The sequence below is a fragment of the Crotalus tigris genome, unplaced genomic scaffold, assembly GCF_016545835.1.
Source record: "Crotalus tigris isolate CLP2741 ecotype Arizona unplaced genomic scaffold, ASM1654583v1 scf7180000017663.5292952, whole genome shotgun sequence".
Taxonomy (NCBI): domain Eukaryota; kingdom Metazoa; phylum Chordata; class Lepidosauria; order Squamata; family Viperidae; genus Crotalus; species Crotalus tigris.
The window spans coordinates 1,734,915-1,807,003 of record NW_024096550.1 but is presented as its reverse complement, the minus strand read 5'-3'; the positions used below and the strand labels follow the sequence as shown (position 1 = coordinate 1,807,003).

The following is a 72,089-nucleotide window of genomic DNA, read 5'->3' as shown; positions in this document are numbered from 1 at the left end:
GAGATTGGATTTAGTGAAGAGTTATTCAAACCAACCAGTCAAGACCAAGGATCTGGTTTAGATCACTGCATCAAAGGACCTGGGTGTACTCATCTCTAATGATTTATGTTCTTAAATTCATTGTATCAGCATTGTTTTAAAAAAAGCACTACAAGTTATATATTTAATTCTACAATTTTTTTCTTTCTGGAAATATTTTATTGTTCATTACAGCTTACAAAACGTACATTAGGCCAATCCTACAATACTGTTTAACTGTCTGGAATCCTTAATGATCCTAATCAGACATTAATACACTCGAGCGGTGATACTTGTAGCAAGACTTAGGTATTGCATACAAAATTGTACATAGCAACGGTTCACCTATAACTGACTTTTTTTAGCTTTAATCTTAATCTAATGCATGTGAAACAACCACTTTAAACTTAATGTAAAGCGTTCTAAACTCGATTGTAAAATGTTCATTTTTTGTAATAGAATTGTCAAAGGCTGGAATATCTTACCTGATTCAGTTGTCTCAGCCATTAACTTTCACAGTTTTAATTCTAATTTAACTTCTGTGGATTTCACTCCATATTCAGGAGGTTCCTAAGGGGGAGTATATGTGTGCACGGGTGTGCGAGTTGTCCCTATCACATTTTGATTTTCTTATTTTGTTTGTTCAAATTTGTAATTTCTGTTTGATGAAATAAATAAATAAATAAATAGGCCCCAAACTGATTCAGAAATTCTATAACTTTTCTGCTACCAGCCATTGCAACTTCCATTCTATATACTAAGAATATTGAGAAAACTGAATGATGTAATTGGTTCTCTCCAGCCAATCAGAGTGAGGCAAAGTTAGTGAATTAGCCCTAAGTTCAGCATCATAAATTCAGAGAAAAAATATTATAAACATTTGGGGAGGCATTTTCAAAGGCATATAATAGGAAATCACTTACTCACATATTGGTCCAATAGTGTTTTTCTATTGTCTGTTGTTGTATGCAATTTATTTTTGAAAATTGAAGTATGGGAAAGTGGGGGAAACAGTTTCTTCTTCATTTCTTTGTATTTTATAACAATGTAACAATAAATAATACTTTCATATATTTCCTCAAAGAAAAAAATGTAACTTCCTTTTGTTTTTTCAGAGTCGAGCAGATGTATTTGCAGGGATTTTTCCTGATTTTACATCAGTAAAAAACATGAATCACTGGAGTCAGGTAGAGTATGATTTAAGTTTGTTCATTATTTTCAAGGCAAATCAAAATTAACAAGTTTTGGACTTCCAGTTTGCCGACGCAGCTGCCATGGACATCTGGAAGGTGAGCTCCATCTTCCACATCCAGTTTTGCATCACTGGGGGACCCTAGAAAGGGTTGAAAGTTGCCTGTATGGGTGACCAGCAAGGAAGGGATCCCCACTTGATCGCAGAAGGGCAGTAGCCCTCCAAACTTCCATTTGATCCAGGGCAGCCCTCCAAACTGTTACCATCAAGTAACTTTAAAGCAATGTGGAAGATACTGGGTGAGATCTACCTCTCTTAAATCCTAAATATCTTTTCTACCTGCATGCTTAAGTACTTTCCCCCCTGTGAAGAGGGAAGGGAGATTTTACCCCTCCCTCTAAAAACAGCAGCGACTGACTATTCAAGGGAGTTTAAAAACATTGCAAGAATAACTTGATCCTAATTGGAATTTTACTTCTTAAAGCTTGTGGACTAAAAGACTTCCTACTTTTACTGAAGATCTGGGTTTTTTATGCATAAAAAAGAAGTAAAACTGAAAAGATTATAAAAACCTCAGACCTAAAGGAAAATTTTAAATATGGGGTGATATCTTGTGGCTAAACCTGATATTACAACCTGTTATTGCGCAAAAGAGACTTGGCTGGCAACCTAGATAATAGATAAGACTTATAACCTTGAGATATCAACTGTGAAGCCCAGCTGTGTTCCATACTTACTGAAAAATATTTTTTTTACATTCTCTTAGTGCAAAGCTTTTAACTTAATACATTACTAAAAGAATATGGAGGAAGATCAGGAACAGATTCTCTTTATGCTGAAAGCAATTTACCAAACTATTCTTAAAACTACTGATGAAATGAGAGGTTGCAGAAAAGAATGGGATGTCAGCCCAGATACACGCACTCAAAGTTTTATATTTAACTAAATGGTTTGTATGGGCACAAAAGACATGATAACTAGGGTTATTTGTTTATTGGTCATGTACCGTGTATGCTGGCGTACAAGGCGACCCAGCGTATAAGATGACCCCTGTCTTTGTCGCCGAGCCGCATTCCTAGAACGTCGTCTTATACGCCGGAAACTACCAGTATTTCCGGCGTATAAGACGACTCGGCCCTATGGAAATTACATCCAGAGTCTGTATGAAGACCACTATAAATGTGTGAGCATCTTTCAAGCTGATAACATCAAGCTCACTGAAGTCAAGAAGATTACAAGTAAATACATTAAAAGTCAAGAAGATCTTAAAGTCTAAATTCAGTGGAGGAAATACAGTTAAGGCAATTAAAACCTAGGAAACACAATTCATTATATGCACAGCTGGAATAGTGGACAGTGAAGAAGATGCACTGAAGCCAGGCTTACTGACTACTGGAGAGATCAAAGTGGTCTCTGTACAAGAAAAACCAAATAAAGAACAAAAAAGAGACTTGTGAAAACAAAGTATTGCATGGCTAGTACACTGAAAATGAAATAACAGGCAAATCAGATAATAACAAGACCTGGCAATGGCCAAGAGCAGGAAAGTTGAAGAAAGAGACGAAAGAGCTAATTGTGGTTCATACGACCAAGCCTTAAGAACAAATGCATATAAAGCTAGAATTGAGAAGACAGCCATACACAGCAAGTTCCATCTCTAGAAGAAGCTGAAGAAAGAATGGGTCACCTGTTTAGCTGCTGCAAGAAGATCTCCCAGACTGACTAAAAACAACAAAATAGTAAAAAAGATGCATTGGAAGATCTGCATGACGTACCATTTGCCTGCAAGCAAGAATTGGTCGGACCATAAAATAGAGGAGGTAATAGAAAATGAAGAAGCTAAATTGCTGTGGGACTTTAGAATTCAAACCAACAGGCACCTCCCACATAATATCCCAGACTTAATGATTTTTGGTAAGAAGGAGAACAGAATTCTGAATAGTGGACATGACAATACCTGGACACAGCAGAATAGAACTGGAGAAGATAACAAAATAAAAAGATCTGCAAATAGAAATAGAACTGTGGCAAAAGAAAGCAAAAACAATGCCAATAGTAACAGATCCCAAAACAACTAGACCACCACTTTAATAACATTGGCATTGACAAAATAGCCACCAGTCAATTGCAAAAGGCAACTTTTGCAGAACAGCTTACATTCTGCAATGATGCATTTAATACTATCAAACAACATTTGCCTATCCCAGGTCCTTGGGACAAACTTGATAGGTGAATAAAAATGTCAAATCCAGTTTGAATATCTGGCTGACATTGCAACAAACCATAATAATTAGCAAATTATTAAAAAAAGAAAATTATAGAAAATCAGAAAATAATGAGAAAACTTGCTTGTTGGCAAAAATTCCATCTGCCAATTTTAAAAAAGCCACACTTCTTATATTTGTACATTTAGTTTGCTGATACATTATGACATCCTATTTTCTTGGGAAGAACTTGATGCATATGAAGGCCAACATCAGCTAAAGAAATGGGAGCTGTGATTTCACTTTTTCGGCTATATAGCTATAATCATGCAATCAAAAAAGTTAGTAATACATGGTAGTAATTAAAATGTACTAAAATGGTAGAAATCCATATGTTATTGCACTATACAAAGCTAAGTTATAAAACTAACAAAGGTGCTCTTTCATGCCTGAGTTTTTAAGCAGTTTCCCAGGTTATATGCATACTTTTGTTTTTGTTTTTTCTGGTTATTTTAAAATGTTTTTATTGCTTTTGTTTTTATTGTACAACTGCTTAGAGTCACAGTTCTGAGATATGTGGCTATATAAATTGGATAAATAAATTTGATTAAATCTAGCATATATAGACATGTATGGGCCCATCTTATCATTTGTACAATAAAAATAAATTTCCAAACTCTAGGAGGAATTTATTTCCTGAAATTCTTCTTTCACTATACTTAGTTCCCAGGTGAAAGTCTGTTCAGCACTAATCTAAGACATTCCTTATCTCCTAAAGAATTTTTATTTTTGATTTAAGATTTCACATTACATTTGGGTTGGTTCCTTTTATTAGTTTATGTGTCTAATGTTTTAAAATTTATTCTTTATGCTATTATCTTACTTAGTAAAATAAAAAATAAAATAGTAAATATTATTTTCACTGTTTACTGTTTTTGTTCTTTTAAACAACTTTGTATTTTTTTTAATAATATTCCAGATGAAAGATTTTGTGCATACTGTACATCTATATATCTACCATGTTAATATTTCTTAAAATTAAGATTTCATAATTAATTTTTAAATTGTGGATAATAGTTTCATTTCCTTTTAGATTATACGTTCTGTGGAATTTAAATATTATGACTATGGTCATAAGAACAGGGAAGTATACAACATGGTAAGAAGAAGTATGATTTTTAAAAAAAAAAATCTAATGAAATATTATTGACTTCCTATAATTTATCCAACAGCTGTGAATACTTCCAAACTAAAAATACACAATTAGTTGAAAACATGAGTTATACAAGTTTACATATGTAAACATGTAGATAAAGATCTTTGTATCCTTCTATATTTTATATTGGGGAGGGGTTGCTATCCATCTTTCTGGAAACATAATCTTCTCCTGAGTCTCACATAGGGGAAGTTTGAAGTAGGCAGAGTCCAACTTCTCAGTTTGATCTTACAGTTTTTCTGAAAAGCTGCCTCAGACCCGAGATTTGTTCTTCATTTTTGTCTCAAAACTAGTGAAAACTTTGTTCTGCTGTTTCTTCCTCTCTTGAACTCAAATGAACTATAGAGTGTTCAAGTGATAGAGACCTAAAATGGTAATGATGGATGCTTCATAATTGAAAGAGGAAAGCAAAACTATAGCAAAAGCAAACTCTGGACAAAAAAAATGTGGTGGTAGTTGACTTTCTATCCACCACTGGGCCCTCCTGACTACTTCTCCTTAGTTATAATACAGGAAGGGAAGTAAATAGGCCTTACCAAAAAACATAAGTACTAGTCATTTAACTGAACAACAGAAAAACAGAGTTGGAAGGGACCTTGGAGGTTTTCTAGTCCATCCCTGCTCAAGCAGGAAATCCTATACTAATGGAGACAAATGGTTGTTCAATCTCTTCTGAAAATCCTCTAGTTATGGAGCACTCACAATTTCTGGAGGCAAGCCATTCCATTGGTTTATTGTTCTAACTGTCAGGAAATTTCTCCTTAGTTCTAGGTTGTTTCTCTCCTTGATTAGTTTCCATCCAATGCTTCTTGTCCTGCCTTCAGGTGATTTGGAGAATAGGTTGATCCCCTCCTCTTTGTGGCAGTTCCTTAGATATTGGAACACTGCTATTTCCAGAGCAGGACTATATAATCCCTGGTTGAATGGCAACTCAAGTTTCTTGAAGGGTTTAAAGGAGAAATGGCCTATGGAAGAGAAAGGGTTGGTAAAAAATAATGTACCTGAATAGACCTCGATGAGGCCTGAGTCCAAGATTACAGTTAGAACCTGATTGATATAATCTAACAAGTCACCTGAAGTAATGAATATCCCACCCTCTTCTGCTGATGAATAGGACAGGTGGAGGCTCAGAAATAGACATCATCTGCAATTTCAGAAATAGGAAAGGTGGAGGCTCAGAAATAGACTTTCTTGGAACTTCCAAGGCTAAGATGGCTCCTTTGCTGGCAAAAAGTTTGAAAAGCTGTTAAAATGCAGTTTTTCTGTCAACTTTCAGGGGTGAAGAACAATGTTGGGTGAACATAATTGACAGTAAAATACTAGGAATGAATGTTGACCTTTTGTGGAAATTTCTAACACTTGTCTTCAGAATTATATTTTCATAATCTGTTTTACTCTAGACTGATAAGACCAAGATAAGCCCTTGATAATCAAACAATTAATCAATCACACCCACCATCAAAGAAAAAGATAAAGATGTCGTGTTTTGCTAGGAAAGCCTTCAGGTTTTCCCTTGTAAATAATTTTCCAGCCTAGTTAAACTTCAGCATCCTCAAAGAGAGCAAGACATTTTCCATGGCTCATTTTGTAACAGCATAGCACTTACTGTTTTGGTTGATGATCCTTCTCCTATCTCTGTTGTCTTGCAGTCAGATGATGGTTTCTTAATTTTAGATGTTAACTTTCTCTAAACACCTGAAATTAAGACAGCATCATCTGGCTACAAGACCATAAAAGAAAGAGATGGAAAGCTATTAATAGTTAATAACTCTTAAGCTATTAGTGACATCTTCTTGGTATTGCTGCCCTCTTGCTTTCTGGTGCCCAAATGTTGGCATTTAGTCACCTAGTCATCATAGCTTTGCTGTGATTGGCAGATAATTCTGACAGATGACTTCACTATGAGTTTAACTAGCTATCAACATTCCATGAATCCATCAGACAACTTTTCTGCACAGTGCGGAATTCCCAAATTAAATTCTTTTTTTTTCCCTTCCTTTTTTCATCCACAGACAAAACCCCCATTTTATAAAATAGAAGATGTTCATGTGCCAGTAGCCATGTGGAGTGGAGGAAAAGATATTGCTACAAAAAGAAGAAATATTGAATCATTGCTTACTCGAATCACTTATTTAGTTTTCTATACAGATATCCCTGACTGGCAACATTTTGATCCTATCTTGGGTTTGGATGGCCCACAACACTGTTATCCCGATATTGTTGAATTGATGCAAAAACACAAGCATTAATATCAGTGTTGGAGTCTCTGCAGAAAACAACATCTCAGCCACTTGCCTGTTTCTTGAAATCTTAGTACATAGCTTTCTAAATGAAGTGAGATGATTAGAAAACAAATTATACATACCTTTTACATAATTTCCAAGATTAAACATTTCATATTTTCTAGTTCATTACTTTTATGCTTGTTTGGTTTATTACTTTGCTTGATTGGTTATTTTATAAAAATTCATCTAAATCAAAGTTTTCTGAGTAGATTAGCTGATATATTATCAGTGTTCTCTATGTTTATATAGATAGTTTCTCCAAGATACCTTTGAAGAGATTTCTGATGTATCTGATTCCCCCCCCCCAAATGCTCTATTCTGCTGAACAATGTGGCTGAACAAAAACTTTTGTTGTAGGAAATAGTTTTATAGACTAGGTTTCTTTTATTTCATTATTCTAGCTAAATTGGCACTTTAAACATGTATTATACCTATAAAAATGTTCTCTTAGTCTGCTTTACTGTATTTTATTAAGAAAGGTAAAAGAGTGATCTGCCAGTATACTGTAGATGCTGGACAATATATGGCATTTTTTAAAATTCAAATTCTCTGCTATTAGAAGCTTTGCTAATATTGTTATGCTTTGTAATCTGTGAAAGTATAGTTTCATGATTAATCCTGACCCTTTTTATATTGTAGTCTATAGACTAAATATTTTTATCATTTTGTTTTCTTTCTTTCTCTATTGAGTGTTCTGCATCAATAAAACCAGAAACATCTGTGTGCAAGCAGTGTGAGAAAATGGGGCAAATTATGGAAGCAGCAATGTGCTGTTAAACATGCATTTGTACATCCACTTTGAAATCATCTACACTGGCTGAACCAGGGGTAGAATCAAGCAGGGAATTAGTCTGGAATCTTTACACAGGCACAAGAGAACAAGGTCTGATACCTCTCTTCAATTGCCGTTGAATTTAGTTTGGCCAGGTGCAAACTGCCAGCCTGGGAACATTGCCGTGAAATAGGCATTGAGCAGTAAAGTAGTTAATTTGAACTCTTCATATGTAGGTTTGTTTGTTGTACCTAACACACACAAACAAAAGAGACCAAGCTTGTGTTGTGATTTCAATGCTGCTATTTTCTCATTTTGACCAAGGTCTCCAATTCTACAGATGCTCCAGGCCTAATCTTGGGCCTTCTGATCCTTGTCACTGACTGTATTTTACCTCCCAGACGCAGATTCAAATCTAGATGCATCCAAATGAGTGCCAGAAATATACAGGTCATTCTCATAAACTCCTCCTCAATATCTCATCATTAGTCAATATTAATATTAGGAGAATATTCGGTGCTTTGGTGCTGATATTCCAGCCAGATGAATGGGTAAGTGAAAGACAGGAGGGAAACTTTCAATGGGAGCAATGACTCTACTATGGGAGTGATCCCTGTTACAAAAATTAGAGTGAAGGTCTGTTTTTTAATCAGAGTTCCAGTATGGAACCACTTCCAGTTAATCAAGCATTTGAGTTATGTTCATCATGCAGCTCAAGAAACCATGTGCTGCTCCCTTTTGATTCTCTTCAGGCAAGAAAATATAACCTGAAATGAACTCAAGAAAACTTCTTTATAAAACACAGAACAGGGATAGTTCACTAGAAGCATTCACTAGAATATTTCAAAGGTCTGTTTTCCACTAGGAATTCTAGTTCTTTTCAAGTTGTTCCTTATCATCAGCATCCACTAATGAAGATTAGGTTTCTGGAAGCTTGGTTAATGTCAGCATTTACATTCAAGCCACTTCCTTAACTCCAATATGTACATATACTGACTTGAGTTTATGGAACTTAGTATCTAATCAAGGAGATCATTAGAGCTATTATAAGCAAGCAAAGAGATTTCACAGCATAAGCATTTGGTCTTGTAGGAAGTCAGCCCCCCCCCCCCCAGAAAGAAATATTAAAAGGGCAGAAAAATATATTTCCTCAAAAGATCTTAAAGAGCAGAAAAGCATGCCCAGTTTTTTCTTAATAGCCCCAGGTCTCCCTCCCCCAAGCAGAAACCAACTCTGTAGAAATGCAGATGGAAGCCCCCCAGCTAGAAGATTAAAAAGACAAAGACACCTAAAATACATACCCCATCCAAACTCTAAGACATAATAGGATTAACCCACAGATACCAAAAGAGCACAGGTCAAAGACTCAGACTCAGGTCAAAGTTCATGCCAAAGGAAGAGGAAACTACTCCAAACAAAAGGCTCCAGAGGGTATAAAACCCACTCCCTACATGTGCTCTCTCTCTGTTTTCTGCCAGAGCCATCCTTCTGTCTGGCTCTCCTCTTCAATAAATTGCAATATTCTTTCTAAAGCAGTTGCCATGTTGTTTATCCCCAGCTTGGACTGAACCACGATGAAGACTTTTCTTTCAACAGTCTTAAGAGCCAGTTTTTAAAAAGTTGGTAAGAATTGGTTTAGCAAACGATGTGGTCTACTGTTTCCAAGCACATCCAAATAAATAACTTACAATGGTCTAAATTCTTGAGAATTCAAATATCTTCTGAACTGTTCTGATACACCCATTTGTTGGAGTAAAGAGGTTATAGACTGTAACAGCAACATCATGGCCCTGTGTTAAATAATTTGTAAAACTGAATTATTACTGCTCTAAATTAATGATTTCTCCATGTTTTAATATCTGTAGGACTTTTAAAAATATATTAATATCAAAATTAGATATCCAGAAATTTGACAATAATATCAATGTGGCCAAACGTATTATAGAGTAAAATGTCTATTTTGTGTAACATATTAAAACTATTGTTACAATGTATAGGTTAGTTGGAATTTAGGTAAATGCTTGGAAAATATATCTCAGAAAGTTGTGGTATAATTTGAAATATACACAGAAATATCAAAGGTATATATGAAATAATAGAAAACACAAACAAAGAAACAAAAAAAAATCCTGACATAACAAGGAAAAAATCATTTGCCCTAAAGTGTCTGCAATATTAGGAAAAGGATGTACAGGATGCTTATAGAGAAACACATTAAACCTTCTGATTTTGTTTTCTTTTTGCTGAATTAGTAACTGATTAAAGAAATATAATTATGAAATATAGAGTTCAGCAAACCAGTTTAAGTGACTCATCATTATTTGAGAAAATATTCATGAGAAAATAATAAGGAAAAATACTCTGTGAAACATTATAAAATGAAATACCAGTGAGAATTTCATTTGGTCATTTTTTAAAATTAAAAATATAAATTAGGAAATGACTTCATAAATGGAAAACTTGTAACTGAGAGAAGAAGAACCTCAGAACATAAAAAACATTATAAATCCATTGATATTCTTCAAGAGTGGTTGGTTAATAAAGCAAAACTCTGGATAACAAATAAATTATAGAAAATTCTACTGTAGTTGTCTGAATGTTTGCACACCAGATCTGGTACCCTGTATTCTTTGTTTTTGTGTTAAACCACTTCTTTTGTGATATAGTTGGAAACATTAAGTCCAAAATGCCATGCTATTGGATTTTTGGATATTTTAAGAGAAATATTAAAATTGTTGGTTCATACAAGATCTAGCTATTAAAATAGAAAAGTTAAAGTATAAGCTCTTAAAATGCTATTGAACTTATTGCAAGACTCCTTCACTATCATCTTTGTTAAAAAGATGGAAGAATTTTGCTTACCTGTGCTTAGCTGTCCAGTTGACCTTAGAACGTTACTGAAAAAGGTCCTGATGTTGTTCAAGATGTAAAATGTAGTAAAAGCATTCAGTTCTCTACTGTATGTGACTATGCATAATTCATGATAATAGCCTTGAAATATAAGAAGGAAATTTGGTTCTATATATCTGATTTCATCCAGCTTGTTGGGAATACAGAGACTGCATGACAGATATACAGTACTTTGATTGTTGGGCTCCTTTGTGACATTAGCTGACAATTTAAAACTGGCACTATGAGCAAACCTTTTTTCTTGTTGAGAGCTCAGGTGAAATGTATACCACCTCCAAAAGCAAATAGAACTGTTTATGTTCTCAGTCTTGTATACAGTATACTGTAAATTTACCCAAGAATGGCATGGCATAGAATAGAATAGAATAGAATAGAATAGAACAGAATAGAATAGAATAGAATAGAATAGAATAGAATAGAATAGAATAGAATAGAATAGAATAGAATAGAATAGAATAGAATAGAATAGAATATATTTTGCCAAGTGTGGTTAGACAGACAAGGAATTTGTCTCGGGTATAGAGACACTCAATGTTCATTGTTCATTGGTTCAGTCACATGACTGGTGGGAGCAGTAAAATGAAAATGTGGCAGTGAGAGGCAGACACTTTTAGGGGTTTCATTTGTTATATAAAATGAATTCTGCCACACTAGAGAAACATTTATAAAAGTCAGAATACAGTCAGTTAACTCACTATTATCATAGATAAGTGTCATACATATGATCATATTCTTCATGTTGTTGTTAGTTGCGAAGTCATGTCCCACCCATTGCGACCCCATGGACAATGTTCCTCCAGGCCTTCCTGTCCTCTACCATCTTCTGGAGTCCATCCATCCACCTCATTCTGTCGTCCCCTTCTTCTATTGCCCTCAATCTTTCCCAGCATTAGGCCCTTTTCCAGTGAGTCCTTCCTTCTCATTAGGTGGCCAAAGTTTTGAGTTTCAACTTCAGGATCTGGCCTTCTAAAGAGCAGTCAGGGTTGATCTTGTCTAAGACCGACCGGTTTGATCGCCTTGCAGTCCAGGGAACTCGCAGGAGTCTTCTCCAGCACCATAGTTCAGAGGCCTCAATTCTTTTGCGCTCAGCCTTTCTTATGGTCCAACTTTGACAGCCATACATTGCAACTGGGAAAACCATGGCCTTGACTATACACACTTTTGTTGGCAGGGTGATGTCTCTGCTTTTTAGTATGCTGTCTAGATTAGCCATAGCTTTCCACCCCAGGAGCAAGCATCTTTTAATTATATTCAAAATGAATATACGCATGCCTGATATAAAACATAGGAGGAGTAAAAGAGATTAAAAATTCAGAAATACAGTAAATGCTGAATAGATTGGCTTTTCCACAGTAGGGAAGGATTGTACATGTTTCTGTGTATGTGTTTTTGTGGTAGTAATGGGGCTCTGTGTGAATTTGGATTGTGAGGACCCTAAATTATTACATCTCCATATAGCAATAACAAAAGTGCAGAATTTAGCTAACTTTCTAAGGTTTCAGCATGCTTTCTCATATTGGGCTCTTCTCATCTATTTGAAGTATGAATCCATTTTGCAGCAAGTAATCTATTAGATCTGAAAATCAGCTTAAATAGAAAAGGCAACATAATAACACAAGTGAGACCTTCTCAATGTCTATCAGCTGGTAGGGACATGCAAAGTCCTGAACTGTTACTCTATGTCAGGGTTCTTCAAATTTGGCCCTTTTATGACTTGTGGACTTCAACTCCCAGAATTCCTCAGCCAAGCTTGAAGACCCCTGTTCTATGTTTTTGTATCTCCTTTTCAGCAATATTGAAGGCAAACAATTGAACTTATCAGAGTGGTAAGAGAAAAAGCTTTCTGGTTCTCTACGTACAAGATACTAGATAGCTGGCATAAAAAGCAAAAATCTAGGAAATGCCAAATAATCAATGCTGTCAAATTGTTTAAGTTACTATGACAATACATCCATGATTTTGGTTAATGTATTCTAATATCTATTTAAAAAGATTCCTGAAGATTTTCTGACAGTAAAATTATAACTTTAAAACACTTTTCCCACAGGTGGGATGTGGCTCTTTCTGTTACTGGCATACTTAATTCAGAAGAATACCAATTCAGAAGAATCTTTCAGAAATCATTTGAATCCTGAAGGATTCATGACAATTGTAAGTAGCTGACATGAAACAAGTAGATTGACTCCTCCTCCTCCTCCTCCTCCTCCTCCTCCTCCTCCTCCTCCTCCTCCTCCTCCTCCTCTTCCAGAGGAACAAAGTTTTTACCACAACAGCCAGTTTTTTTTTTAAACCAAAAAAAAAATGGCTTTGTTTTAATGGCAACCTTGAAAAATTGAACTCAACTTTCACTGAGCTCCAAGGCAACAAGTCTAAATGTAAATATTTAAATATGCCAAGGTTATACATAGCATAGTCTCATGTGGGGAGGGAAGTTTCAATCCAAATGAATCAGAGGAGCAGATTCAGTTCTGGCAAGGTGTAGCCACAGTATCTTTGGACTGCCCCTTTTAGGGGTATAAAGCTAATGATCAGCACTTTGAACTGGGCCCAGGAACCTAGTGTCAACCAATGTAGTGATTTTGATATAAGAGTAATTCTACATTGGTCAGGCTGCCCTGCCAATGTTCTTGCTTTTGCATTGTGTACAAATTGAGGTCCCAGTTATCTCCAAAGACTACTTTATGTAGGGAGCATCCAAGCAGTTTAACTGAGATTGAAGTTTTCTTCTCCAGGTAGAGCATCTGTGCCAAAACTCCATCAATAGTGGATAGCTATGATTTCTAACTACACCTTAAGAAGTCTTAAGATGTAGCTAGAAATCATAGCTACCTATCTTTGACCTTAAAAAGTCTTCAGTATAATTAATTTTGCATATTCCATCAGGATTAATTTTTCCAGAACTGCTAATTCACTAAATCTGAAGATGAAGCCACAAAAGTATATGAATTAGAAACTGCTAAACAGATAATATAAACAGACCTTATCCCAACAGCTTAGATGTTGAACGAGAATTATTTCATTTACAGCCTGAAATCATCCAATACTGGGGATATCCCAGTGAAAAGTATGAAGTTCTGACTGATGATGGCTATTACCTTCAGTTAAACAGTAATTCCTCATGGAAAATACTGTCCACAGAATGCAGGTAAGCCTGTAATATGATACTTCCGCACCAGAATTACTTGCATACTGTATAAATAATTATTTAAAGGGTCGTGAAAATCTCACTTTGCCTTATGGGGAGAGAAATATAAAACTGCTCTGGTTTTCAGTTTTGACTGGAAAAGAGCTGCTGCTGGTTTTTTTTTTTTTTTTTTTTCAAGCCATAGATGCTTGGGTTATATATTATGTTATCTTTCTACAAAAACTGCAGTTATTAGTGGTGTATTATGATGGGTGGTTCAGTTTGGGATTCCTTTGAACTTGTGGAACCAAAGAAACAATGGGTTTCTCTGTAGTGAAAGCCTCTCACTACAGAGAAATGGCTGGGTCCATGCCATTTCTTGCTCCTGCTGGTTCCATTGGTGGCTGGCTTCAGGAGGTAATTAAGATTTCTCTGAGGGAGAGTTCAGTGCCACATGCCTTGAAAGAGCCTTTTTAAGGGGCCATTCCTTAATCTAGCTCTACTTGAGAACTTTCACTTAAACTCCAACCTTAGTCTGGTCATAATTTTAGGAAAGGTTGTTAAGAAAGTGATTCCATTGCAAAGGATCATAGGGGAAGTGAATTATCTTCATTACTTTCAATCTTGATCATGGGACAAACACTGTGTGGTTCATTTTAATAGAGATAGGAGTAATGCATTTCTCCTGGCCCTTTTAGACTCTGTGGTAGCATTTAATACAATCAAACATGGTATCTTCCTAAACTAGTGTCAAGGGCTGGGGGTAGTAAGCATTATTTGATGATCATAAATAAATACTCCTACTTGGGTGAGTAGTTCCAGTTGGAGAGGAGGGGAGAGCAGTCAAGCCCTTGTTTCTTCCAGTTTGGAATATTGCAAGATTTGATTTCTCTCCTATATTGTTTAATCCAGTGGTGGGATTCAAATATGTGAACAACCGGTTGTCTGTGTGGATGCTGCTTCTGGAAGTCCGTTCTGGGCCTGGGCACCAAAAAATTGGCTACCAGTTCTACCAAACTGGTGCAAACCAGTTGAATCCTACCACTGGTTTAATCTCTTTTTTGAAACTAGGAGTTTGCCTGTCAGTTTGGGCTGAGGTGTTTCACATTACTGATGATGTACAGTTGTACATTATTATCCCAAAGTTGGAGTTAGTGAAGATTTGAATTGGTATCTGGAGGCTGCAGGAGACTAGATGGGGCAAAACAAGCTCAGGGTAAATTCTACTGACAATTAGAATTGCTACTTTATGGCTACCCATTAACTTTGATCCTGGCAGTTGGTCTTTGTGGATTCATCCTGAACAGTAGGTCTGTGATTTGAGCATCTTCCTGGTCCTACTTCACATTGGTAGAAAAAGCAGTCATGAGCCTTGGCTGAGTAAATGCTCTCCTAGCAGAGCAGTTACACCACTACATGGACCATTGTGTCAATGTTTACCTGACAAATTGAATACTGTGCTGTTTACAGTGGGTTGCCTTTGAACACAGGTTGGATGCTGCAGTGATTTAGGCAATTACACAAGTACTTTATAGTGCTATCAATCCTCTTAAGTTCTTATATTTTTAATCTAGCCAAATGTTATGCAGTTTTATTGTAGTTTTTTCAGTTGGTCAGTTTACAAATATTGTGAAAGAAATATCGGTGGTAGATTAGTACCATAATTAAGTTTCTGTAGATGTCAGGATTCGAAGAGCAAATTGTGATGGGTTGTGTGTGGAGCTATGCACATAGCATCTTTTCAGAATGCCTTAGAGCAGCTGCATCTTTTCCTGGGTTCCTGTGGCTGCCATTGCAGATGGCCTATAAACCTGGGAAAATAAGATTTGATTTAGAGTTTGCTTGACAAATGCCACATTGTCCTAGGTTAAATTTTGCCAAGTTTCTGCACAATTCTAATGTATGTGTAAATGTGTAATTATCGGGCACTTATGCCTTGATCATGTACCATTTGGACTATTACAAACACTCTATGCTTGAAAAGTATCTGGAAACTGCAACTGGTACAAAATGTGGCCAGGTGGCCATCTTGGGCATCCAAAGAATGGTGAATATAGCACCCTTGCCATGTGAACTGGTGCTGATCAGCATGGGGCCAGGTAACCTCTGGAACCATCTTTGACTGATTACATTGACTCATCCTGACCAGTCACGCAGGGAAGATATGTTCCAGATCCCATCAGTTAAAGAATTGTGACTGAAGGGGTACAATTTGCTGTAGCCCCCATCCTGTAGAATATTCTCCCCCCAGAGAGGAGATAGGCCTCCATTCTCCTGGACATCCAGAAAGGAATGAAAACATGGCTCTGTGGCCTTGTCTGTGGAGCCTACAGGAGCACACAACTGTGGGGCTGGTTAGCTCTTTGAAAGCCCTCCCTTCACCTTTCAATTAATTTTTTATAAAGTTTTTTATTTATAATACAGTTAAAACAAAAATGGACATAACGTGACATTCCAGAATAAATATTCCTAACAATTTGTTCCTCTTAATACATCATTCTTAATCTCTAAATAAACTTATTCTTCTATACAATACAATTATATATACAGTTATATGTATTTCTGTCTTAACACTAGCTTGAAGCCCAAGCAGTTCTCCTTAATTCATACCAGTAATAAAATTTGTCCCAGATTTCAAAGTAGTCTGATTCTGTCTTAGCCTTCATTTCCATTGTGAGCCTATCCATTTTAGCACAAGATAAAATTTTATATAAAATCTCTTCTTCTGTTGGAATTCCTTTATTCCTCCAGTTTTGAGCGTATACCAATCTAGCAGCTGTGAGAATGTGTAACATCAAATAGAGTACCCCTGTGTCATATTTCTGTGTGGTTCTGCCTAATAAAAAGAGTTCTGGTTTTAACTTTACCACTAGCATTAAAATTTCTTCCAGCCATTTTTTAACCTTATTCCAAAAATCATGGGCTCATGGGCACTCCCACCACATATGATAGTATGTCCCAGTTGCCAATTTACATTTCTAACATTTGGAAGAAGCATTTGAACCCATTCTAGCTAATCTTATAGGTGGGAGATGCCATCTATAGAGCATTTTGTAGAGATTTTCTTTGTAGGAGGTGGCCAGAGTGAGCTTCCTGTTTCTTGCCCATAGTTCTTGCCAGATGTGCAGATCGAAGTTGAGATCAAAATCCCTACTCCACTTTAACATGGTCTCTTTTACCTGTTCCTCATACATTGCCTGGTCTAACAAATAATGATATAGTTTTTTAAATCATTTTATTCTCCGTACCTAATAATATTTTATCCAGCCCTATCAGTTCTAATTTTATGCCTAACTCTTTTTTATCTTTCCAATATCTCGCCTGTAATTGAAGGTATGCCCACCATTCTAATTCTATCCCTTCGTCTTGAAGAATTTTCCTGGGTTTCAATTCCCCTCTCTCATCTAGAACATTTTTATATGTTATAATCTTTCCCAATTGGATAAACTTTGAATGTACATGCATTTCTAACAATGAGATTCAGCCAGGGACTTGAATATAATTTGGTTGCCAGATTTTAACCCATACATCAATTAGAGCTTGTCTGATATAATGCCTTCGGAAATATTTGTGTGTCTTATATTTATGATCCCATAACATAGCGTGCCATCCTATTTGTAAGTCATGACCTTCCAGACATAATAATCTCCTGTTCTTTAGTAATATCCAATCCCTTACCCATAATAATACTATGGCTTGATAATATTTTTCCAGATCAGGGAGGCCAAATCCCCCCCTTTCCTTTGAATCCTGCAGTAATTTTAATTTAATCCTTGCTCTTTTTCCTCGCCAGATGAATTTGAGTATAATTTTGTTAAGGTTTTGAAAAAATTTCTTATCCAATTTTATGGGTATACATTGGAACAAAAATAAAATTTTCGGTAACACATTCATTTTAATTACCGCAATTCTACCCATAAGGGAGAGCTGCAGGTTGGTACAAATATCTAAATCCTTCTTAATCTGTTCAATTAACTTATCATAGTTATCTCTTTTGAATGTAATGCATCTAGCAGTTAGTTGTATCCCTAGATATCTTATTTTGTTCGTTATTTGAATACCTATTTTGTCAACCAATTCATTTTTCTGTATTTTAGTCATATTTTTGATGAGCATTTTAGTTTTTTCTTTGTTTATCTTCAGGCCAGTTATTTTCCCATATTTACTCAGTATTTCCATCAATCTTATCCCTGATTGTAATGGTTCTTCAATTATAAAAACTAAATCGTCTGCAAAGGCTTGCCTTTTAAATGTTTATTTCTTGATCTCTAGACCTTTAATCTGTTCATTTTGCCGAATTACTCTGATTAATACCTCAAGAGATAATATAAACAACAGTGGTGATAACGGAAAACCTTGCCTCATGCCTTTTTGAATTTGAAAGCTGTCAGTCATTTCTCCATTAATTATTACTTTTGCTGCCTTTTAGAATAAACTGTTTTAAACATATTTTAAAACTTTCCCCAAAATCCATATACAATAATTGGTTGAACAAAAAATCCCATTTCACATTGTTGAATGCTTTTTGTGCGTCAAGAAAAATTAAACCCATTTGCTTTTCGTTATGCACATCATAATACTCCAATATGTCCAAAACAATCCTGACATTATTTCTTATGTATCTTTTAGATAAAAAACCATTTTGATCAGAATGTATAAAATCCGCTAAAAATCTTTCAAGTCTTTGCGCCATTATAGCCATGAAAATCTTATAATCTGAATTTAATAAAGAAATGGGTCTATAGTTCTTGAAATGCACCAGGTCTGAATTTTCCTTAGGAGAGCTTCTTCCCATGAGGCTGGTATTTTAGCATTTGTTAGAACCTCATTGAATAGATCCAACAGCACTGGGCTTAAAGATTCTTGTGTGATTTTATACATTTCTACAGATATACCATCTGGCCCAGGTGCTTTATTATTTTTTTGTTTCTTGATTGCCTCCAAGAGTTCTATAGGTGTTATCTCTTTGTTCAGCAGAATTTTAAATTCTTCTGGCACCTTCTGTAGATCAGCTGATTATAAATACTGTACAATATCATAATTATTTCTCCATTCATCATCTTTGTATAGATTCTTGTAGAACTCATATGCCACTAATTTCTTTCCTTCATTCTGGTACACCATATCACCTTCTGCATTATAAAATTTAGTAATCCTCTGCTTGTTGTTGTGTTTTTTAATTTTATAAGCCAGCCATCTCCCTGGTTTATTGGCATTTTCGAAGAAATTTTGTTTAGTACGTTTTATCTGCTGTCCTAATTCTTCCTTCCCAATAATATTCATCTTATGCTTAATTAAATTTATCTGTTGTTTCAAATCGTGTCTTTGTGGTTCCTTTTGCAAGTTTTCCTCAACTCTACTTAGTTCTTCTTCTAAGTGTCTTTGTCGTTGTGTTTTGATTTTGTGTTCCCTGGCCATGTAAGAAATTACAACGCCTCTCATGTAGGCTTTGGCTGTATCCCATAAGTTTTGGCAATTCGTATTTTCCTTTTTATTTGTCTTAAAAAACAGGTCCAATTATTATTTCAATTTGAATTCTTTATGTTTTAGGATTGCTCTTTTCAGAGTCCATCTCCTCATATTTTTTTGCCCTTTCCATCTAATTCTAATCGGATTATGGTCAGCCCAGGAGTTTGTATCGATTACAATCTCCTCTATTTCTAAATTTAAGTCAGTTGACATCCACACCATATCAATTCTAGACCATGACTGATGACATCCAGAGTAGAAGGTAAACTGTTTTTTCCCTAAATTCCTTTCTCTCCAAGTATCCTGAATATTGAGCTCATCTGCCATTTTTAGGAATGTATCAGGTATTTTTTCTACTCTTTCCACAATTATAATCTAGGTTTTTATCCACAATTGCGTTGTAATCTCCCATTATATACAGATGTTATCATATTCCAATTGATTAATAATATTGTGAAGTTTCTTATAAAATTGTTTTTGCCCCTCATTCGGGGCATAAATTTCCACCAGGAGAATTTTAATTTTATTTAAAATTACTTCCTCTATTAAGATTCTACCATTTTCATCCTTATAAATTTGCTTAGCCAAAATTTCTTGTTTAATATATGCTACCACTCCTCCTTTATTGTATTGCAAAAGTGTCGCAAACATGTTCCCTAATTTAGGGCAGTTTAATAAATATTGATGTTTTTTTATATGAACTTTTTGTAGCATAATTATACCTAAGTTCATTTTATTAAGTTTATTTAAAAACGTTTTCCTTTTTGTTGGAGAGTTGAGGCCATTAATATTGATAGATATGGATTCAACATCACTTTTCCCCTCCTTATCTATGTTTGGATCTGGTTACTATTGCCGGTCTAGACTCCTTTTTTTTTTTTGAAACACATTTTATTGTTTTTTTCAATCTTAGAAAAAGGTGCTCAGGACACACCATGGTGATTGGGTAATCAAACATTCAACAGTAGAACCATATATAAATAAGTCAACTCAATACATTCAATGTTCCCTCTCTATTCCCTCAACTGGCATAATACGTTTAAAATATTCCATTTCTAATTTAAATTTCTATAACTGCTAAACCTGTTTTAAAGCTTTGTAAATTTACAATTATCATAATCAAATTTAATTTTAAATCATCAAGTTATCAATTCAGGTATCCCTTTCAGCTATATTCTAATTCTTAATCTCTTATATCCCTCATTTTATCACTAGTCTCATTTATTTCTTCTTCCACTACACAATACATATCCTAATTAAGATAAAATATTAATCTACCCTATACATATATAATCCATCAATCGATCAGTCTCTTTAAAATAACAAAATAGTGTAAATCTTAACTCATTTCAATTTATTAAACAAAATTCAAATTTCATCCAATTGATTATCATGCCTTATCACATCTATATTATCATACAGAAACATCATCCTAGTAATTTAAAACAATTATTAAAACAATCCAGCTCTAAAAAGCCAGCATTTTTTCCATTCCAATACATAATAATTTTCATAAAAATAAACCTGTTATTCCAAAAAGTACATTCTTAATCTAATTAAAACATCTGTTCTAATAATCAACCTTTTTTCTTACTTCTAACCTGAATCTTAATCCTTAAAACTGTCCATAAATCAACATTGCCTTTAAATCCATTACACAATTTTAAATTTCTCTTTTCAATCTTATTCTGGCTTTTTTTCTGTGCCAGACAGGTTTCCATAACCAAGCTTCCCTTTCAGCCAATAGATTTCTCTTTGTTGCTTGTAGTGCCCTTTGAAACAATAGGAATCCCATCCTCTGCATTAGGCATCTATTTCTCTCATCCTTAAAGCGTCGTTGCTTTAATGTTTCCAGTCTCAGTCTTTGATTCTTCTGGTCCTCAAAGCTGTAGATGGAATATTTATAAGATAAAATAATTTCCTCATTTATCTCAATTGTTTCCTCTTCTAATATGTTTTGATTTATAGAATAGTCAGATGTAGTCTGGAGATCAGTTTGAAGATTTGAAATACCACTTCTGGATCTTAATTCTGTAGTAAACTCTTTCTGCAGTGGCCTCATAAATCTTTTCCAATATAAATTTGCAATTTAATTGTAAATGAGCTTTCTCCATTTTGATAGTAATTAAAAAGAGTCTCTTTTTTATTCTTGTGGAGGCTGTATTTAATAAAAGATAAACAGTGTCCACCCCCACAACTCTCACAGCTGCATCAGCTTATCTTTTCTCTTCAAAAGTAATTTGAAGGTCCATCTATTCCATCTCCAAAGAATAGCCAAAGGTTGCAATATTAGATTTTCGCCACTAGATGTTCTCAGTAAGTTGAAAAAAAAAAACTTTTCCAGACACCATTTTCCCCTTTTTTCTTTCTTTTGAAGTATAATGTGAAAAAAGAAATAATCTTCCAGCATAGAATGATAGTACAGCTCTTAGAAAAAAAAAATTTTTTTCTATACCCCAAAGCATATGAAAATAAGATATCGTCTTTAAAATTTTATTGTATTCTTTTGTTTTGGAAAGAATGCCTTTCTTCCCAAACACGTAGAAGCTGCTTTTTCAAGCCAGGGAAATAATTCCAACAAGGCTCTTACAAGCAAAAAAAAAAAAAAAAAAACAAGATAAAATGAAGAAAGGAGCAGGAAAAAGAAAAAAAGTCTCACCCGGATTCAACCGGTGGTTCTTACAACTTAGATGTTCTTTGACTTGTGGTTTGAAGCGGCAGGGTGATCGGCCATTCTCCAGCACTGGAGATGGAGAATCCACCAATGGGTTTAGACTGTGTTCCTGCCCATTCAGATCAAGTCAGCCAAAGTTGCCACGCCTCTTCTGGGCTAGAGGATCCCAGTCTTGACTTGATCTTGCCCTTGGACAGACGTGCAAGTTTGGCTTTTAGGCAGGTATAGCCTCCATTGGTAGATTTTCCATCTTTTTTTATTTTAAACAGTTTCTGCTCAGTGCTGGGCTCATCACTGGGTTTGGATTGCTGTTTATTTCCAATCCCCCCCCTCTCCTCTTAGTTTCAAAAGGGAGGCTTAGTACAGCTCCTCTTTTAGAGTTTCTTGTCTTTCGGTTTCGTTTTCCATACTAAGTTCAGTACCTTTTCTTACCCCTTCAGAAACATTAATAGTTGTTTACTTTAGTGTGCTTACCTTCCCTTGTTGGGGTTTGTGACCACAGCTCCAAGGCTTGTTCACGCACAATTCAAAGGAGGGGGGGTAGAAGTTCAATCAGTCAGAGAGGCTTCCCTAAAGATTGTTTTATGTTCGTTTTGGGGTGCATAGGTCCAAGGACGGCAATTGGAATCAGAGTGAAACAGGGAGGCTTCCCAGCCTTTTCAGCCACTGTTTCTTTGTTTCTGAGGCTGCGTTTGCAGCTCCGGTGGTCTGAAGGCTTGTTCTTTTCTGATTGATTGCTGGGGGGGGGTGCGGCTGCAGTCCTCATCGCCAGCTGAGCGCATGCCGCTCCGATCTGGGTTTTTTTGGCTAATTAGCTGGCTGGCAGCTCTGTAAGGCAGCAGAACAAGGCGGAAGACACAGGCGAGCTCTATTTTCTTTTTGGAGGCTGTGATCATGCTGCCGAAGCTAAAGATTGCTTTCTTTGGCAGAAAAGTTTTCTGGGTCTTGTAGGGACGCTCAGGGACTACATCGTGGTGGCCTATTAGCTGTTCAAACTTGCGTCTGCCATTTTGTGGATGCTGGGCTCCATTCTCAATTGGTAATAGCCTCAGGGAGTTTCACTTTGCACAATGGCCGCCATTTTGAATACCGACTGCCATCTTGTGAACTAATAGTTCTTCCCCTACTCTATTTGCCAGCCCTGGTTTTTTGGGGGCCTACACTAAATCCCCTTGTCCAAAGTAGTCCTTCAGTTGGTAACCTACACCATTTTGTAGGCATTGAATTGGTGTCTCCTTATCTATACATAGCATTACTGTGCACACACACTAGGTCCTTGATTCTCCCTGTATAGCGGTGTTTGGATTCCAGGTGTACCTTTTCGTGCACCTGGGTTTATCCACAATTCTAATATCTTTGGATACCAGGTGTATCCTATCGTGCATCTTTGTTATCCACAAATTACCAGTCCTTGGATACCAGGTGTACCGTATCGTGCATTTGCGTTATCCATAAATTAGCAGTCCTTGGATACCAGGTATACCCTATTGTGCACCTGTGTTATCCAAAAATTTAGCAGTCCCTGGATACCAGGTGTACCCTATTGTGCACCTGTGTTATCCACAAATTAGCAGTCCCTGGATACCAGGTGTATCATGCACCTGTGATTATCCAAACAAACAACAACAGCTGTCTCTGGATTCCAGGAGTACCCTATTATGCTCCTGTGCTCATCCACAGTAAACAAACAGCTGCCTCTGGATATCAGGAGTACTCTATTGTGCTTCTGTGAGAATCCATGAGGATGGAGGAGACTGGCTCTTCCAAGAAGGGAGCTTCACCGCTGTCATCAGCCTCTAAACGGCAGAAATCTTCCAATCAAGAGGCTGCAGGCAAGATCTCGGCCAAGGCCAAGGCCAGATCTGCAGGCAAAACATCTAAAAAGGAGGAAAAACAGGCCAGTAGGAGGCACCAGGCATTAGAGAGGGTATTCTCTAAAGCACAAAGACAGGCCAGGACTGAAGCCACTCAGGCTGAGGTTCCTTCATTTGATTTACCACTGGGACCCTCTGCTTCCCCTCTGGGGATCTGGTCCACAGGGAAGACCGTCTCTACCCCTGTGCCAGGTGACTCATCTCACCGGGACCCCATCTTCCAGCCTGCGGCTCCACGGGCCCAACAGTCGGCCCCGGAAGCTACTTTCACACCTACAGTGGCTGGACTCAGACCAACAGAGCCAGTTTCTCTTCCCACGGAGGACCGCCTAAATGAGTTGATTGCACAGGCGGTAGCGCGCGCTCTTCAGGCTAGATCACATGTACCTAGGTCAACCTCGGTTTCTCCCCTAACTATCCACCAGCCAACCACTGAGGTATATGGTGAACCTACTTCACCTTCACAGTCTTCTTACTCTGAGGGTTCATCCTATTGTGAGTATGATGCGGACTTGGGGGTTCCGATGTCGGATGAGGAGGAAGACCCTCCCGAAATGCCATCTTTTACTGGTCTCTTTAATCTGTCTCATTTTGTCTCCTTGCTCCAAAAGGCCACTACCACGGCCCATCTTGGTCCCAAACCTTCTACATCGACATCGACGGCTGTTCGGATTCGGAGGTGGATCCAAACTTCACTAACCGGTAACCACACAACACCGCATCCCCTAAATGCAGTCAAGAAACAGTGGGAATCCCCAGGTACCCTTCCCATTCCGAGTGGCAGTGAAAAAAGACTTCATAATGTTGCCCAGGACTTGGCAGATGCTCTGGAGGTTCCCAAGGTGGATGAACTCTTGGGACCCCTCTGTATATCCCACTGCCACTCCTGGGGACGTCTCTGATGCCCTCAAGGTGGAGGACCAAAAAAAGGAGCTCACTTTTCGCAAGACACACCAAGCTACAGCTTGGGCTATTAGGGCAGCTACCTCAGCTTCTTTCTTCAATAGGTCTGCTCTCCATTGGCTTAGACAGCTTCAGGCCAGAATTCCGGTGGAGGATATCCGAACTCACCAGGATCTGAGCAAGATGGTGACAGCAACGGAATATGCTTCCGATGCAACGCTACAGGTGGCCAGTTTTTCATCCAGGGTCATGGCTTCCAACGTCACTGGATGCCGTATTCTTTGGCTGAAACACTGGCATGCAGACGCCAAGTCTAAATGGTGTCTGTCAACAGCCCTTTACCGGGGGGAAGCTTTTTGGGGAAACTTTAAATCCTTACCTTATGGAGAATAAGGATAAGCACAAGGTTCTCAATCACCTTATTAAACGTCTGGACAAACAACCCAACACATACTCACAGAGACAGTCCTTTTGTATGGGTACTAGGTCCAATTATTCCTATCCACCCCACTCTTTTCCTGTCAGACAGGACAGACAATCGGACAGAACAGGTTCTAGGCCCAGACAACAATTTCAGGGCAAACGGCCCTTTCATGGGAGCGGTCGGGCTTTCCATCGTTTCAGATGACTCTCCGGCAGTCCCTCCCATAGACAGCAGACTTTCTCTCTTTGCCAGCCAGTGGGAGGCCACCACCACAGATGCATGGGTGCTGAACACAGTTCGCCATGGGCTCTCCCTAGAATTCCTCACCTACTCTCCGAATCGCTTCCTCTCTTGTCCCCAATCAGGAAATCTCACAAAGAAAAGGTTAATGCAACAGGCCATTCAGCACCTCATAAACATAAGGGCCATAGAACTGGTACCATTGAATCAGAGAGGTCGGGGATTCTACTCCATCCTCTTTGTTGTCCCAAAAGCCTCAGGAGAATGGAGAGCAATTCTAGATCTAAAAAGACTAAACCGACATCTTGTTTACCGCAAATTCAAGATGCAAACGCTCTAGTCCATTCTTGGAAGCATAAGAAGAGGAGACTTCCTGATGTCTGTAGGCCTCATGGAAGTTTATCTTCACATACCCATCTCTCTCAGCCACCACCGGTTTCTAAGGTTTGCTTACAGGGGCCAGAACTATCAATACAGGGCGTTACCTTTCGGTCTATCCTCCGGCCCGAGGGTTTTTACCCAGGTCTTCGCAGTGCTAGCAGCTCACCTCTGGATGGTGCCAGTCAGAGTCCAGTATCACCTGGATGACATTCTGATTCAGTCATCCTCAGGACAAGCCGCTCTGACGGATCTAGAACGGGTGATCAACCTTCTTCAAACCCACAGGTTTTCGGTAAATTTTTCCAAGAATCACTTGTCCCCTACAACAAGGCTATTACACCTAGGGGCCATCACAGACACGGTCGACTTCCGGGTCTTTCTATCCCAAGAATGTCGGGACAGCATACGACAGTTGGTCCTACAAATCTGCGAGAGCAGTATGGCAACACTAGCAAGTCTCTCCCAATTACTGGGAAAAATGATATCGGCCATTGCCATTGTGCCTTGGGCCAGGCTCCATTCCAGGATACTTCAGTGGTTTCTGCTCCCTTTCCAGAGACGGAATCTCAGATCATCCATTCGGAGAGTGCGGATTCCACTCAGAGTTTCGCGCTCCCTCAGGTGGTGGCTTTCATTGGCCATGCTCAGCGGGTCCTCCTTCAAGGAGCCAGACCGAATTATTCTGATAACCGATGCCAATCTGTTCAGTTGGGGTGCTCACCTACAATCACAATGAGCCCAAGGCCGTTGGTCCCACTCTAACCTTCGGCACAATATAAACTGATTGGAGCTCAGGGTTATACACCTGGCCCTTCGACACTTCCGCAACTCGGTAGCAAAACATCATGTACTGGTCCTCATGGACAACATTGCTGCCAAGGCCCATGTGAATCAGCAAGGGGGCACCCAATCCCGTGCCCTCCTGTCTGAGGCTCTCCTTCTGGGTTCTTGGGCAGAGTGCAATCTGGCCTCCATCAAGGCAGATCACATATCAGGGGAGGCAAGCACGCAGGCGGATCTCCTCAGCAGGGCGACGGTGAACCACTCAGAGTGGCGCCTGCACCTGAGGATTTTCAGGGAAATCTCCCACAGATTTGGACTTCCGATTCTAGACCTCTTTGCCTCCTCGACAAACACTCAGGTACTGAGGTTCTTCTCCCGTTTGCCATGCCCAAGGGCAGAGCACACAGACGCTCTCCGGAGTCCATGGCCGTAGGGTCTGCTCCATGCTTTTCCTCCTTTCCCTCTTCTCCCGACGGTCATATGCAAGATCCTCAGGGAAAGAGCAGAGGTTCTCCTAGTGGCACCATACTGGCCTCGGAGACCATGGTTCGCCGACTTAGTGAACCTCTCACTAGCAGAGCCATGGAGGATTCCTCTGGACAGGGTCTTGCTCAGTCAGGGGATACTACTTCATCCGGACCCCCAATGGATCCAGTTAGCCGTATGGCACTTGAGCACTCAGTTTTAGCTCGGGAGCACTGCTTGCCAGGAGTCATTTCTATAATCCAGGCCTCCCGTCGGGCTTCTACCAACCGTATTTATGAGGCCACATGGAGAAATTCCTGTTCCTGGTGCTCAAAGCACCACCTGACATTACCGGATTTGACAATTCCTCACATATTGGATTACCTCCTGGATGGTCTGGAGAGGGGTCTGGCTCCAAACACTCTTCGCAGACAGATCGCTGCTCTTTCCTTCATCCTTACATGTGAATCTGCAACTTCCCTGGGTCACCATTCCTTGATCCGATCATTCATCAAGGGTGCTACCAACACTAAGCCCCCTGTAGTCCATAGATATCCCTCCTGGGAACTACCGAGGGTTTTGCAAGCTCTTACCAATACGCCCTTTGAGCCCCTCAAAACATGCAAATTGCGATACTTATCTCACAAGGTAGCATTTTTGATGGCTATCACCTCCGCGCGGCGGATTTCCAAATCAGCTGCTCTCTCCACTAGAGATGATTTGTGTATCTTTCACCGGGACCGAGTGGTCCTTCATCTTGATCCGACCTTTGTTCCAAAGGTAAATTCCTTATTTCACAGAACTCAGGAAATTGTGTTACCAGATTTCTGTCCTAATCCCTCACGTGCTCTGGAACTACAGTGGCACCTGCTGGATGTCCGCAGAGCTCTCTGTTATTATATCTCGTGGACAGCTGCCTTCCACTCTACCAAGGCCCTTTTTGTTTCCTATCATCCTCCTTCCAGGGGCAGGAAAGTGTCTTCCTCCATGATTGGCAGGTGGATTAGGGCTTGTATTGCTGAGTCGTATCGAGTGGATTCAGTGCCGGTTCCAGGGCGCATCATGGCCCATTCCACCCGTAGCACAGCTACTTCTGCAGCCTGGGACACTCGTCCATTGAAGACGTTTTCAGAGCGGCCACATGGTCCTCTCCGTCACCTTTAATTAGGCATTACAAAATTGACAAGTTCGCCTCGGCGGAGGCATCATTTGGCAAGAGGGTTCTGCAACAGGTACTATCTCAGTGCCACACTGGGCAGGCCTGATTCCCTCCCTTAGGGACAATAAGCTTTGGTATGTCCCATTGGTGGATTCTCCATCTCCAGTGCTGGAGAAGGGGCGTTGTCTTACCTGAACGCCTTTTCTCACCACAGAGATGGAGAATCCACTCCCACCCTAGTAGGTTATTAGGCCTAGAGCTACATTTATGAGCCAACATGTCTTGCTGTCAGTCATGGCTTTGCCTTTGTCAAGACTTGGATCCTCTAGCCCAGGAGAGGCGTGGCAACTTTGGTTGACTTGATCTGATTGAGCAGGAACACAGTCTAAACCCATTGGTGGATTCTCCATCTCCGTGCAGGTAAGACAATGCCTCTTTTACTGGCCGATCTTCTTCTCCGTCGGCCCTCAGAGATAGCTCGGACAGCTGGAGGTGCCGCCGCTCATCCACAGCTGAGCAAAACCTCCTTGACAGAAGTCGCACCCTCCAGGGTGACTTTCAACCTGCATAAAGGTCTACCAGCGGAGGGAAGCTAGCTGACGAGGAGACAAGTCTCTTCGTGCAGCTAGAGGCGCCGTGATCTGGAACCGGAAGTTGCCAGTCTAGACTCTTGAGTTTGTAAATCCTTCCCTCTTTCCACTAACATTAGTGGGTGGAAGTGGCAAGAAGGTGACAAGCAACAGGGAGAAAGCAGAACTATTTAACTCATTTTTTGCATCTGTCTTTACACAAAGGGAAAAAAACAGATCAACCTATCAAAAATAGTGCCATAAAAAACAAAATAGAAACACAAATTAAGATAGGCAAGAAAATGGTTAGTGAGCACCTGTCCAGCCTAGATGAGTTCAAATCACCAGGACCAGATGGATTACACCCCAAGGTTCTCAAGGAACTGGCAGATGTGATATCGGAACCACTGAACTATATTTTTCAAAGATCCTGGAACACAGGGGAACTACCAGAGGACTGGAAAAGAGCTGATGTAGTTCCCATCCTCAAAAAAGGAAAAAAAATGGATCCAGGAAATTACAGACCTATCAGCCTGACCTCAATACCTGGGAAGATCCTGGAAAAGATAATCAAACAACAAATCAACGAACACCTAGAGGCAAACAAAGTCATTACTAAAAGCCAACATGGGTTTGTCAAAAATAGATCATGCCAGACAAATCTTATTGCATTCTTTGACCAAGTGACAAAATTAGTGGATCAGAGGAATGCTGTGGACATAATTTACTTGGACTTCAGTAAAGCATTTGATAAAGTAGATCACAACCTACTACTTGATAAGATAGAAAAATGTGGGGTATACAGAATCACCACCAGATGGATCCGTAGCTGGCTGACCGGCCGTACTCAGCGAGTGGTCCTCAATGGAACTGCATCTATATGGAGGGAAGTGTGTAGTGGGGTGCCCCAGGGCTCTGTTCTGGGCCCAGTACTCTTCAACATCTTCATCAACGATTTGGATGAAGGGCTAGATGGGGAACTCATCAAATTTGCAGACGACACCAAGCTGGCAGGAATAGCCAACACTCCAGAAGACAGGCTTCAGATACAGAAGGATCTGGACAGACTTGAACACTGGGCACTAACTAACAAAATGAAATTCAATGGTGAAAAAAGCAAGGTTATACATTTAGGCAAGAAAAACCAAATGCACAAGTACAGCATAGGTGGCACCATGCTCAATAGTAGTAACTGTGAGAGGGACATCGGAGTCCTAGTAGACAATCACTTAAATATGAGCCAGCAGTGTGCTGCAGCTGCCAAAAAGGCCAACACAGTGCTAGGCTGCATTAAAAGAGGGATAGAATCAAGATCACGTGAAGTATTAATACCACTCTTCAATGCCTTGGTAAGGCCACACTTGGAATACTGCATCCAGTTTTGGTCACCACGATGTAAAAAAGATGTTGAGACTCTAGAAAGAGTACAGAGAAGAGCAACAAAGATGATTAGGGGACTGAGGCTAAAACATATAAGGAACGGTTGCTAGAATTGGGTATGTCTAGTTTAACGAAGAGAAGGACAAGGGGGGACATGATAGCAGTATTCCAATATCTCCGGGGCTGCCATAAAGAAGAGGGAATTAAGCTATTTTCCAAAGCACCTGAAGGCAGGACAATAAGCAACGGGTGGAAACTAATCAAGGAGAGAAGCAACCTAGAACTAAGGAGAAACTTCCTGACAGTGAGAACAATTAATCAGTGGAACAGCCTGCCTCCAGAAGCAGTAAATGCTCCAACACTGGAAGTTTTTAAGAAGAGACTGGACAGCCATTTGTCCGAAATGGTGTAGGGTTTCCTGCCTGAGCAGGGGGGTGGACTAGATGACCTCCAAGGTCCCTTCCAACTTTACTACTATTACAATCTTGTCGGCCTAGACTCTTTAATTTCTTTAGGTCTATTCTCCTCATGTTTCCCTTCATTTTTCCCATTCTCAATATCCTCTCGAAACTCAACTCGTTTGCCTTTAGATTCAGTGGCCTGCCTAGTATGTCTCCTTCCTCTCTTGCCTCTCTTTCAACTACATCTTCCTCGCTGCCGAAGTTTTCCCTATAGAATTCCTCTGCTTTATCTACTGAGTCTAAGCAGAACTTTTTCTCCTGCCATGTAACCAGAATCCGTTCTGGGGTCAACCATCTAAAGTTGATATTTTTCCTCGTCAGTTTAAAAGTTATGTGTTGGTAGGGCCTTCTCAAGTCTCTCACTCTTTTAGGTACTTGTTTAAGTACAATCAGCTGTTTACCTCGGTATTCCAATGAGTCATCTCTGAACCTAAAGAGAATTTTGATTGATTTCTTGGTAAATCTAACGTGTACCTCTCTGGGAAGATTGTGCCGTCTCATCTATCTCACTCTGCTGGACCCTAGAGCTCCCGCTAGTATATCTGACATTATTACTGGGAGATCTTCACCTTTCATCTCTCCTACATTTTGGAACCGTAAATAGTGAGCAGCCTTCTCAAATTCCAGGGAAATAACTGTAGCTTCTAATTTTTTGTTAGCTTGAACTAACCTTTTGTTCATTTCATCTACTGTCAGCTCTTGTTTGTCCATCCTTTCCTCCATTTCTGAGAGTTTTTGTTTGTTTTTCATAATTTGCTGGGTGAAAGGATTCAAGTTTCCCATCCATGGACTTGATTTTATCCTTAAGTTCCCTTGTATCGTTCCTTACTTCCCCTATTTCTTTTTTTAGATCTTCGTGATTCTTGCACATTAACTCTTGCATTGATTGCAATATTTGCTGCAAGTCTCTAAATGAGTTTGCCCTATCTTTTTGTGCCATTTCTTCTAGCGATCTTTGCCTGGCAGGGTTCGGTTCCAGCAATGTAGTCTGAGATGTCTGTTTCCTCCCTATTCCAACCCTTGTAAGATTGGGGATACTAGACATTTTTTTCAATTCTCCAAACCAACCTCCCCACTTATTTACAATTGTTACAATATTTTCCAGAATATCAGAATTATCACTGGGAATCAAAGATTCCTGTTAATATATCTACTTAACATATGCAGACAAGATTAGATACACTTAACAGTCACTTTCCCTTGTTATTACTTTTTTTTCCTCTTGTGGCAATTCTCAGTTTAGCCAGTAGGTGTCACTGTGGCTTTGTCTCTAATATATGATCTGCCTGTTCATATCAAAATGACTACCTCTTTCTTCTTCCATGCATTCGCTCTGTGCCTTAAAGTACACTTGCCTTCCAAAGTTAAACTTCCTTCCTTGGAATAAAGAAAGAAAGAAGAGACTCCTATTCTCTTCTCTGTAAATCCAACCAACTTAGTAAATGTGTAGGCAAACCTTTTAAGCTCAAACCTTCCTTTTCGCCGCTTTTCCAGGAACGAGAGAAATCCCTCCTCCTCTCTTGTAGGCAATTAAAGTCTTCAAATTTCTGTCGAAATCCTCCAGGGCGCTCTTACACCGAATCCCTTCTGTCCAGGATCACTGCTCAAGTAAATTTCAACTGGAGCTGTCTTGTCTCCATCCAGTTACTCCACCACTAAACTTCGGCCAGCTGACAGCTGTCATTCCTTCACATTGTTGGCCATTTTTTTCCTCCGCTTAACTTGCCAAAGCTTCTCCTGAGTTTGCTATCCTGACCGCCATCTGGAACCGCTCCCCAGGGCGCCTTGTTATTCCCAGTCCCCCTCCAGGAAACTAGGGACCCCAAAGGGTCTGTCAAGCAGTCGGAAACGAGGGTAGACACTTCGGAGAATCATCCAACACACCCGTTCTTCTTGGCAGCTGGCCCCACCCCCACCCCACCTTTCAATAAATTTTTAACAGTGTTTTAATCACCCTTGTTTTTTTAATTTTTAACTTTTATATACTGTTATTTATATTTTAGTATTTTTGTACATTGCTCAGAGTCCCTCTGTGATGGAGTTGGATGGTTCAAAAATGTGATAAATGAATAGCAAATATGTGACACAGTAAATGTGTCTAAACAAGGTAGAATATATTTCCTCAAATAATACACTGTTTCTGGAGGAGCATTGTACTTATAGATAACATACAATAAATCATATATTCTTGGTTGTTGTTTGTTTGTTTTTTTGCAGGACCTAGACCACAGGTCAGCAACCTGCTGCTCCGGAGCCGCATGCGGCTCTTTGAGCCTTCCCCTGTGGCTCCCAGCCTCCTCTGCCTTTGCAGAGAGAGACAGAGTCAGAGAGAGGCAATTGCGCTTCCCTGCTTTTCTCTCTCTCTCTCTCTCTCTCTCTCTCTCTCTCTCTCTCTCTCTCTCTCTGTGTTTGTGTGTGTGTGTGTGTGTGTGTATATGTGTAAAAGAGAGTGCACTCACAGTGTCCTCTGAGGAGCTGAAAAGCTTACTGGGCGGAGCTCCTCCCTTTGCTGCGTCTCTGCAGGAAGCAGGAAGCAGGAAGGGCAGGAGAGAGCTAGCTAGCCCAGCTAGGCTGACTCAGGAATTCTGGGAGTTGAAGTCCATGAGTCATAAAAGAGCCGAGGTTGACTACCCCTGAGCTTGTTGGAGAACAGCTTGAAGCTTGCCAGGTGAGCAACAGATAGGAGGGGGGGGAGAAAGAGAGAGAGGGGGGGAGAGAGAGAGAGAGAGAGGAAAGAGAGAGAGAAAGAAAGAGAGTGGGGGAAGAGGAGTGGCAGACCAAGGGCAGATAGAGAGGGAGGGAGGGAGAGAGACAGAGAGAGACCCTTTTGACATCTAAAATGAAGATAACACTGCATATATCCTTTTTTTACCTGTGTGTGTATGTGTATGTGTATGTGTATATATATATATATATATATATATATATATATATATATACACACACACACACACACACATACATACATATACACACACACACACACATATATACACACACACATACATACACACACACAAACACACACACACACCTATAATAAAGGTAAAAAAGGATATGTGCTGTGTTATCTTCATTTTAGATATCAAAAGGGTTTTGCGGCTCCCAGTGTTTTGTTTTTGGTGGGAAACGGGTCCAAGTGGCTCTTCAAGTGTTTTGGATTGCCTACCCCTGACCTAGACCAATCATTTTATTGGTACATGGTTTTCTGTCGGAAGGGAGATGTTGGATTGCAAATCTTCCTAGGAACAGCTTGGGATTTTTCCTAGCAAATGCTGGCTATGATGTCTGGATGATAAATAACAGAGGGACCACTTGGTCTAGAAGACACCAAGACTTTTCAATTGACCAGCAAGAATTCTGGGAATTCAGGTAAATTCCAAAGAGAGTTGATAGAGGAAATATTTAGTCGAGGTCTACCAATTTGTTAGGAAAGAATGTTGAACATTTATGTAAATTAAAGAATAAATATTTCCATATTATTTTAACCAAGTTTAAAATGGATACAATAAACATTTATCCAGAAAGCAATGTCACAAAGTACAAATATATAAAAATAGAAAATAGGTTAACAGCTACCATAACAATAACAATTTTGACATATATGCACTAATGAAGCATCAAGTTTTCAGTTATAAAATGTTATTTTCTTTTAACCACAATATATTTCCATTATAATTTTCTTCATTAAAAACCTTTTGGTTTTCTTGCCAAAAAGATGACCTTCGGAGGTCAATAAACTGAGGATCCAGATTGTTGGGGGCAATATGCTGACTCTGTAAACTGCTTAGAGGGGGCTGTAAAGCACTATGAAACAATATATAAGTCTACTGTTATTTTATGACATCACATAAGTATAGTAATCTTCTAATATACCTCCTGCAATGAGTCATGTGCTACAAAAAAGACATAAGTCAAATAAGGTGTCACTGAACAATGTAGGATGGTGGGAACAGGGAAGGAACATTTATTTTAATAAAAGGAGTCTTGTAAGTCTTCTAATGATGTGAATCTTTGAATTGTAATTGACAGATTCTAATGAAACCTTAAGCTTATGGACTAAAAGGAAAACTAGAAATATAGTGATCACCCTAGATGTGCTTTGCTCTTCTGTTCATCTTATTGGATTGTACCAGGAAGTGAATAAGTTCCCTTCTGGTAATATATTTAAAGCTACACTAGTCAGTCAATTGATTCTAGTAGGTATGATTGGGTAGAAGAGGTCTCATCCTTGGCCCAATTTATGTGGTGGGTGCCCTTAGGTTTGGTGCCTTTTCTTCTCCTTTTAGCATTTACATGAGATTGGTTGAGTTCATCCATCACCATGGGGTGAAACATCAATATGTCGATGATAACTTATTATTTACCTTTACCCATGGCAAATTAAATGATGCCCTGAATGTTTATCTCAGGGTTTGGAGACTGTGAAGATGTGGATGGACAAAAACAGGCTTCAAATGGACCCTGACAAGACTGAATGGTTCTGGATCTTGGGGCCCACTAGTTCCAAGACTATGCAATCTTTGATGCTGGATGGGGTTGCGCTGCCCCAGACAGATCCAATGGGCAATTTGAGGGTCATCCTAGACTCACAACTCCTGCACGATGAGCAGGTGACAGTCATTTATAGAAGAGTTCTTCTTTGTCTTGTGAGCCCATTGCTTCTGTTCCTGAATTGGCAGACTGATTACACTCATGTCATAACCACCTCCAAATTGGACTATTGCATTGCTCTACATAGGATCGTCCTTGGAGAATATCTAGAAGTTTCAGCTAGTGCAGATTGCAGCAGCATGAGCCATTATGTGCACTCCTAGAACAGAGCATGTTACACCTTTGTTCTGTAAGATGCATTGATTGCCAATTTGCTTCCAATTCAAGTGCTGGTTTTGTTCTTCAAAGCCTCTCATGGCACCGGACTGTGTTATCTCTGGGACTATCTCTCCCCAATTATATCATCCTGCCTGATTAGATCAGGCAGAATAGACATGCTGTAGGCATGTCACCACTTCAGCAGAACCAGTAGCTAATTTTTTGTTGCCCAGGCCCAGAATGGACTTCCGAAAGTGGCATCCACACAGAGAACTGGTTGTTCACATATTTGAATCCCACCACTGGCTGTAGTAACACCAAATAGAGACCAAGAGACTTGTCTTCTCTGCCATGGCACCCACTTTATGGAATATGCTTTCCCTCAAAATTAGATTCATTCCATCCATTTTGTCATTTTGCAAGTTCCTCAATACCTGGTTATGTTACCAGGCTTCGGCTCCCAGGGAACAAAAGACATGCTTTGAGGCCTCCTTTCTTGAAGTGGCCATTCTTATGCTCTCTCTGCCCAGAGTTTGTATATTTGTTTTTATAATATGTATTTTAATATGGATTTTTATATTTTTATATCTTCTGTTTACTTGATTGTTATACAACATCCAGAACCACTCTTGGTGAGATGGGAAGTTTTACAAATTTGATTGATGATAATACAATACAACAAAACACAACATAATGCAACACTACACAATACAACATGTAACATAACATAGCATAACAAAACAAAACATAACAAACAACACAAATATTTCTGTTAAGGGCCTTTAACAAGGGTCCAAATATACATCCCTAAAATTTCCAATTTTTAAAATGGCTCACTATAGCCATCACCCCTACCATTTTTGTGAACAAATCTATTTTCAATTATTATTTTTTTAAAAAAACAGGAAAAACTAGAGCATCTCTGTGTTAGTCTGAGGTATTGCTGAGACCTTGCTCAGTAGGTTTTGATCGGGTGCTTCAACCTAATGTCCAAGAATAGTAACATAGGCAAATAACTTACAGAGGTGTTTTATATATATTTTTGTGTTACAGTTTTCATGAAACAGCAATTTATGATATACCAGCAACAATAAACTTCATCCTACAGAAAACAAAACAAAACTCTTTATATTACATTGGCCATTCCCAAGGAACAACAATGGGTAAATTAAGAATATAGTCTTGGCATTATTTTATTATTTCACCTCTTGGAACCGCTCGCACCCTGTTGGTTTTCCGTAAGCTGCTTAAAACCTGGCTTTTCTGGCAGGCCTGGGGTTTATAAAATCTGACCCCTGGATGACTGTTCTTGTACTGTTTGTTTTGTTATATTTTATGTGTTTTTATTGTTAGCCGCCCAGAGTCCTCCGGGAGTGGGGCGGCTTATAAATTTAAAAAAAAAAAAATTGTTTTCCTCTGTCTACCAGCAGTCCATTTTCAACTGGAATGAGCAAATGCAAGAAATTGTCTATGTAATTATGTTTGTTTTTCTCCATATCATTCACCCAGCAGTTTGTGTCTCTTTTATGAAACCTTCAAAATTTATCCTAGTTAAGGGCCATTGACATCTTTATAAGGATGGCTATCAAGAATGTATAAATGCCATTTGAGCCAATACAGAGAGGGCCTTGATTTCAAGAAGGTTCACTATTTTGCCTGAATGGAGCAAAGCACCTTATTGAAGTTGAAGTTTGCCTCTTTTTTCCAACATATCTTTTTCTAATCCTAAAACGTTTTATTGCCTTGGCTCTTCATGCATTCTTCTTCCTAGATCACTGCTATTTTTAATTCTTCTGCTCTTTAAGCCTAAGGTATCGGCGCTGTTTTAGACAGTGGCAGTAAGGTTGGAAACCAGTTCCAAAATACTTTTCTGGTACTAAATAGTGCTCTTCTCAAATAAATAAGGAGGTTCTCCTTTCTATATAAAAAAGAAGGGAGTGTCATATTGCTGTCAGCCCTGTCCCAGCTTGGGCATTTAGGAATGAAAGACCCTTGACTCTATTAGTAGAGAAAAGTATACTTTTACTAAAGCCAAGTGGTTACAGCATAAGCAAAGCCAGCTCTGACTATCCCCAGGTAAACCTTGTGATTTTCCTCTCTCCCAGATCCTTCCAGGTCCTCCCCCCCTTGGTCATCTGGTCAGTGTCCAATAGTATTCAAATGAGATGTTTGTAACAGTCCCAAGGTTTGGCATCTCTTTGGTGGATGTTTACATTCCATTCTCGCACTTATGTCCTTGGATCTCTCATTAGCCCCTCTGATTCCTGCCATCCCTTTCTCAGTGTTACCCCCCTTCCCTTTTTATAGCAGGTTGCCATCAATGCAAAACGAAGTGTAAGTGGCATGATGGCAAATTTATTTATATTTAGAGTTCTTATTTGGAAGTTGTTGCATATAAATATAGCCTATTTGTAATAAATCTTGCTGGGGGGTGATGCGCACATCATCCTGGAGCTCTGTTCTGGCCTTTCCTGAAAGCCTCTGCTAAAGAAATGGAGGCCATGGGCAATGCGTGCGAGCAGCACCAAGCGGCCATAGAAGAAGTGGGCTGGCAGCAGCCATGTGAGGTCAGGCAGGTATCAGGGCATGGAAGGCCTGGCTCTGGGACTCCTCAAGTAAGCAGGTGCAGGGCGCATGGGGCAACTCTACCCCCCCACCCCATCCTAGATTGATTTTTATCTGTGCACTTTGAGCCACCTCATTCAACCAGATGGTGGGTTGGAGTGGGCCGGATCTTAACTAGGGTTTATTTTGGGGGTGGGGTTTACATTAGGTGCAGGCATAAAAATCAAGCTTGGGCTTATTTTCGGGATAGGTCTTATTTTCAGGGAAAGATGGTATATTGGTAGCTTCCCTGGTTCCTGCAATCTCTCTCCTTTTCTTATTAGGTGCTTTATTAGATAAGTATGGTTGGATTCCAGAGCCTGTGGCCAAAGATAACAGTAAATGAGCAGATAATAGGAAAAGTGTTAAAACAATTTTCTATGTTACTCACCTATAAATATGCTGAGATTATAAAATAGGTGCTCTCTAAGGATGTAGAATGGGTGGAATCTGAGCATATTCAGAAGTACTTCTTTCAGCTGATTGAAAATTCTGTTAAGTGTTTCTTCCTCTTATCAAGTAAGTCAGGTGGAAGCATTAAGGTAAAAGGGGGGAGTGAGGGAGATAAAAAGGAAGACATTCCTTAAGATTTCATATGGGAAGGGTATTAGAAGTTATGTTTACTTGAACTGATGATTCAAGTACAATGATTTCTCCTTTTCATAAAAAAAAATCCCCCTACACCAGGGCTACATTCTCTCCCAATAGTTCAGGGGTCTTCAAACTTGGCCCTTTTATAACTTGTGGACTTCAACTCCTAGAATTCATCAGCCAGAGTGCCTGGCTAAGGAATTCTGGGAGTTGAAGTCCACAAGTCATAAAAGGGCCAAGCTTGAAGACCCCTGCAATAGTTCTTTAGCTAGTGTGTTGCATGATCATAGGAACATTCAAAGCAAGAGTACCAAAAAAAAAAAAAAAAGGCTATATGAGAATATCCACCATTCACACATGGTCTGTCACCATCTTATTTATTTAGTAAATAAATAGTCTGGGAATTTATAAAGAAATCCTTGCACCCCAATGAGAAAAGTATAAAAAGGTTATTTTGGGGGTAGTGGGGGAGAATTTCCCCAAAAGTTTCAGAGCAGCTCTACTAAAAGTAAACAGAAGTTAATTCTACAGCAATCATGCAATCCTACAGTTTTAATCCTTCCTTGCTTTTTCTTGATTTCCAGGTTTCATTGCTTTTGCAATCTTGCGCTATCTCTCTGAAAGAGTGAAGCTCTTTTTTATTAAAAAGTTTTTATTTTCCATTTATTCATACAAAATAAAATAAATTCCTAACCATTGGTACCGGCTGCCCATTCCCCCCAGACTGCGTCCACCCTCTCTAATACTTCCCTACTTCCCTCCTCTTTCTCTCCTCCCCTCCTACTCTCTTCCCCTCCCCTTCTCCTCTAACTATCCTACTTCCTCCCTACTCCTTCCTCCCCTCTCATCCCTCTCACACACATGAACGCAGCATAGGGGAAATGTCCAAGCATTTACCATGACTATATTATCATTACCCACCCTCAACCCTCCCCCCCTCGCTTCCCAGAGCAGAGTACAGGGTTATTAATAAGAAAGTTAACAATAATAAAAAAAAGAAAAGAAGAAAGAAAAAAAAAGAAAAAAAGAAAAAAAAACATCATACTTAACCTTTAACTCCCCTTAAATTAAGTCATATAAATAAATCTCTACAATAGTTACTATAAAATTTACTCATAAAATAAATGAAACTTTATAGTCCCATATTTTTTCTGAATATAATTTATCTATCTTCTCCATACAATAATATATCTTTCTTGTGTATGATCCTTCAAATAAGCAGAAATTTTTGCCATTTCTGCAAAGTTAGAAACTTTAAATATCCATTCTTCTAAAGTAGGCAACAAGTCCTTCTTCCAATACGAGCCTACTAATAACCTTGCTGCAGTTAATAAATTCAACATTAAAGTAGTTTCTTTGTCATTTAAATCCACAAAGATACCCAATAAGAATAATTGAGGGGTGAATTTGGATACATACAAGATAATTTTTTAGGATCTAAATGCCATCTGTAAAACATTTTATAAAAATTTCCCTCAAATTTTAAGCTTGTGTAAATTTAACATTTCTAATCCAAATTGTCTCCCATAAGTCCAATGGGATCAGATCCTGGATATTCTGAGCCCATTTAATCATACAGTCTTTAACCAATTCTGTTTCAGAGTCTAATTCTATTAAAACATTGTAAATTCTTTTTATATGGGCCTGACTCTGATCTTTAATCTGAATAACCAGATTTCCATCTTCTAGTGTTATTCCTTCTTTCTTATCTACAGTCCACCTGTCCACTATTTGTCAATATTGAAACCATGACTGTAGAATATTTTCTTGCCTTAATACATCTAGAGATTTTAAATGCCAATCCGAACCTGACCAAGTTAATAATTCTTTATACGAAATTTTATCAAAGTTCTTAGAAATCCCCTCAATTGCATGTCTAGGAATCCCCCAGATAGGTATTTTATAGTTTAACCTATAATAATACTTTTTCCAAACTCGAAGTAAGGCACTCCTCAAAATATGTGATTTGAAATCCCGGTCCACTTTCTTATTAAAAATTAAATATGCATGCCAACCATACATTAAATCCCACCCTTCAAGAACAAGAATATCCTTATTTAGTAATAGTAATAGTAGTAAAGTTGGAAGGGACCTTGGAGGTCATCTAGTCCAACCCCCTGCTCAGGCAGGAAACCCTACACCATTTCGGACAAATGGCTGTCCAGTCTCTTCTTAAAAACTTCCAGTGTTGGAGCATTTACTGCTTCTGGAGGCAGGCTGTTCCACTGATTAATTGTTCTCACTGTCAGGAAGTTTCTCCTTAGTTCTAGGTTGCTTCTCTCCTTGATTAGTTTCCACCCATTGCTTCTTGTCCTGCCTTCAGGTGCTTTGGAAAAAAGCTTGATTCCCTCTTCTTTATGGCAGCCCCTGAGATATTGGAACACTGCTATCATGTCCCCCCTTGTCCTTCTCTTCATTAAACTAGACATACCCAATTCCAGCAATCGTTCCTTATATGTTTTAGCCTCCAGTCCCCTAATCATCTTTGTACTCTTTCTAGAGTTAAATTTGTTAAATTAAGCCAATCACTTATCCAAGTTAAGGCAGCTGCATCATAATATAATTTCAAGTTAGATGCTTTAAGTCCTCCTCTTTCTCGGGCATTTTGCAAAATCTTAAACTTAACCCTTGGTTTTTTCCCAGCCCAAATGAATTTATTGATACCCTTCTGCCATTCCTCCAAATTTACATCTTTTTTTAAAATAGGTATCATCTGAAACAAGAAAAGAAACTTTGGTAGAACATTCATTTTTACAGCTGAAATTCTCCCCAACAGTGACAAGTGCAGTTTTTTCCAGTCATTTAAATCCTTTTGCGCTTTTGCCCATAGTAATTCATAATTATTTTTATACAATTTTCCATTTGAGGCAGTTAAATATACTCCCAGATATTTAACCTTTTTCATCATCTGAAAACCTGTGGCTTTAACCAAACTTTCCTTGTCATTGGCTAACATATTCTTAGATAATATCTTAGTCTTATGGTTATTGACTTTAAAACCAGAAACTTTTCCATACTGTGTTATAAGTTCTAACAGATAATCAACCGCTCTAATCGGTTGTTCCAAAATCAAAACCAAATCATCCGCAAATGCCCGTAATTTATACTCATTTTTTCTTATCTTTATGCCCTTGATTACCGTTGATTCTCGAATCTGGATCAACAAAATCTCCAATGTTAAAACAAATAACAATGGAGATAATGGACATCCTTGTTTTGTCCCTTTTTCAATATTAAAAGTCTCAGTCAATCTCCCATTAACAACAATTTGAGCAGATTGTTGCTGATATATAGCTTTAAGTGCATGTAAAAAATTATCCCCAAAATTCATTTTCTCTACCAGTGAGAATAAGAATTGCCAATTTAATTGATCAAAGGCTTTTTCAGCATCCAAAAATATAAAAGGCACAGGAATCTGATTGTTCTTATCCAAATACTCAATTAAGTTAATAATTTGTCTAACATTATATTTCATGTATCGCCCTGTTATGAATCCTGATTGATCACTGTGAATCAAATCCTTCATAACCTGCATTAATCTATTTGCCAAAATTTTTGTAAAAATCTTGTAATCTACATTTAATAATGATATCGGCCTATAATTCTTAGGCTCTGTAAGATCTTGATCCTCCTTCGGAATCAATGATATAAACGCTCTTTTCCAAGAAGGAGGAACTTGTGCTCCCAGCAAGATACTATTAAAAAGCTCCTTTAATGGCTCCAACATTTCTTCATATAAATTTTTATAATACGTCAACGTTAATCCATCTGTTCCCGGAGACTTTCCCACCTTTAACTGCTTGATAGCTAAGCCAATTTCCTCCACAGTAATTAAATAATTCATCCCATTTTGCTGTTCCTCAGAAAGTTTAGGAAAATGTACTGCTTGTAAATATTTATCTATATCCATTCCCTTTATATTATCACTTGAGTATAGTTTTGTGTAAAAATCTAAAAAACTCTTTTTAATCAAATTTTGCTGAAAAACCTCAGTACCTTTATATTTTACTTTCTCTATAATCCTAGCCTTCTGTTTCTTTTGTAACTGACAAGCCAACCACCTCCCAGGCTTATTTGCATTACAAAAAGTATTATGTCTCATATAACGCAAATTGGTAGCCACCTGATCTGCCATCAACATATTAAATTGTTCCCTAAGCATCTTTATAGAAACCTTTAAGTTATTATCAGTTGGGTTAAGAGCAAGAGCTTCTTCTTTTATTTTAATCTCATCTTCTATTTCTCTACGTCTTTGTATCCTTTTATCCCTAGAAACTTTATTTAAATAAATTAAAATTCCCCTCATATATGCCTTACTGGTGTCCCAGACCATGGGCATTGATGTACCCTTATTCATATTTAAAGCAAAAAACTCCTTTAAATATTCTTTACATTTTTGTACAAACTCTCCCCGGGTAAACAAATTCTCATTCAGTCTCCAAGGCCTTCTGTTCCCATCTTCCAAGTATAGCTCCATCCACATAGGACTATGGTCTGAAAGGGTCTGGGAAAGATTTTTACCTTTCTCACCCTAGAAAGAAAATCACTAGTAATCAAAAAGAAGTCAATCCTTGAAAATGACTGGTGTCTATCCGAACAGAAGGTAAAATCTCTATCACTTGTGTTCCTTTCTCATCAAATGTCAATAAGTTCCAACTCTTCTTTCAAATCAAAAAAAGTTTTGGGTAATTTAGTTTGAATGAAATTTTTTGAAGAGCTCTTTTTATCTATAGTTATATCCAAAACTCCATTCCAATCACCCATGAAAATTACAGATTTATAATCCAACTGGGATATCTTCCTGTGCAAAAGCTTATAGAATTGCTTCTGTTGACTTCCGGTGGTTCCAGCGATGACGAATGGCGGCGTTTTACAAAGCCGCCCGTTCCTGGTGCATGTAAAAGCCGCGGGACTTTGACAATCAGCTGTCCCGCGGCTTGAATCTCCTCCCTGGGAAAAAGGGAGGAGGAGAGCTCTCAGGTAGAGGTAAGAGCTCCCCTGGATTCCTGTTATTTTGGGGATCGGAGGGTAGAGCTCCCTCGGAGCCTGAGCTACTCCTCGTTCCAGGGAGACTTCATTCCGAAGTTTTTGGGATGAAGCAAGTTGCCGCTTCCACATCTGCTTTTTTTTCCAGCTGCTTGTGAGTATTTGAAAGCAGACGGAGCAGACCAGGAGAGACTGTGCTTAAGTTTGATGGTGCCTTTAACTTCAGCAAGTTTCCTCTTCCTTTTCTTTTGTTCACTTTACCTTTAGAAGAAAGGGAAAGTGAAAACTAAAATGGCGATCGTCTTTCTTGCCTGATTTGCATTACAGAGTAAAACCTGGATACAGATTAACTCTTTAAATACAGAAGTAAGAATTTGGCTTTTATTCTTTCCTCTTTTTTTCTCTATTTTTTTTCTCTTTTTTTTAAGAACACTTAAAAGAACTGTGCCTTTTTTTTTTTTTCAATAAGAATCTTTCTTCTTGGAACTTAAGAAAATGGCTTCAAAACGTCTGCCTCCCGCCCCTAAGGTTCCCATTTCTTCTCCAATGCCTCAGCCTGCATCTCAGAAACCAAAATCACCTCCACCTTCTCCTCCTCCTCCTGCAATTTCTCTTAATGATTTACCAGATGCTTTAAAACAGCATGCCTTGGATATTAAGGAGGAGGTAAAAGATCTTATAATTGCAGAGAGGGCTAATACAGAAGAATTATTGGAGAAAAAGAATAAACAAGTAAGAGACCATATCCTTCTGGCCTTTCAGGGCTTAGCCCTGCACATAGAAAGGATTGATGACCAGATGGAAAAGAGTACTGAAAATGCATCAAGGATGGAATTTAGAATGCAGGAGGTAGAGAACAAGATAGAAATTACACAGGATGAACAAATCATTTCACAATATAGGGAGATGGAACATGCATTGCGTATCAGAGGCCTGAGGGAGAACCCTCAGGAAGACTTAAAGATGCTTATTGTGAAAGATATTGCTCCTAATCTTGGTTGGCGGCCTGAAATAATTGAGAATGAGATAGAAAAAATTTTTAGAGTTAATTCACGGGTTGCTAGACAGAGAAATCTACCAAGAGATGTGGTTATTTATTTTTCTAGAAGATCTATCCGTAATGAAATTATACAGGCTTTTTACAAACAAAAGTTTCAAATTGCTGATCAAGACGTGATAATTTTAAAAAAGATACCTCCAAAAATTTTAAGAGCCAGAAAAGATTTTACTTTCTTGTCTGATGAGTTGAAACATCGTCAAATTCAGTTCAGATGGGAGATTCCAAGAGGAATAATCGTAAATTATGAAGGGATACGTCACAGATTAACTACTGTTTCCAAAGCAAGAGATTTTTATCAGTCTATCTTAAAAGCAAGATTGTCACCACCTCCACAAATAAGGATTACGGAAGAGTCTCTTATGGCAGGAGCCTCATCAATGATGGTTATGGAACAAGCTGCACCGAATTCTGACATAAAAGAGCAAAGGATGACACGAGCTGCCCATAAACGTAAAGAAAAAGAGCAGTTGCAGAAGAGTGTTGAAAGTTTGGTTGTTACAGAGCCTGTGGGAGGGGCAAGACCAAAAAGATCTTCGACAGCAGATCTGCAGGCCATGCTCCAGAGGCTCCAGGCCGGTGGAGATGGTCAGGTTCCTGACCTGGAATGTTAATGGCTTAAACGTGCCCCATAAACGAAGAAAGATTTTCCATTATTTGAAACAACATAATAATGATTTGATATGTTTGCAGGAGACTCATATAACTTTAAAGGATTCTAAATTTTTGATGAATTCCCGTCTGGGCACACATTTTACTGCTCCAGCCCCTGAGAAAAAAGGGGGAGTGGTAATTTATGTGAAGAAAACTTTTTCAGCTAAACTAATTGAGGCTGACTCTGAAGGAAGATATCTTTTTGTGGAATTATTATTACAAGGCCGAAAGGTTCTTATTGTTGGACTATATGCTCCCAATCAACAACAGAAACAATTTTATAAGTTGCTGCATGGCAAGATATCTCAGTTGGATTATAAATCGGTAATTTTGATGGGTGACTGGAATGGGGTTTTAGACCCAACTATAGACAAAAGAAGTTCCTCTAAAACTTTTATTCAAACTAAATTACCTATGACTTTCTTTGATTTGAAGGAAGAATTGGAGCTTATTGATATTTGGCGAGAAAGGAATACAAGTGATAGAGACTTTACCTTTTATTCTGATAGACCCCAGTCATTTTCAAGGATTGATTTTTTTTTTTGATTACTAGTGACTTCCTCCCTAGAGTGAGGAAGGTGAAAATTTTTCCTAGAACATTGTCAGATCATAGTCCGGTGTGGATGGAGTTATATTCGGAAGACGGAAATAGAAGATCCTGGAGATTGAATGAGAACTTATTTAATCGGGAGGAGTTCGTACAAAAGTGTAAAGAACATTTAAAGTACTTTTTTACTATAAATATGAATAAGGGAACATCGATGTCTATGGTGTGGGACGCTAGTAAAGCATATATGAGGGGAATTTTGATTCAATTGAATAAAGTTTTTAGGGAAAAAGGTCACAAAGACGTAGAGAAATAGAAGAAGAGATCAAATCAAAAGAACAAGAGTTGGTTCTTAACCCTACTGATAATAATTTAAAGGTATCTATAAAGATGCTTAAGGAACAATTTAACATGTTGATGGCAGATCCGGTGGCTACCAATCTGTCGTATATGAGACATAATACTTTTTGCAATGCGAATAAGCCTGGGAGGTGGTTGGCTTATCAGTTACGAAAGAAACAGAAAGCTATAATTATAGAGAAAGTAAAATATAAAGGTACTGAGGTTTTTCAGCAAGATTTGATTAAAAAAAGCTTTTTGGACTTTTACACAAAATTATATTCAAGTGATAATATAAGGGTTTTGGATATAGATAAATATTTACAATCAGTACATTTTCCTAGACTTTCAGAGGAACAACAAAATGGGATGAATAGTTTAATTACTGTGGAGGAAATTGGCTTAGCTATTAAGCAGTTAAAGGTTGGAAAGTCTCCTGGAACAGATGGACTGACTTCTAGGTATTATAAGATTTTATCTGAAGAAATGATAGAGCCACTAAAGGAACTCTTTAATAGTATTTTGTTGGGTATGCAAGTTCCTCCTTCTTTGAAAAGAGCTTTTATATCACTGATTCCGAAGGAAGATCAGGATCTTACAGAGCCTAAGAATTATAGGCCAATTTCATTATTGAATGTTGATTATAAGATCTTTACAAAAATTTTGGCAAATAGATTAATGCAGGTTATGACAGACTTGATTCATAGTGATCAAGCAGGATTTATAACAGGGAGATATATGAAACATAATGTTAGACAAATTATTAACTTAATTGAGTACTTGGATAAGAATAATCAGATTCCTGTGGCTTTTATCTTTTTGGACGCCGAAAAAGCTTTTGATCAATTGGACTGGCAATTTTTATTTTCTTTGGTAGAGAAAATGAATTTTGGGGATAATTTTTTACATGCACTTAAAGCTATATATCAGCAGCAATCTGCACAAATTGTTGTAACTGGGGGATTGACTGAGAATTTCAATATTCAAAAAGGGACAAGACAAGGATGTCCATTATCCCCATTGTTATTTGTTTTAACATTGGAAATTTTATTGATTCAGATTCGGGAATCGAAGTTAGTTAAGGGTGTAAAGATAAGAATGAGTATAAATTGCGGGCATTTGCGGATGATTTGGTTTTAATTTTGGAACAGCCGAATCAGGCGATTGATGGTTTATTAGAACTTATAACACAGTATGGGAATGTTTCTGGTTTTAAAGTTAATAATTATAAGACTAAGATATTATCTAAGAATATGTCAGTTAAATAAAGGGAAAGTTTGATTAAAGCCACAGGTTTTCAGATGGTAAAAAAGGTTAAATACTTGGGAGTATATCTAACTGCTTCAAATGGAAAATTGTACAAGAACAATTATGAACCACTATGGGCAAAAGTCCAAAAGGATTTAATAGATTGGAAAAAAATGCAATTGTCATTGTTGGGGAGAATTTCAGCTGTAAAAATGAATGTTCTACCAAAGTTTCTTTTTTTGTTTCAGATGATACCTATTCTTAAAAAAGAGGCAAATTTGGAGGAATGGCAAAAGGGTATCAATAATTTTATATGGGCCGGGAAGAAACCAAGGGTTAAATTTAAGATATTACAGGATGCTCGAGAAAGAGGGGGACTTAAGGCACCCAATTTGAAATTATATTATGATGCAGCCGCCCTAACTTGGTTAAGTGATTGGCTTAATTTAACAAATATGGATATTCTTTTTTTGGAAGGTTGGGATTTAATATATGGGTGGCATGCATATTTAATTTTTAATAAGAAAGTTGATCGGACTTTTAAATCACATATTTTGAGGAATGCCTTACTTCGTGTTTGGAAGAAGTATTATTATAGATTAAATTATAAAATACCTATCTGGGGGATTCCCAGACATGCAATTGAGGGAAACTCTAAGGGGACAAATTTTGATAAAATTTCATATAAAGAATTGTTAATTTGTTCTGGTTCGAATTGGCATTTGAAATCCCTAGATGTATTAAGGCAGCAAAATATTCTACAGTCATGGTTTCAATATTTACAAATAATGGATAGATGGACTGTAGACAAGAAAGAGAGAATAACACTAGAAGATAGACAATTGGTTATTCAGATTAAAAACCAAGGTCCGGCTCATATAAAAAGAATATATAATGTTTTATTAGAGTTAGATTCGGAAACCGAATTGGTTAAAGATTGTATGATTAAATGGGCTCAGAATATACAGGAGCCGATCTCATTGGATTTATGGGAGATAATTTGGATAAGAAATGTTAAATTTACACAAGCTCAAAATTTGAGAGAAAATTTTTATAAAATGTTTTATAGATGGCATTTAGATCCTAAAAATTATCTTGTATGTATTCCAACATACAGCCCAAATGTTGGAGATGTGGCAATAATGATGGGACATACTTTCATATTTGGTGGAATTGTAAAAAAGTAAAGGCTTTTTGGATTATGATTTGGTGGAACATTCAAAAGATTTTTAGAAGAAAGATAAAGTTTACTCCTCAACTATTTTTACTTGGTATTTTTGTTGACTTAAATGAAAAAGAAACTACTTTGATGTTGAATTTATTAACTGCAGCAAGGTTACTAGTCGGTCTATATTGGAAGAAAGATTCTTTGCCTACTTTAGAAGAATGGATATTTAAAGTATCTAGTTTTGCAGAAATGGCAAAAATTTCTGCTTATTTAAAGGATCATACACAAGAAAGATATATTACTGTATTGGGAAGGTGGATAGATTATATTCAGAAAAAATATGGAATTAAAAAGTTTTATTTATTTTATGAATGAATATCAAATATTATAGAGAATTGTTTTATAAGTTATGGAGTTAAAGGTTAATTATGATATTTTTTTTCTTGCTCTTTTTTTTTCTTTTTTTTAATTATTATAATTTTCTTTTTCTTTTTTTTTCTTAACCCTGTATTCTGCTCTGGGAAGTGAAGGGAGGGGGGGTGGGGGTGGGAGGGAGGGAGGGTAAGGGGGGGTTCTCTATTTTAAAATTTTATTGTATTTTTATAAATGATTGTATGTTTTAAAAAATAAAAATTTTCAATAAAAAAAAAAAGAATTGCTTCTGTTGTTGATTAGGGGCATATAATCCAACAATAAGAACTTTCTTGCCTTGTAACAGTAGTCCCACAAATACATATCTTCCTTCATGATCAACCTCAATTAATTTAGCCGATAAATTTTTCTTCACATAAATTACAACACCCCCTTTTTTCCATGGAGCTGGAGCTATAAAATATGATCCCAAACGAGAATTTGTCAGATATTTTGAGTCCTTTGAAGTTATATGAGTCTCTTGCAAACATATCAAGTCATTATTATGTTGTTTCAAATCGTAGAAGACCTTTCTCCGTTTCTGAGGTGAATTTAAGCCACTAACATTCCAGGTCAGGAACTTGGCCATCTACACCGGCCTGAAGCCTTTGAAGCATAGCCTGAAGATTAACTGTCGAAGATCTTTTAGGTCTTGCCCCACCCACAGGCTCTGTAGTAACCATTCCTTCTACTTTATCACCACTCTTCTGCTGCTGCTCTTTTTCTTTGTGTTTATGGGCAGCTCGTGTCATCCTTTGATCTTTTATCTCAAGATTCTGTACAGGCAACACTGCTTGTTCCATGACCATCAATGAGGAAGCTCCTGCCATAACGGGCTCTTCAATTATCCTTGTTTGTGGAGGTGAAGACGGTCTTGCCTTTAGAATAGAGTGATAGAAATCTCTTGCCTTTAAAACTGTAGTTAATCTGTAACGTATTCCATCATAATTCACTACTATTCCTCTTGGAATCTCCCATCTGAACTGGATTTGACGACGTTTTAACTCATCAGACAGAAAAGTAAATCTTTTCTACCTCTTAAAATTTTTGGAGGTATTTCTTTTAAAATTATCACATCTTGAGCTGCAATTTGAAACCTCTGTTTATAAAAAGCCTGTATAATTTCATTACGAATAGATCTTCTGGAAAAGTAAATAACCACATCTCTTGGTAAATTTCTCTGTCTGGCAACCCGTGAGTTGACTCTGAAGATTTTTTCTATCTCATTCCCAACTACTTCTGGTCTCCATCCAAGATTAAAAGCAATATCTCTAACAATAAGCATCTTCAAATCTTCCTGGGAATTTTCTTTCAATCCTCGGATACACAATGCGAACTCCATTTCTCTGTATTGTGAAATAGTTTGTTCATACTGTGTAACTTCTATCTTATTCTCCACTTCCTCCATTCTAAATTCCAGTTTTGCTGCATTTTCAGTAATCTCTTCCATTTTATCGTCAATTCTTCTAACCTTCTCAACTTCAGTGTGTGCAATTTGTTTGCTTGAAGGATACCCAGGTATTTATAGTAATCCCCTTCATTGGACTTCATGTTATTTCTAGGGGGCAACTTGATTTCTTTGGTTTTTACTATTTTTCCCCTGTTTACAATGATCATGACACATTTGTTCAGTTCAAACTCCATTGCAATATCTTGGCTGTATATATGGATAAGCAACAATTCTATTTAAGCATTCTATGCTTTCCGTACAACTTCAGATCATCCGTATAAAGGAGGTAGGATAGCATGCCAGATGTTTTTGATTATTGTTATTTTTATTAACTTAACCTACTCTTTTCTTTTAGAGAATTCTATTGACTGTTTTGTGTTTAACATACTTTGGATTCAATAGATTGAAGCTGTGATGAGACAGACCTCTAAAATAATAGATAAAATCATTAAATCAGGCAAAATTCTAACTTTGAGATTTTATTGCATGCAGTTGTAGGAAGATGCTGAAAAATAATAGAGATATATTAATAGCAACAGAAAGGCCAGCAAGGTGAAGATTTCAGAAGGAGGAAGTTGTGCAAAGACAAGTGGGAAACCGAGTTCTTCTCTGGGAAAATCCTATACATCTCTGCGTGCATTATAATAAAACAAAACTGTGTTTGTTTTTAAACTTTGGTCTATGTATGTATGTATGTATGTATGTATGTATGTATGTATGTATGTATTTAATAAATAAGTAAGTAAATGTATAGGCTATCCATGTCATATATAGATAATTTTCAATTACCAAATATTCATTCAGTAACATTCAAAGTTATGACACTGCTGAAAAAATAACTGACAATTTACAACTTTCAGAGCGATCTTCAGTCAGGATTACAGTTAATATGAGTTGTGCTGTGACTGACCTGTGATTTTTTTCTCCCCCTCCCCCCCTCCACTGGTAGAGCAGAGAGACTGGAAGGAAAGCAATGCTATAGAATAAGCTGTCTTCTCTTCTATATAAATATGTTTTTGCAGCTTATAAAATTTGCACAGGGTTACAGCAAAATAAGGCAAATAGGATTGTATATTTCTTAACTTATATGCTTTATCTAATTTATATATTCTACCCTGTAGCTCTAATTTGTAGGTTTTATTTAATAAGTTTTAATAAGCTCTTCTATGCATCAGAGATAATGCAATTGTGCCAGCAGCCTGGAGCTGGAAGCTATGGCCAAGCTACGCCAACAATTTAAATGCACCTGAGCATTCCAAAGGATGGGAAGATTGGAGAAAGTGTTTTACGAGAGTACAGTGAAATGCTGACATAGTGCACCATGGCTCCCAGCACTGGGCTGCTGGCATGATCTCTGTACTTTTGGCGTTTACAAAACAGTAAGTAGGTGCTTGAGGATTGCAAAGGGCAGGGAACTAGTTTGGAAGAAACAAAAGGTGAGAAACTGTCTCTTTCCAGCCAGAAAACATAGTCATAGTCATGTAATTTCCCAGTTAGCAACCATTTTATTTAGTGGCAGACTTTGTTAATTCTATACTGTGAATTTGTAGATGTGTGTGAAAAAGAATTGAGGGATAGAAATCCAGCAGAGGACTTCCAATGACAAGTTTAGTGTGAGGAATATAAAATGGATGCAAACTTTATTTCAGATTAGATTAAGCATAATTATGTAAATGTGATTTAAAACTTATCCATGGGCCATTTTTTATTTTGCAGCAAATATGGGGCACTAAAGAATTTTCTCTTTCTAGTGAGAGAGAAAAAAAAAAACATCAGAATCTATGCATGCAGCTATCCACTGATTGACTACCTTTGCCTCCAAATGAGAAAAACCTAAATGTAGTAAGTAAGCCCTATTTTTATTTATACTTTCTACAAACAAGGTAGGTGTCAAACAAACAGGCTAGAGCAGATCAGGAAATCAGAGTCTGCAAGAAGATTACATCTACACCTTAAATAGCAGTATTTCTCAATCTTTGCAGCTTTAACTTCAACTCCCACAATTCAAGGTTGAGAAACTGTTTTAGCAAAATCTTAGAGATTTGCCTGTGTTTTCTCTACTAACCTGAACCTCTTCCCCCCTCCCCCCACCAGCTGGGGCTACACAATCCCTTAATTTAGTCTGCTCTCTGTGAAAGCTGTGTTGTCAAAAACTCCTTCTGCTCCTTAAAGTGCACAGTCCATTACACTAATGAAAGATGGAGGAAAAATACAATTCTTGGAAACCTGCCCAGTATCTGTAATAGCAATTTGTTTAAATGATTAGAGAAGAAATGTTGACATCATAAACTAAAAACTACAGTTTTGGTTGAATGGAACAGTGAAGAAATATGCAGTGAAAGATTAGGAGTCCAATTGATTTCCATAGTGGTAAAATATATTGCATTGAAACTTACCACTTTATTTACATGTAGAAGTGGGAGACTTCACAGGATATTCTCTAAGGGTAAAAGAAAATTAATGGAGCTGTGCAAAGAATAGATTAAGAGATTGGGTTCAAACTAATCATTCCAGATCAAGGACCTGACCTGGATCTCTGCATCAAGCAAGATGGCCCCAAATAGATTCAGAAATTCTATAACTTTTCTCCTATAGGCCTTTGCAACTTTCATTCCATATACTGAGAACACTGAGGGAAGTTGAATGCTGTAATTGATTCTCTCCAGACCATCAGACTTATCATCTCATTAATAAGAATCTGAGAGACTGTCTTTCTTAGGCATGAAAGCCTCCTGGATGACTTTGGACCAGTCACTCTGTCTCAGCTCACACCACCTCATGAGGCAATTTTGGGGAAAATAGGAAATGGGATATAAAGCAAAATAATAATAGTGATGTCTTTGTGTATCATCATAATAAAATTTCTCTGGGAGATTTACTCAGCTTTAAGAGCTTTAGGCAACATGCATACCATATATTTCCCACCCTTCACACTCTTTCTCTCCCTAAATAATCCTGTGATAGTTTCATCTAAAAGTTGGTAATTGGCCTAAAGCAGGGATATCAAACTGCTGGCCCGCAGGCCAGATGCATCATGCCGAAACCATGCCCATCCCATTGTCAGCAATGGAAAAAAAGTCGTGATACGTTGTGACACATCACGTGACGTTGCGAGTTTGACACCCCTGGCCTAAAGTTAACCATTGAAACTCTTGGCTGATGCTGAACTTGAACTGGAGTAACCAGAGCCTACAGTCAGGGATAACAGGAGGAAGCTAAGGGAGCTGAGATGGTGCATGCAATTATACCATCCAAGTCCTACCCCTTTGTAACTATATGCCACATCATGTATTTAAAAAACCAACACAGATGCACAGTCACACTCTTCATTATGACCCAGTTGGCTCCTCACTGCTAATGTCCAGTCTGCACCACTGGGAATAGAACGAACAGAAACATCATCATCAACCCACATTTATCTATGAACTGAGGGCAACTTGATCTAAGTCTCTACCAGCTATCTAGTTCAAAATCTAAATGATTATATCACACATTTTCTACAAACAACATTTCATTTCATGATATTTTAATGCAGATCAATTATAAGATGTTATTTGTGGTTGTGCTTGACCCTGTACAATAGGGGTGTCAAATCACGTGACGTGTCGTGATGTATTGCGAGTTTTTCCACCTTGCCGGAGCTGCGGTGGGCATGGCTTCCACAGGACACATCCGGCCCACGGGCCAGCAGCTGTACAGTATGGCTAAAATGGATAAGGCACCAAGTTTGCAAACCATCTCCAAGCCTCTCAAAAAAAATTTTTTTTTAAGGAAAGTTTGGGGACTCCTGGATACAGGAAGGTTCCCTGCACTGAACTGTCATCCTTATGAATATAATAGGTTTACTGTAATTAATCTGTTCCTTCAGGAACAGTTTCTCAGTCTGATTCATCTCTATCTATCCAAAGCTTGCTTGTTACTTTGTTAGTTTATAAAAAGTTACTAAGTCTACATTGAGCTAGAGACAAGAACCAAAGTCAGTGCACAGGCCCTCAGGTGAGCACCAAGAACTCAGAGGTTGGTGCAGGAAAAATTATTGTGAATACTGTGAATGTGGGGAGGCAATTTTAAAGGCACATAATACAAAATCAACTGCTTATTGCTCCGATAGTGTTTTCCTATTGTCTGTGGTTATATGCAACTTATTTTTGAAAACTGAGATAATGGAAAAGTGGGGGGGACAACTTTTTCTTCATTTCTTCGCATTTTACAACAATGTTAACAATAAACAATCATTTCAGATATTCCCCCATCGTAAAAACATAGATTCCTTTTGGGTTTTTTTCAGAGTTGGGCAGACATATATGCTGAGTTTTTTCCTGATTATTCATCTGTAAAAACCATGAATCATTGGAGCCTGGTAGAGTATGATTTAAATTTCTTAATTATTTTCAAGGCAAATCAAAATGAAGTTGTCAATGTTTTATGTTTAACTAAATGGTTTGGTATGGGTGAAAAAAACAGGATAACTGGGATTTTTGTTTATTGCCTGATCATGTAATTTTAACATATTTTTACCTGATTGCATTTTTTGAATTTTTTTTATTTCCAAAATTAAAATGCAAAATAAAGAAAAAAGAAGGAAACAAAATAACAATGATCCAACATTAATAATAAAAATAAAAAATGTGTACAAAAAAACTCAAATATATCATTCACACTGGCATTAAATATAAAAAGTCTACCCTTACCTGATGCATTCTCCTCCATTACATAATAGGTCTACAAGTAAACTTTCCCATCTATATTGGATAAAAATGCTAAGTTAAATAAAAATATGATCTCTGACATGGAAATTTATCTATCTAGCAATCCAATCCACCTAACCTCAGTTCACTATCCATTATCTATCTATCTATCTATCTATCTATCTATCTATCTATCTATCTATCTATCTATCTATCTATCTATCTATAATTAAAACAGTCAACAAGTAACCCCAAAGATAAAACTAATCTTCAAATTTTTCTATTAACAATCTGTTATTGTATTTAACACACACAAGTCCACAAATGACTTCCTAATCCATTTTTTCTAATCATTGGACTTAATTTTGCCATCTCTAGTAATTCAGTCAATTTTAAAATCCACTCTTCAACAGTCAGTGTCCCCGTTTCCTTCCAATGCTTAGCATATACAATCCTTGCAGCAGTCACCACGTGGAGAAACAATGTCCCAAACTGTTCTTTCTATCAATTTATCTATAATACTAAAAGAAAGGCTTCATTAATATTTGTCTTTTAAATATTTTCTGCATTGTCATTATTATATTTATCCAATATGATTTAGCATAATTACAAGACTACCACATAGGATGAAATGTACCTGGAATTTGATTGCATTTCCTGCACTTGTTGGAAATCCCCTTATACATTTTCACTAACCTATCTGAAGTCAAATATTAATGATACATCGTTTTATAAAAGTTTTCTTTCAAACTGTATTTCAAAATAAATTTTAAACTATTGGTCCATGCACTCTAACATTGGTCTAACATTATGTTATAACCATTTTTTGCCCATTTTACCATACATATTTCAGATTCATCTTAATGTTTGCATTTATTTATAAAATGTCTTCTGATATGGAGTCCCCTTTACCATGTTGTGAAGTTCCTTGATCCAAGAACATAGTTATCTAAGAGTCCTGTTTATTGTAATCCCCAGACAAAATGTTGGATATTCGTCTTTGAAAAGAAAACAAAATTGATGCTTGTACAATGCCTCTACTTCTAATGAGCTCCTGGGAAATACAATTAAGATAGAATTTTTTTTCTATAAAGTTGGACGGTATCTTGGAGGTCATCTAGTCCAACCCCCTGCTCAGGCAGGAAACCCTATACCATTTCTGACAAATGGTAGTCTCTTCTTAAAAACCTCCAGTGTTGGAGTATTCACTGCTTCTGGAGGCAGGTTGTTCCACTGATTAATTGTTCTCACTGTCAGGAAGTTTCTCCTTAGTTCTAGGTTGCTTCTCTCCTTGCTTAGTTTCCACCTGTTGCTTCTTGTCCTGCCTTCAGGCGCTTTGGAAAATAGCTTGACACCCTCTTCTTTGTGGCAGCCCCTGAGATATTGGAACACTGCTATCATGTCCCCCCTCGTCCTTCTCTTCGTTAAACTAGACATACCCAATTCTAGCAACCGTTCCTTATATGTTTTAGCCTCCAGTCCCCTAATCATCTTTGTTGCTCTTCTCTGTACTCTTTCTAGCGTCTCAACATCTTTTTTACATCGTGGTGACCAAAACTGGATGCAGTATTCCAAGTGTGGCCTTACCAAGGCATTGAAGAGTGGTATTAATACTTCACGTGATCTTGATTCTATCCCTCTGTTAATGCAGCCTAGCACTGTGTTTGCCTTTTTGGCAGCTGCAGCACACTGCTGGCTCATATTTAAGTGATTGTCTACTAGGACTCCGAGGTCCCTCTCACAGTGACTACTATTGAGCATGGTGCCACCTATGCTGTACTTGTGCATTTGGTTTTTCTTGCCTAAATGTAGAACCTTGCTTTTTTCACCATTGAATTTCATTTTGTTAGTTAGTGCCCAGTGTTCAAGTCTGTCCAGATCCTTCTGTATCTTAAGCTGTCTTCTGGAGTGTTGGCTATTCCTGCCAGCTTGGTGTCGTCTGCAAATTTGATGAGTTCCCCATCTATCCCTTCATCCAAATCATTGATAAAGATGTTGAAGAGCACTGGGCCCAGAACAGAGCCCTGGGGCACCCCACTACACACTTCCCTCCATGTTGATGCAGTTCCATTGAGGACCACACGCTGAGTACGGCCAGTCAGCCAGCTACGGATCCATCTGGTAGTGATGCTGTCTAACCCACATTTTTCTATCTTATCAAATAGTAGGTTGTGATCTACTTTATCAAATGCCTTACTGAAGTCCAAGTAAATTATATCCACAGCATTCCTCTGATCCACTAATTTTGTCACTTGGTCAAAGAATGCAATAAGATTTGTCTGGCATGATCTGTTTTTGACAAAACCATGTTGGCTTTTAGTAATGACTTTGTTTGCCTCTAGGTGTTCGCTGATTCGTTGTTTGATTATCTTTTCCAGAATCTTCCCAGGTATTGAGGTCAGGCTGATAGGTCTGTAATTTCCTGGGTCCATTTTTTTTCCTTTTTTGAAGATGGGAACTACATCAGCTCTTTTCCAGTCCTCCGATAGTTCCCCAGTGCTCCAGGATCTTTGAAAAATATAGTTCAATGGTTCTGAGATCACATCTGCCAGTTCCTTGAGAACCCTGGGGTGTAATCCATCTGGTCCTGGCAATTTGAATTCGTCTAGGCTGGACAGGTGCTCACTTATCATTTTCTTGCCTATCTTAACTTGTGTTTCTGTTTTGTTTTTTATGGCACTATTTTTGATAGGTTGGTCTGTTTTTTCCCTTTGTGTAAAGACAGATGCAAAAAACAAGTTAAATAGTTCTGCTTTCTCCCTGTTGCTTGTCACCTTCTTGCCAATTCCACCCACTCATGGACCAATCATTTCCTTCACTTTTTTCTTGTTTTTTTACATGTTGAAAGAAGCTTTTTTTGTTATTTTTGACTTTGGTCGCAAGCCTTAGTTCATTTTGAGCCTTGGCTTTCTTCACTTCATCTTTGCAGGCTCGGGCTATTTGCTGATATTCTGACTTAGTTATGTTCCCCTCTTTCCACTTTCTGTACTTGTCCTTTTTATCTGTCAATTTGTCAGAGAGTTCTTTATGCAGCCATGCTGGTTTCTTTTGAGAGCTGTTATTTTTCCTCTTTGTTGGTATTGTGCTAGACTGTGCTTTTATTATCTCATTTTTCAAAATTTCTGAAGCTTCTTGAGTTGTTTTCCCCTTGAGGATTCTCATCCATGGAATACTTCCCAAGCCCTCTCTAAGTTTATTGAAATTAGCTCTCTTGAAGTCCAAGACTCTGGTTTGACTGTGTTCTATTGCCTGTGCTTCCATAATGTTGAATTCCAATATTACATGATCACTTCCTCCCAGGGTTCCTATGGCTTCAACCCCTTCTATCATTTCATCTCTGTTAGTGAGAATTAGATCCAAAATGGTTAATCCCCTAGTTCCCTTCTCTACTTTTTGGGAGGCAAAGTTGTCTGCCAGGTTTGCTAGGAACCTGTTTGATCTTCCACTTGGTGCAGAGTTTGTCTCCCAGTTGATGTCAGGGTAGTTAAAATCCCCCATTATTATTGTGATGAACTTCCTACATACTTTAGTTAGCTGATTAGTAAAAAGTTCATCTATTTCCTCTGTTTGGTTCGGTGGCCTGTAGTATACACCTATGGCAATGTCATTTTTTCCCCTTTTATATTGATCCAAATGCATTCAAGACAATTGTATTTATATTATTGTGTAATAGAACAGCCATCTCAATATTATGGAAGTGATTTTCCTATTAGCACTTAGAATTATTTCTATACTGATATTAATGAACTCTCATTCAATGGCCAAATCTTTCTCATTGTTACCCAACTAGAGAGGACACTAAAAGAAGATTTGGGCAAGTTTCAACTATTTCTTCCCAGTTTGTCCACCTCCTTTTTCACTCACCTGGTGGTCATTTAAGAAGAGTTAAATGCATGGCTAAGAACAGGAAAATTGAGGAAAGAGACAGACTGGCTAATTCTGGTTACACAAGACCAAGCTTTAAGAACAAATGCATACAAAGCCAGGATTGAGAAGACAGCAACAGATCGCAAGTGCTGCCTTTGCAAAGGAGCTGAAGAAAGAGTGGACACTTAGTTAACTGCTGCAAGAATATCAGACAGATTGACTACAAACAACGTCATGACAAAGTAGCAGTAATGGTGCAAGAAAGATTATTTGTCTGCAAGCAAGAACTGCTGGGCTCATAAAATAGAGAAAGTAAAAGAAAAATGAAGAAGCAAAATGGCTTGGGATTTTGGAATTCAACCAGGCAGGCATCTGCCACATAACATTCTACACTTATGGATAGTAGATGTGGCAGTACCTGGAGACAGCAGAATAGAAAGAACTGGAGAACATAATACAAAGACCTGGCAACAAAAACAGGACAGCTGTGGTAAAAGAAAGCAAAGCTGGTACCAATAATAATAGGCATCTTGTGTGCAATCCAAAAAAACTAGTTCACCATCAGTAAATTGCAAATGGCTATGGAAAGGTATATCTGGCTGACTGTGCAATGAACCAATAATTAGAAAATTATTAAAATACAGAATTAGAAAAAAAATAGAAAATCTGCACATTGGCAAAATTTCCATATCTCAGTTACAAAATGCCACACTCCTTGGATGTGAACATATAGCACACTGATATATTATGACATCCTAGGATCTTGGGAAGAACTTGATTTGTATAAAGGTCAACACAAGCTAAAGAACTGGTAGCTATTATTTCAGATTGTTGCATATATACTCATGCACTCAAAGAAGACACTATGCATTCTAACAATCAAAATATACCAAAAGATGGAAATCCATATACTAGTATATGGGTCTCTATAATATCTGAATTTTTATACACTTTCCTGGGTTATATCCACGTTTCTTGTTTTCCTAGATTTTTTTATTATTTGTTTTTATTGTACATTACCCAGAGTTACATTTGTGAGATGGACACCTATGCTATGTAAAAACATATGGCTCCATCTTGTGATTTTGCAATAACAATAAATTTGCAAATTGTAGGGAGAACTATTTCCTGAAACCCTTATTTCATTATGCCTAATACAAAGACCTGCAAACAAGACCTGTGGTAAAAGAAAGCAAAGCTGGTACCAACAGTAATAGGCGTCTTATGTTCAGTACCAGTGAATAATATGTTCAGTACCAGTCTAAGGTATTTCTTATTTTCTAAGGATTTTGTTTTTGATTTAAGAGTTCACATTACATTTGGGTTAATTTTATGAGTTTACATGTATAATGTTTTAAGGTTTATTCTTGGTGCTACTTACCTTATTTAGTAAAAAAAATAGAAAATAGTAAGTTTATTTCTTTCTATAAAGTTGCATAATACAAATATTGTATATACTTTTGTACATCTGCCTTGTTAATAGTTTTTAGGGTTAAGATTTCAAAACTAATTTTTAAATTGGGAGTAATGTTTTTATTTTCTTTTAGATTCTAATTTCTGAGGAATTTAAATACTATGACTATGGTTATAAGAACATAGACATATACAACAAGGTAAAAAAAAGTATGATAGTCATTTATCTTTCTAAAAATAATATCTTCTGAGCCTCACAGAGGACACTTGTAATCTTATGATGAAGCTTCAAGTAAGCAGAATCTAATTTCTCATTTGACCACTTCTGTTTAGGACAGTGGTTCTCAACCTTTTTAATGCCGCGACCCCCAACCGGTTGTAAGTCGAGGACTACTCAACCGGTTGTAAGTCGAGGACTACTCAACTGGTGCAGCACCGTTTGTAGAATGGGACTTTTGGTGGGTTCAGCAGGGCAGAGACAACCTGGACAATTCCTATTGGCTTTTGAGAGCCAATAGAATTAGACTCTATTCAAGAGAGTCTATTCTACTGGCTTTCAAAAGCCAATAGAATAAAAGGGAGTAGCACAGCTAAGGAAAAGGGGGGGGGGGAAATGGCAGACTGCATTGTTTGGCAACCCCTGTGAAATGGTCGTCCGACTCCAAATGGGGTCCCAACCCACAGGTTGAGAACCACTGGATTAGGAGAAGCTGCCTCAGACCCTAAGTTTGCTCTTCCTTCCTGTATCTCAAAGCCAGTAAAAACACTCCAGTTATGGAGTGTTCAGGTGGCAGAGACCTCTTGCCATCCTCCCTTTTCAATGCCAAAAGTCAATTACCCATCCTAGCCTTGCTGTACTTGACAGATAATCCTGACAGTTGCTTACACTATGGATTTAAGCAGCTGTCAAGATATCGTGAATCCATTAGGCAACTTCTCGTCACACTGAGGGCAATTTCCAAATCACATTCTTCTTTTTTTCCCTCTTTTCATCCACAGACAACACCTCCATTTTATCAAATAGAAGATGTTAGTGTGCCAGTAGCTGTGTGGAGTGGGGAAATGATATTAATACAACGCCAAGGAATATTAAATCACTGCTTACTCGAATCACTCATTTAGTTTTCTATAAGGATATTTCTGATTGGCAACATTTTGACCCTACCTTGGGTCTGGATGCTCCACAGCGCTTCTATCCTGATGTGCTTGAATTGATGCAGAAGTACAAGGATTAATGTCAGGGTTGGGGGTCTCTTGGGAAAAAGAAACACAACATCTCAGCCACTTGTCTGTTTCTCGAAATCTTACAATCCAGCTTTTTAAATTAAATAAGGTTATTAAGAAAACACAATTATACATACCCTTTACACCATTTCCAAAATTACAGTAAACTTTTCAAATTTTCTATATTTATTTAGTGCATTACTTTGCTTATTTTACAAAAATTCAGGAAAATCAATGGTTCTTGAGTAGGGTATTTTATCAAAGTTCTCAGCATACATATAAATAGTTCTTCAACAGTACCTTTGAAGAGATTTTACTTTATACCTTAATTATTTTCATCAAATAATTATTTTTTTCTGCTGTACTCAACATGGCTAAGACAAAACATTTATTGCAGGAAAATAGTTTCATAAAATAGGTTTCTTTTATTATTCTAGACCAGCAGAATTTTATTTGGTCAATAAAAGTACAAGCAATAAAATGAACAGCACAAAATTATCCCCTAACACAGCGATGGCGAACCTTTTAGAGACCGAGTGCCCAAATTGTAACCCAAAACCCACTTATGTATCGTTGGGTGCCGGGTGGGCATGGCCCATTGGGTGGGTGAGGCCCATTGGGTGGGCGTGGCTTCGGTGATAACAGCAGACTGGGTGGGACTAAAAAGTTCAATCAATCAATTCTAATTTTGCAAGATCATTTTTTCCTGTGAGAAGTTGAAATTGATTGATTGATTAAACCTTTTTTTTTTTTTTTTTTTTTTGCACATGGCAGCGGAGGCCTAACGTGAAAAGGTTTTTTAAAACCCAGCTGAAGGTCTAGGACTGGGGCAATGATGCATGTGCCCACAGAGAGGGCTCTGAGTGCCCCCTGTGGCACGTGTGCAATAGGTTCGCCACCACGGCCCTAACAAGAACTATTAGCAGCTATTTGGTGGGCGAAGCTTAAACATAATTTAACAAAATTTTGAGAATTTAGAGAAATAGATTTGTTTTGATTGTTGATAATTTAACAGTACAAACAAAAGCAGAGTGTGAAAATTTAAACAAGAGGGGCAATCAATTACAGCTAGTCCTCAACGTAAAAACCACAGTTGAGCCGAAAATTTCTGTTGCTAAACAAGACAATTGTTAAGTGAGTTACGTCCCATTTTATGATTTTTGTCCAGTTGTTAAGCAAATCAATGCAGCTGTTACGCGAATCTGGCTTCCCCCCATTGTCCCTGCTTGCCAGAAACCAGCTGGAAAGGTAACACGTGGTGATCGTATGACCCTGGTACAGTGGAGCTGCCATAAATACATGTCTGTTGCCAAGCATCTGAATTTTGATCATGTCTCCATGGGATGTTGCAACTGTCATAAGTGTGAAAACTGGTCATAAGTCATTTTTTTCAATGCTGTTGTAACTGTGAATAGTCACTGAATGAATGGTGAACGTCACTATAGAATTGGCAAGACAGAAGAACATTGGCTTGATTTCTGCCTATACCTATATCACAGGGACAGGGGCAGGTTTCCTATGGGATTTTCCCATTTTTCCCTTCCAACACAGATGTGGGGAGTACTAATTGATATAAATATAAGTCTCTCTTAAATTTTAGAACTGTGATATGCTATAAATATGAGGCTGGTTTAGATACAAAGTTTACTTAGACTTTTTTTTTTAAAAAAAGGAAATGTACAGATATTGAATAGGTGGTATCTGGCTCAATAGTAGCAACTGTGAGAGAGATCTAGATGTCCTAGTAGACCACTACTAAAGTATGAGCCAGTAGTGTGCCAGCAGCTGCCAAAAAAAGCTAATACGGTCTTGGCTGCATCAACAGTGATAATTTCAAGATGATGTGAAGTTATAGGATTGCTTTATACTGCATTGGTGAGACTACACTTGGAATACTGCATCCAGTTCGGGTCACTGCGATACAAAAAATATGTCGAGTCCCTAGTAAGAGTGCAGAGAAAAGCAACAAAGATGATAAGCGATCTAGAAGCTAAACCATACAAGGGAACTAGATATGTCTAAGTCTAAAAAGGAGAAGGACTAGGGGTGACATGATAGCAGTCTTTCTGTACTTGAGGGATTGTCATAGAGAATAAGGAGTCAACTTATTCTCCAAATAACAAGTGTAAGATCATCAAAGAGAGATCCAATCTACAACTAAGGAGGAATTTCTTGAAAATGAGAACAATTAATCAGTGGAACAGCATGTTTCAGGAAACTGTGGGTGTTCCATCACTAGAAATTTTCAAGAAGAAGCTGGACAGCCATTTGTCCAGAATGGTATAGGACATCCTGCCATGGGCAGGGGGTTCAGCTAGAAGACCTTCAAGGACCCTTCCAATCTTATTATTCTATGTTCTAACTGAAGTTCACTACCATCACAGATAAACATAACCTAAAACATATAAGGAGCAATAGAATTAAAAATTCACAAATACAAAATATGCTGACTATACTGGTTTTTCCATACTAGGGAAGAAATGTAGAAGAATTTAGAATTGTGAAGTCCCTAGTTTGCTATATTTATACATAGCATTAGGAAAAGTACAGAATTTAACTACCTTTCTGAAGGTTTCTGCATGCTTTTTGCCAAGAATAAAAATGTGATCTTTTCATCTGTCAAAAGTATGGATCCATTTAGCACAGTGGTTCTCAACCTTCCTAATTCCGCGACCCTTTAATACAGTTCCTCATGTTATGGTGACCCCCAACCATAAAATTATTTTCATTGCTACTTCGTAACTGTAATTTTGCTACTGTTATGAATCATAATGTAAATATCTGATATGCAGGGTGTATTTTCATTGTTATGAATTGAACATAATTAAAGCATAGTGATTAATCACAAAAACAATATAGCAATGCTCGCTGGAGAAGCTTACTCTTCCTTGCTCAAAAATGTTAAGCAAGGGGAAGGAAGGAAGGAAGATTGAAGGGGAAAGGAAGGAGATGGAGAAGGAAGGAGGTTGAAGGGGAAAGGAAGGAAGGAAGGAAGGAAGGAAGGAAGGAAGGAAGGAAGGAAGGAAGGAAGGAAGGAAGGAAGGAAGGAAGGAAGGAAGGAAGGAGATTGAAGGGGGAAGGAAGGAAGGAAGGAAGGAAGGAAGGAAGGAAGGAAGGAAGGAAGGAGAGAGAGAGATTGAAGGGGAAGGGATGGGGATGGGGATGGGGATGGGGATGGAGATGGAAGGAAGGAAGGAAGAAAGAAAGGAAGGAAGATTGAAGGTGAAATGAAGGAGATGAAGAAGGAAGGAAGATTGAAGGGGAAAGGAAGGAGATGGAAAAGGAAGGAGATTGAAGAGGAAAGGAAGGAAGGAAGGAAAGAAGGAAGGAAGGAAGGAAGGAAGGAAGGAAGGAAGGAAGGAAGGAAGGAAGGAGAGAGAAATTGAAGGGGAAGGGATGGAGATGGATGGAAGGAAGGAAGGAAGGAAGGAAGGAAGGAAGGAAGGAAGGAAGGATGGAAGGAAGATTGAAGGGGAAAGGAGATGCAGAAGGAAGGAAGATGAAGTGGAAAGGAAGGAGATGGAGAAGGAAGGAGATTGAAGGGGGAAGGAAGGAAGGAAGGAAGGAAGGAAGGAAGGAAGGAAGGAAGGAAGGAGAGAGATCAAAGGGGAAGGGATGGAGATGGAGATGGAAGGAAAGAAGAATGAAGGAGAAAGGAAGGAGATTGAAGGGGAAAGAAAGGAGATGGACAAGGAAGGAGATTGAAGGGGGAAGGAAGGAAGGAAGGAAGGAAGGAAGGAAGGAAGGAAGGAAGGAAGGAGAGAGAGAGAGATTGAAGGGGGGAGGCACAAGCAGCTCTGCACAAGAATGCATAAGCAGCTCCGCACAATTGCCCGGGGAAGGGGTGAGGCTCTGGCAGAGACCCTGGTGGAGAGCCAAGCGGCGGCACATCTGGGGCCTCAGAAGCTGCGCGGAGGATCTGTGCACCTCGGAGCCACCGACCGCCTTCTCACACCCGCCAAGGGATGGAGATGGAGGTGGAAGGAAGGAAGGAAGGAAGGAAGGAAGGAAGATTGAAGGGGAAAGGAAGGAGATGGAGAAGGAAGGAAGATTGAAGGGGAAAGGAAGAAGATGGAGAAGGAAGGAAGGAAGGAAGGAAGGAAGGAAGGAAGGAAGGAAGGAAGGAAGGAAGGAAGGAAGGAAGGAGAGGGAGATTGAAGGGGAAGGGATGGAGTTGGAGATGGAAGGAAGGAAGGAAGATTGAATGGGAAAGGAAGGAGATAGAGAAGGAAGGAGATTGAAGAGGGGAGGCGCTGCCAAGGACACACAAGCAGCTCCGCACAATTGCCCGGGGAGGGGGGGAGGCTCTGGCGGAGAGCCTGGTGGAGAGCCAAGCGGTGGCACATCTGGGGCCTCGGAAGCCCCCCATCCTCATCCTGGCACATCTTGCCCTCTCCCAGCTGCCCCCCTGGGACCTGCCCACCCCTCCAGCCTCCTGAGTGCCATCGCAGTGGCGGAGTCACAGGAGCCCCTTTCCATGCTGCGCAGCCCATCGCACACAAGAGGGGTGTGGCCGGAGCACCATTTCTCCCCTCCCAGCCCAGCCGGCTGGCCTCTGATGCACAGATGGGCATCACTGCTGCCTTGCCCTCTTCCCTGCCCTCTGGCCGCTTCCGAGGCCCAGAGCCCAGCGAGCCAGGAAGGAGCTGCTCCTGCCCGGCAGCCCCACGACCACGCTGGGCACCAGAGGGCCAAGGCGGCCTCCGACGGCACGGGAGGCTGGCTGAGTGGTGTGGGGGAGGCTCCCGCGTGGCATGGAAGGCGGCCAGGGGTAGAACACAGCCGGGCAACCAGGAGGTGTGAAGACCGACTCAGCGCTGCAGCTCAGCTCAGCCGGCAGCGGCGGCAGTGGTGGAGCAGCCCAGCGGCAGCGCCAGCAGCGGCCCAGACCCAGCTCAGCTCGTACCGGCCACTGAGCCAGCTCAGGGAGGCATTGGGGGTGGGCGCAATGGCACTGCAGCGGCAGGAGCAAGTGCTGTCAGAGGAGAAGGGCGCCCCGGAAGCAGAGGAGGAGGGTGGCGGAGGAGGGCGGCGGCCAGATAGAGGAACGGTGTCTCGGTTTCTAAAGACCATTGGAAATATGTATTTTCCGATGGTCTTAGGCAACCCCTGTGAAAGCATCATTCAACCCCGAAAAGGGTCGTGACCCACAGGTTGAGAACCGCTGATTTAGCAGTAGCCACCAACAGCCAGCAGTCTAAATAGAAAGGACAACATAATAACATGTGTTAAACCTTCTCAATGTCTACCAACTGGTAGGGATATATAAGGTCCTGAACTGTTACTCCAACCTATTGTATCTATCTTTTAGCAGCATTGAAGGCAAGCATTTGAACATCACCAGAAGAAAGCTTGCTGGTTCTATATGTAAAGATACCAGATAGCTCGCATAAAATGAAGTTATTTGGTCTTGAATGCTTTTGAATACTGAGATGCATAGTTTGAATTGCAAATTGGCGCCTTCTACTCAAGTTTGAAACAAATAACAGGGTAGTATTTAACACCATCTAAAGACTGATCTTCATCCTCTTACAACTAATCCTTGTTGATCATTCGGAAAAGTCATTTTAAGTTACAGTCTTTACTTCTTCAATTTCATCACCAATATTTTCATTTAAGAATAGGATAATACAGTTTAAATGGAAAAGAATGTATTGTTATTATTTATTTATCTATTAAATTTATACACCTCCCATCTTCCTATCAAGAGATTCTGAGTAGCTTACAAAATGATTAAAATAATATAAAAATTCAAACACTAAAACAATAAATATTAACACTAAAAGTAACAAAAATTAACTAAGTATACAAGAGGGTGAAGGTGGGGGCTCTTCCTTTTAATCCACTAACAAGTTCCAATATTGAACATCCCAGTGGGGTCCCAGGCCAAAAGACAGAACCGGGTTTTATGATTCTTTTGGAATGCCAAGAGGGTGGGGACAGATGCTACTTTGATGGGAACAATGCTCCAGAATGTGAGCCAGGCATAAAAGAGTCTTCTCCTGGACTCTACTGGGCAGAATTTCTTAACTAATGGAGTTATAATATCCCCTTCTCCCGGCACAAGTGAGCATGGCCAATCCCATTGGGGTGAGATGGTTTCTCAGGTAACCTGGAAACATTCCATAAAAGTTTTTAAATGTGATAATCACCACAAACTGGCAACCAGTACAGCTTATGCAATAATGGTGTTACCTTGGTCATTCTGGGGACCCCTAAAACTATCTGCACAGTTGCATTCTGTGCCAGATGTAGCTTCTGAATACTCTTCAAGGATAGCCCTATATAGAACTGGTTGCAATAATCCAAGCACAAAATAACCAGGGCCTGAGGGACTGATCTCATCCAGGAAAGGGCATAACTGGCACAAAGCACAAGTTGAACAAAGGGTCTTCTAGCCAGGACTGCCATCTGTTCTTTGAGCAACATCTAAAAGTCCAGGAGAACTCTAAATTGCACACCAGGTCTATCTGATGCAATGCAAACCCAACCAGAATTAAAGATGTTAAAGTTGTGGATCCCAAAGCTCCACACACCCAAACCCACTTGGTCTTAACAATTTTCAGCGAAAGCCTGTTCTCCCCACCCAGACCCCGCAGCCTCCAGTCATCACAAGAGGGCAGTAACAGAATCACTTGGTTCCATCTGGGACAGAAATTTAAAGTTGAGTATCATCAGTGTACTGATGATATCTCATCCCATGGTGAGGGATGATCTCACCTAAACAACTTCATGTAGATGCTAAAAAGTGAAGAGAGTACCAAGTCCTGTAGCACATCAGAAAGCCAAATTATATCTTTTAGACCAGGGATATTCAAACTTGGCTCTTTTATGACTTGTGGACTTCAACTCCCAGAATTTCTCAGACAGTGTGCCTGGCTGAGGAATTCTGGGAGTTGAAGTCCACAAGTCATAAAAGGGCCAAGTTTGAAGACCCCTGTTTTAGATTAAATATATATCCCTCCATGTTATTTCTCTCTTATAATGTGTAATGGCTTCAGCAGGAGACTGTCATTACTTTCAATTAACCTCATTTTGCTGGGGATGGAGAAGGAGTTCCTGTTCCAATTTACAACTCTTAGCACAACTGCTCTTTCCTTATGCCTCTGCGTGAATGCCAGCTGGCATGTTTCAATATCTGTATATAGAATTTGCTGTTTTATATCTCTTGACTTTATGTCTTCCTGTTGGAAAGACAACAATCTCTCAGAATGGCTTATTTTCCTATTATCTCAAATGTTCTGATTGCAAGAAATGTCAATGTTTCTTTAGATTCCCACACAAGGATGGATTACATGCTATTTCTTCTTGCTATGCCATTCTAAAATATTTTTATTTGAGCATTTTTCTTTGCTCCCATAAATATTTGTTGTTGTTGTTAATTGCGAAGTTGTGTCCAGCCCATTGCGACCCCATGGAAAACGTTCCTCCAGGTCTTCCTGTCCTCTACCATCTTCTGGAATCCATTTAAGTTCACACCTACTGCTTCAGTGACTCCATCCATCCACCTCATTCTCTGTCGTCCCCTTCTTCTATTGCCCTCAATCTTTCCCAGCATTAGGCTCTTCTCCGGTGAGTCCTTCCTTCTCATTAGGTGGCCAAAGTATTTGAGTTTCAACTTCAGGATCTGGCCTTCTAAAGAGCAGTCTGGGTTGATCTCTTCTAGGACTGACCGGTTTGAACGCCTTGCAGTCCAAGGGACTCGCAGGAGTCTTCTCCAGCACCATAGTTCAAAGGCCTCAATTCTTTGGCGCTCAGCCTTTCTTATGGTGCAACTTTCACATCCATACATTGCAACTGGGAAAACCATGGCCTTGACTATACACACATTTGTTGGCAGGGTGACGTCTCTGCTTTTTGGTATGCTGTCTAGATTTGCCATACTTTCCTCCCCAGAAGCAAGCATTTTTTAATTTAATGCTATTTGCACATTACTTTGTTCTTTATTCATTTTTCCTCTTGGTCAGGAAATACTTAGAGAGAAGGTGCGTCAGGCATTCTTCAGGATTTTAGTTGAGTTTGTGATTCAGATGCTAGGCTCCTCCTTCCCTTTTAATTTCTCGGGGGAGTTTTATGTCTCTAAGATGCTAACAGCATGGATAGCTCCATTGGGAATCTACCTTCACTTATGTGTGCATTGAAAGGAATATGATATGGACTTCTATGGAAGCAATGGTGGGTTAAAGTCAGCTCCATTCTTAGTGGAGCCAATGGTAATAATGGAATAAAAAGATGATGAATGGACTGATCTCTTGGAATTTCTCTCCAAATAAATAGGAAGACCTGGGATCACCCTTAAGGGCACCATATGGAGGGTCTCTGTGAGGAGACCATTTAACAGCCGACTCTGGTGGGTTTGGAGCTCTGGGAGCTAGGAGAAACCAAGCTTTGCCCAAGCACAGTTTGGAGATTTCAAAAGGACATTGGTTCTCCTTTCTTTCTTTCTTTCTTTCTTTCTTTCTTTCTTTCTTTCTTTCTTTCTTTCTTTCTCTCTCTCTCTCTCTCTCTCTCTCTCTTTCTTTCTCTCTTTCTTTCTTTCTTTCTTTCTTTCTTTCTTTCTTTCGCTTGTTAACTGCTTTTTGGATATTGAGAATATTCAGAACAACAGTTAACCTTTCATTACATTGGGTGATTCTCCTTCAGTCCTCAGCAGAAGTAAATTTATGGTCTTGACATTTTTTTTAATTTTGAAATAAGCAAAAAGGGTATTAGAATGTTGATTCTGGAAAGTTTATGATGGGCTAAAGGGCTAAAGACAGATTTGAAATAGATTTTGTAATTAATTATAAGAATCCTTCCTTATATTATTATGAAACCTGGGATAAATTTTACCGCTGGAGGAATTTGAAGAGGACAGTCGGGATTAAAGATGAATGTTAAGATAGAAATATATGTTATTTTAGAACAAGTATTGTATATAAAACCTAGATGTATATGTAGAGATGAAGAATTGATTGTAAAAAGTGGAATAATCTGATAAGAATGTATATACTGGAATGTCACGTTAAATCCAATGTTTGTTTGTTTTTAACTGTATTATAAATAAAAAAATTAAAAAAAGAATCTTTCCTATGGTAAAATGGTACTTTGAAGGCTGGAGACTAGAGGAAACCAGAAAGAAGTAAAGATTATAATTAAAGATGAGACAGTATTAACACAGAATGGAAAAAAATAACCTTGAAAAATCCAAATATATTTGGGAACAATGTACTTGTAAATTTCACTTAAGATTGTGGCTTAAGAGAATCTTCTTAAAATGGCTTTTAAAAAGGAAATTGAAGAAGATATGACTGAGGCTGTTTTGAATGTGGATTTTAAAATGACAACTTATAAGAATGAAATGAAAAAGATGTTACTCTGGACAAATTATCTCTTCATCCCATTGGTATAAAAACCAAGATTTTGCCTTTGACTTCTTTTCCATTTAATTTAATGGTCTTTTCTAAAATGACTTTAAATTATGTTTGGACTGTAAATATTTTTTTCTTTTTAAAAATCTATTTTTAGCACATTACAGGCAGGTGAATGTATTCTAATGTCTAGTTAAAAAGATTCCTGAAGGTTTTCAGACACTAAAATTATAATTTTAAAACACCTTCTATGCAGGTGGGATGTGGCTGTTTCTGGTACTGGCATGCTTAATCCAGCAGACAACAAATTCAGAGGAATCTTTCAGAAGAAGACATTTGAATCCTCAAGGATTCATGACAATTGTAAGTTTTGATATGAAACAAGTAGGTGACTCCTCCCCAACTCCTCCTCTACCACCACCACCACCAGGACAAGAACAAATATATTTTCCCACTGCCGCATGTTCTTTGTGTACCAGCCCATGACTTTTTAAACAAAGAATGGCTTTGTTTTAATCACTACCTTGAAAAATTGAATTCAACTGTCATTGACCTCCAAGGCAATATCATGTCTAAATGTAAATACTTAAATAAATATGCTAAGGAAGTACATAGTGTAACCTGATGTGGGGACTGAATTTTCCACCCAGCTGAATCAGAGGAGCAGATTCAGTTCTGGAAAAGGGTAGGAACAGTGCCTTTGGGCTGTTCTTTTGAAGGGCCGCAAAGCACTTTGAACTGGACCCAGGAGCCTATTGGCAACCAATGCAGCAATTTTGGCATATGAGTAATTCTGCGTTGATGGGGCTGCCCTGCCAATATTCTTGCTAACGCATTGTGTACCAGTTGCAATTTCCAGGTATCCCCAAAGGCTACATTGTGTAGGGGGCATCACAGCAGTTTCACTGAGTAGTTGTGAAGTTGTAGCTTTCCAAACTCAGAGTTTCCTTGTCCAGGGAGGGCATATGAACCAAGCTCAGTCAAGGGTGGCTAGCTAGAATTTTTTTAGGTGTAATTAATTGTTGCATGTTCCATCAGGGTTAGTTTTTCCAGAACTGCTAAGTCGCTAAATCTGAAGATGAAGTCACAATTGTATATAAAATAGAAATATATTCAAGCTACTGAACAGATGAAATATCCCATAGGTATACAACTTAGATCCTGAGCAAGAATTTAC

The 72,089-nt window shown here is 38.5% G+C and overlaps 2 pseudogenes; both read left to right on the top strand.

The window, feature by feature from the left end:
• The window catches only part of LOC120304843, an 18,524-nt pseudogene extending 11,399 nt beyond the window's left edge, over positions 1–7,125 (top strand).
• A 4,872-nt stretch (positions 7,126–11,997) lies between these two features.
• Positions 11,998–61,573, top strand: LOC120304842 (annotated as a pseudogene).
• Positions 61,574–72,089: the final 10,516 nt, after the last annotated feature.